The sequence below is a fragment of the Nicotiana tabacum genome, chromosome 12 (genome assembly GCF_000715075.1).
Source record: "Nicotiana tabacum cultivar K326 chromosome 12, ASM71507v2, whole genome shotgun sequence".
Taxonomy (NCBI): domain Eukaryota; kingdom Viridiplantae; phylum Streptophyta; class Magnoliopsida; order Solanales; family Solanaceae; genus Nicotiana; species Nicotiana tabacum.
The window spans coordinates 117,827,645-117,899,733 of record NC_134091.1 but is presented as its reverse complement, the minus strand read 5'-3'; the positions used below and the strand labels follow the sequence as shown (position 1 = coordinate 117,899,733).

The window sequence follows — 72,089 nt, the reverse complement described above, 5'->3', positions numbered from 1 at the left end:
TGATCGTTGACGATATATTTGATACAATATAGTGCACAATATTGTAAAAGATTGTGAGGATCGAACTTGTAGTCCAAACACCTGAGGATGTCATGCCATTTAAATGCAAGTCATAACCTATATGACTCATTTGATTAAGTATATATGAAGATCCCTGAAGGATTTAAAATGCATGAAGCATATAGTTCAAAGTATCATGAAATGTACTCAATCAGATTACAAAGATCTTTATACGGTTTGGATAAGAGTGGGTTGCTCTTGTCACGACCCGAAATTCCCACCTTCGGGACCGTGATAGCTCCTAACAATTCACTTGCTAGGCAAGCCAACGTTAGAATAATATTAGCCATTTTTAAATAATTTTAAATTTATTAATAACAAAGGAACAAATGGGAAAATAAAGTGTGAAATAAAGTGAATAATCCATAATAATAGCGATGTCTAAATACCATCCCAGAACTGGAGTCACAAGTGCACGAGCTTCTAAAATAATACAAACAAGGGTCTAAATAAAATAAAGTTGTCTGAAAGAAAGCACACAGCTAAAATAAAGTAGAAGGGGCCTTCAGAACTGCGAACGCCATGCAGTTGTACCTCAAGTCTCATGCGAATATCTTAATCCGAGCAAATCTACTATACGCCGTTGGGACCAACTCCGGTATCTGCACAAGAAGTGCATAGTGTAGTATGAGTACAATCGACCCCATGTACCCAGTAAGTGCCGAGCCTAACCTCGATAAAGTAGTGACGAGGCTAAGGCATGTCACTTACATTAACCTGTACGCAATCCTGAGGCCCTCGGGAACTCGACCAAGTATTCCAACAAGTCCCATAACATAATACAGACTTACTCGGGGTCTCAAATCACGTCAAATAACGTCAAAATTACAATTCACTCCTTGATTCGGACTTATGAGTTTCAAACTTTTCACATTACTAAACCAGTGCCGAAACGTATTAAATGAATCCAGAATGATTTCAAATTTGGTGCACAAGTCATAAATGACATAACGGAACTATTCCAACTCTCGAAATCTCAACTCGAGTCTGATATCGATAAAGTCAAATTCACGATCAAACTTTGGAAATCTTTAGCCTGTAGTATGAGAACAACAGACCCCATGTACCTAGTAAGTGCCGAGCCTAACCTCGACGAAGTAGTGACGAGGCTAAGGCATGTCACTTACATTAACCTGTACGCAATAATAATAATTATAACATGAAATATTCCGATAAATATCACATCAAATAAGAAATTATTACACAACAAGAAAAATAATTATAATTTATTTGGAAAATAAGTAATGACAAGTAACAATTAACTATGAAAATCAGGGAGAAAATAGGCAATTTAATATTTTATGTACTAAATATCAAGTAGCAATTAAGACACATAATTCAAATAAACATGTAGCAATTATAGCATGGATTCAAGACATAATATGCAACAAGGAATATGAGAGAAATAATTAATATAATAATTATTTCATAATTTAAAATAATTTATGATTTTTAAATAATTATGCAAACAATTAATTTGACAGTGTATAGACACTCGTCACCTAGCCTATACGTCGCTCACATGAATTTCACATAACAATTAATTCAAGGGTTCTATTTCCTCAAGTCAAGGTTAACCACAACACTTACACCGTTTCGCAACCAATTTCAAGATTTCATCAACCTTTGCCTCGCGAATTCGTGTCTGAAAGATTCAACTCTAGTCACAAACAATTGAATATACTCAACACGAATCGTAGGAATTAATTCCATATGAATTTACTAATTTTCTAGATTAAAATCCCAAATTCATTTTAAAAATCGATAGTAGGACCCACGTCTCGAATCCCAAAAACTCACAAAATCCGAACACCCGTTCCAATACGAGTCCAACCATATAAAAATTATCAAATTCCGACATCAGATTGACCTTCAAATCTTCATTTTACATTTTTGGAAGATTTTATAAAAATCAGATTTTTCTTCCATAAATTCATGAATTCATGATGTAAAACGAGTATGAAATCATGAAATATAATCAATATAGGATAAGTAACACTTACCCCAATGCTTTTCCGTAAAAATCACTCAAACATCGCCTAAATCCGAGACTCAAAACTCAAAATGAGTAAAAATAGCAAAAAACTCCCCGTTTTATGGGATTTTTATGTTTGTGGCGCCACAGGTGGCGTAAGGCGCTGCCTGTGGCACGTTTCCAGTACCTCCAGTAGTCCCAGCACCGGGGATAGCGCCCCACGCTACACTGGACGCTGACGACGACGAGAAATATTTTCCGACACGGAAATGAGCATAACTCTCTCATACGATGTCCGAATTCGACGATTCTTTTTGCTATGGCTCCGAAATTTCAATACAGATCTAATGATTCAATCAAAACTGAATTTGGAGCTCATTTACTTAATATAATATCACTTATTCTTGAAGAAACGACGTCGAAACATTCTAGAATATCCAAATTAAACTCCGTTAACTATCCGAAATCCACCCGAAGCCTTCGGGAACTCGACCAAGTATTCCAACAAGTACCATAACATAATATAGACTTACTCGGTATCTGCATAAGAAGTGAAAAGTGTAGTATGAGTACAACCGACCCCATGTACCCAGTAAGTGCCGAGCCTAACCTCGACGAAGTAGTGACGAGGCTAAGGCATGTCACTTACATTAACTTGTACGCAATAATAATAATTATAACATGAATAGAAGTAATACTATTAAATCATATCAATAATTGAAGTCAATTCAACAATCATAATCTCTCAATTAATCCCCGTTGCAGCGTGCAACCCGCTCCAACAATATAAACTTAACATAAATTTCGTTGCGGCGTGCAACCCGATCCAACAATTTAATCTTTCAATTAAATTTCGTTGCGGTGTGCAACCCGCTCAAACAATATAAACTTTCAATAAATCCGTTACGGCGTGCAACCCGCTCCAACAATATAAACTTTCAATAAATCCGTTGCGGCGTGCAACCCGCTCCAACAATATAAATTTAAAATAAATCTGTTGCGGCGTGCATCCGGCTCCAAAAATATAATTTAAAAATTCTTAAATGTAAATTAAATATTCCAATAAATATCACATCAAATAAGAAATTATTATACAACAAGAAATACAATGACTATAATTTATTTGGGAAATAAGCAATGACAAGTAACAATTAATTATGGAAATCAAAGAGAAAATAGGTAATTTAATATTTTCTGTACTAAATAGCAAGTAGCAATTAAGACACATAATTCAAATAAACATGTAGCAATTATAGCATGGATTCAAGACATAATATGCGACAAGGAATATGAGAGAAATAATTAATATAATAATTAATTCATGATTTAAAATAATTTATGATTTTCAAATAATTATGCAAACAATTAATTTGACAACGTATAGACACTCGTCACCTCACCTATACGTCGCTCACATGAATTTCACATAACAATTAATTCAAGGGTTCTATTTCCTCAAGTCAAGGTTAATCACGACACTTACAATGTTTCGCAACCAATTTCAAGATTCTAAACAACCTTCGCCTCGCGAATTCATGTCTGAAAGCTTCAAATCTAGTCACAAATAATTCAATATATTCAACACAAATCGTAGGAATTAATTTCATATAAATTTACTAATTTTCTTGATTAAAATCCAAAATTCATTTAAAAAATCGATAGTAGGACCCCACATCTCGAATCCCAAAAACAACTCACAAAATCCGAACACCCGTTCCGATACGAGTTCAACCATATAAAAATTATCAAATTCCGACATCGAATTAACCTTCAAATCTTCATTTTATATTTTTGAAAGATTTTATAAAAATCAGATTTTTCTTCCATAAATTCATGATGTAGAACGAGTATGAAATCATGAAATATAATCAATATAGGATAAGGAACACTTACCCCAATGTTTTTCCGTGAAAATCATCCAAACATCGCCTAAATGCGAGACTCAAAACTCAAAAATGAGTAAAAATGGCAAAACTCCCCGTTTTATGGGATTTTTATGTTTGTGGCACCACAGGTGGCGTAGGGCACTGCCTGTGGCACGTTTCCAGTACCTCCAGCAGTCCCAGCGCCAGGGATAGCGCACCACGCTACCCTGGATGCTGACGACGACGAGAAATATTTCTTGACACGGAAATGAGCATAACTCGCTAATACGATGTCCGAATTCGAGGATTCTTTTTGCTATGGCTCCGAAATTTCAATACAGATCTAAAGCTTCAATCAAAACTGAATTTGGAGCTCATTTACGTAATATAATACCACTTATTCTTGAAGAAACGACGTTGAAACATTCTAGAATATCCAAATTAAACTCTGTTAACTATCCGAAATCCACCCGAGGCCCTCGGAAACTCGACCAAGTATTCCAACAAGTCCCATAACATAATACAGACTTACTCGGTATCTGTTTAAGAAGTGAAAAGTATAGTATGAGTACAACCGACCCCATGTACCCAGTAAGTGCCGAGCCTAACCTCGACGAAGTAGTGACGAGGCTAAGGCATGTCACTTACATTAACATGTACGCAATAATAATAATTATAACATGAATAGAAGTAAGACTGTTAAATTATATCAATAATTGAAGTCAATTCAACAGTCATAATCCCTCAATTAATTCCCGTTGCAGCGTGCAACCCGCTCCAACAATATAAACTTAACATAAATTTCGTTGCGGCGTGCAACCCGATCCAACAATGTAATCTTTCAATTAAAATCCGATGCGGCGTGCAACCCTCTCCAACAATATAAACTTTCAATAAATCCGTTGCGGCGTGCAACCCGCTCCAACAATATAAACTTTCAATAAATCCGTTGCGCCGTGCAACCCGCTCTAACAATATAAATTTAAAATAAATCTGTTGTGGCGAACAACCGACTCCAAAAATATAATTTAAAAATTTTTAAATGTAAATTAAATATTCCGATAAATATCACATCAAATAAGAAATTATTATACAACAAGAAATACAATGATTATAATTTATTTAGGAAATAAGTAATGACAAGTAATAATTAATTATGGAAATAAGGGAGAAAATAGGCAATTTAATATTTTCTGTACTAAATATCAAGTAGCAATTAAGACACATAATTCAAATAAACATGTAGCAATTGTAGCATGGATTCAAGACATAATATGCGACAAGGAATATGAGAGAAATAATTAATATAATAATTAATTCATGATTTAAAATAATTTATAATTTTTAAATAATTATGCAAACAATTAATTTGACAACGTATAGACACTCGTCACCTCGCCTATACGTCGCTCACATGAATTTCACATAACAATTAATTTAAGGGTTCTATTTCCTCAAGTTAAGATTAATCACGGCACTTTCACCGTTTCGCAACCAATTTCAAGATTCCAAACAACTTTTGTCTCGCGAATTCGTGTCTGAAAGCTTCAAATCTAGTCACAAATAATTCAATATACTCAACACGAATCGTAGGAATTAATTCCATATGAATTTACTAATTTTCTTGATTAAAATCCAAAATTCATTTAAAATATCGATAGTATGACCCCACATCTCGAATCCCAAAAAACTCACAAAATCCGAACACCCGTTCCGATACGGGTTCAACCATATAAAAATTATCAAATTCCGACATCGGATTGACCTTCAAATCTTCATTTTACATTTTTGGAAGATTTTATAAAAATCAGATTTTTCTTCCATAAATTCATGATGTAGAACGAGTATGAAATCATGAAATATAATCAATATAGGATAAGGAACACTTACCCCAATATTTTTCCGTGAAAATCATCCAAACATCGCCTAAATCCGAGACTCAAAACTCAAAAATGAGTAAAAATGGCAAAACTCCCCGTTTTATGGGATTTTTATGTTTGTGGCACCACAGGTGGCGTAGGGCGCTGCCTGTGGCACGTTTCCAGTACCTCTAGCAGTCCGAGCACCAGGGATAGCGCCCCACGCTACCCTGGACGCTGACGACGACGAGAAATATTTCTCGGCATGGAAATGAGCATAACTCTCTCATACGATGTCCGAATTCGAGGATTCTTTTTGCTATGGCTCCGAAATTTCAATACAGATCTAATGCTTCAATCAAAACTGAATTTGGAGCTCATTTACTTAATGTAATACCACTTATTCTTTAAGAAACGACGTCAAAACATTCTAGAATATCCAAATTAAACTCCGTTAACTATCCGAAATCCACACGAGGCTCTCGGGAACTCGACCAAATATTTCAACAAGTCCCATAACATAATACAGACTTACTCGGTATCTGCATAAGAAGTGAAAAGTGTAGTATGAGTACAACCGACCTCATGTACCCAGTAAGTACCGAGCCTAACCTCGACGAAGTAGTGACGAGGCTAAGGCATGTCACTTACATTAACCTGTACGCAATAATAATAATTATAACATGAATAAAAGTAAGACTGTTAAATTATATCAATAATTGAAGTCAATTCAACAGTCATAAGCCCTCAATTAATTCCCGTTGCAGCGTACAACCCACTCCAACAATATAAACTTAACATAAATTTCGTTGCGGCATACAACCCGATCCAACAATGTAATCTTTCAATTAAATTCCGCTGCGGCGTGCAACCCGCTCCAACAATATAAACTTTCAATAAATCCGTTGCGGCGTGCAACCCGCTCCAACAATATAAACTTTCAATAAATCCGTTGCGGCGTGCAACCCGCTCCAACAATATAAATTTAAAATAAATCTATTGCGGCATGCAACCGGCTCCAAAAATATAATTTAAAAATTCTTAAATGTAAATTAAATATTCCGATAAATATCACATCAAATAAGAAATTATTATACAACAAGAAATACAATGATTATAATTTATTTGGGAAATAAGTAATGACAAGTAACAATTAATTATGAAAATCAGGGAGAAAATAGGCAATTTAATATTTTCTGTACTAAATATCAAGTAGCAATTAAGACACATAATTCAAATAAACATGTAGCAATTATAGCATGGATTCAAGACATAATATGCGACAAGGAATATGAGAGAAATAATTAATATAATAATTAATTCAATGTTTAAAATAATTTATGATTTTCAAATAATTATGCAAACAATTAATTTGACAATGTATAGACACTCGTCACCTCGCCTATACGTCGCTCACATGAATTTCACATAACAATTAATTCAAGGGTTCTATTTCCTCAAGTCAAGGTTAATCACGACACTTACAATGTTTCGCAACCAATTTCAAGATTCTAAACAACCTTTGCCTCGCGAATTCGTGTCTGAAAGCTTCAAATCTAGTTACAAATAATTCAATATATTCAACACGAATCGTAGGAATTAATTTCATATAAATTTACTATTTTTCTTGATTAAATCCCAAATTCATTTTAAAAATCGATAGTAGGACCCCACGTCTCGAATCCCAAAAAAACTCACAAAATCCGAACACCCGTTCCGATATGAGTCCAACCATACAAAAATTATCAAATTCCGACATCGGATTGACCTTCAAATCTTCATTTTACATTTTTGGAAGATTTTATAAAAATCAGATTTTTCTTCCATAAATTCATGATGTAAAACGAGTATGAAATCATGAAATATAATCAATATAGGATAAGGAACACTTACCCGAATATTTTTCCGTGAAAATCACCCAAACATCGCCTAAATTCGAGATTCAAAACACAAAAATGAGTAAAAATGGCAAAACTCCCTGTTTTATGGGATTTTTATATTTGTGGCACCACAGGTGGCGTAGGGCGCTGCCTGTGGCACGTTTCCAGTACCTCTAGCAGTTCGAGCGCTAGGGATAGCGCCCCACGCTACCCTAGACGCTCACGACGATGGAAAATATATTCCGACACAGAAATGGGCATAACTCTCTCATACGATGTCTGAATTCACCAATTCTCTATTGCTATGGCTCCGAAATTTCAATATGAATCTAATGTTTTAATCAAAACTGATTTTGGAGTTCATTTACTTAATATAATACCACTTATTCTTGAAGAAACGACGTCGAAACATTCTAGAATATCCAAATTAAACTCCGTTAACTATCCGAAATCCACCCGAGGCCCTCGGGAACTCGACCAAGTATTCCAACAAGTCCCATAACATAATACAGACTTACTCGGTATCTGCATAAGAAGTGAAAAGTGTAGTATGAGTACAACCGACCCCATGTACCCAGTAAGTGCCGAGCCTAACCTCGACGAAGTAGTGACGAGGCTAAGGCATGTTACTTACATTAACCTGTACGCAATAATAATAATTATAACATGAATAGAAGTAAGACTGTTAAATCATATCAATAATAGAAGTCAATTCAACAGTCATAATCCCTCAATTAATTCTTGTTGCAGCGTGTAACCCGCTCCAACAATATAAACTTAACATAAATTTCGTTGTGGTGTGCAACCCGATCCAACAATGTAATCTTTCAATTAAATTCCGTTGCGGCGTGCAACCCGCTCCAACAATATAAACTTTCAATAAATCCGTTGCGGCGTGCAACCCGCTCCAACAATATAAATTTAAAATAAATCTGTTGCGGCGTGCAACCGGCTCCAAAAATATAATTTAAAAATTCTTAAATGTAAATTAAATATTCCGATAAATATCACATCAAATAAGAAATTATTATACAACAAGAAATACAATGATTATAATTTATTTGGGAAATAAGTAATGACAAGTAACAATTAATTATGAAAATCAGGGAGAAAATAGGCAATTTAATATTTTCTGTACTAAATATCAAGTAGCAATTAAGACACATAATTCAAATAAACATGTAGCAATTATAGCATGGATTCAAGACATAATATGCGACAAGGAATATGAGAGAAATAATTAATATAATAACTAATTCATGATTTAAAATAATTTATGATTTTTCAAATAATTATGCAAATAATTAATTTGACAACGTATAGAGACTCGTCACCTCGCCTATACGTCGCTCACATGAATTTCACATAACAATTAATTCAAGGGTTCTATTTCCTCAAGTCAAGGTTAACCACGACACTTACACCGTTGCGCAACCAATTTCAAGATTCCAATCAACCTTTGACTCACGAATTCGTGTCTAGAAGCTTCAAATCTAGTCACAAATAATTCAATATACTCAACACGAATCGTAGGAATTAATTCCATATGAATTTACTAATTTTCTGGATTAAAATTCAAAATTCATTTTAAAAATCGATAGTGGAACCCACGTCTCGAATCCCAAAAAAACTCACAAAATCCTAACAGCCGTTCCGATACGAGTTCAACCATACAAAAATTATCAAATTCCGACATCGGATTGACCTTCAAATCTTCATTTTACATTTTTGGAAGATTTTATAAAAATCAGATTTTTCTTCCATAAATTCATGATGTAAAACGAGTATGAAATTATGAAATATAATCAATATAGGATAAGGAATACTTACCCCAATACTTTCCCGTGAAAATCACCCAAACATCGCCTAAATCCGAGACTCAAAACTCCAAAATGAGTAAAAATGGCAAAATTCCCTGTTTTATGGGATTTTTATGTCTGTGGCGCCACATGTGGCGTAGGGCGCTGCCTGCGGCATGTTTCCAGTACCTCCAGTAGTCCCAGCACCAGGGATAGCGCCCCACGCTACCCTGGACGCTGACGACGACGAGAAATATTTCCCGCCACGAAAATGAGCATAACTCTCTCATATGATGTCCGAATTCGACGATTCTTTTTGCTATAGCTCCGAAATTTCAATACAGATCTAATGTTTCAATCAAAACTGAATTTGGAGCTCATTTACTTAATATAATACCACTTATTCTTGAAGAAACAATGTCAAAATATTCTAGAACATCCAAATTAAACTCTGTTAATTATCCGAAATCCACCCGAGGCCCTCGACCAAGTATTCCAACAAGTCCCATAACATAATACAGATTTACTCGGTGTCTCAAATCATGTCAAATAATGTCAAAATTACAATTCACTCCTCGATTCGGACTTATGAGTTTCAAACTTTTGCATTACTAAACATGTGCCGAAACGTATTAAATGAATCCGGAATGATTTCAAATTTGGCGCACAAGTCATAAATGACATAACAGAGCTATTCTAACTCTCGGAATCTCAACCTAAGTCTGATACCGATAAAGTCAAATTCACGGTCAAACTTTAGAAATCTTTAGCCTTTAGATTTCTAGTTTCCGTTAAATGGCAATAATTCGAGGTAGGGACCTTCGAATTCGATTCCGGGCATACCCCCAAGTCCCGAATCACGATACGGACCTACCAGAACTGTCAAAATACTGATCCAGATCCGTTTGCTCAAAACATTGACCGAAATCAACTCAAATGAGTTTTGAAGCTCCATTTCACATTTTAATCAATTTTTCACCTAAAAACTTTCCGAAAAAATTTATGGACTGCGCCCGCAGGTCGAGGAATGATAAATAGTTCTTTTCGAGGTCTTAGGACATATAAATGAATGTTTAAATTAAATATGACATTTTGGGTCATCACATTCTCCACCTCTAAAACAAATATTCGTCCTCGAACGGAATTAGAAAAGTAACTGAGCTGGTGAAAAGATGTGGATATTTACTCCGCATGTCCGAATCAGACTCCCAGGTAGCCGTCTCAATCGGCTGAACTCTCCATTGCACCCAAACTTAAGGATAACTCTTAGATCTCAATTGTCGGACCTGCCGGGCTAGAATAGCCACCGGCTCCTCTTCATAAGTCAAATCTTTGTCCAATTGGACTGAGCTTAAATCTAACACATGGGATGGATCACCATGATATTTTTGGAGCATAGACATATGGAACACCGGATGAACTACTGATAAACTAGGTGGTAGTGCAAGCCTCTAGGCTACTTCACCCACCCTTTCAAGAATTTCAAAGGGTCCGATATACCTAGGGCTCAACTTGCCCTTCTTTCTGAATCTCATTACACCTTTCATAGGTGAAACCCGAAGCAATACTCTTTCTCCTGCCATGAATGCAACGTCATGAACTTTATGATCATCATAACTCTTTTGCCTAGACTGAGCTGTGTGAAGTCGATCTTGAATAACCTTGACCTTATCCAAGGCATCCTGTACCAAATCAGTACCCAACAATCGAGCCTCTCCCGGTTCAAACCAGCCAACTGGCGAACGACACCGTCTCCCATATAATGCTTCATATGGAGCTATCTGAATGCTCGACTGATCGCTATTATTATAGGCAAACTCCGCAAGTGGCAAGAACTGATCCCAAGAACCTCCAAAGTCTATAACACAAGCGCGAAGCATATCTTCCAATATTTGAATAATGTGCTCTAACTGTCCGTCTGTCTGTGGATGAAATGTTGTACTTAACTCAACTCGCGTGCCTAACTCACGTTGTACAACCCTCCAGAAGTGCGAGGTGAATAACATACCTCGATATGAAATAATAGACACTGGTACACCGTGAAGGCGGACAATCTCGCGGATGTAAATCTCCGCTAACCGCTCTGAAGAATAGGTAACTGCTACTGGAATAAAATGTGCTGACTTGATCAACCTATCCACAATGACCCATATTGCGTCAAACTTTCTCTAAGTTCATGGGAGTCCAACAACAAAATCCATAGTGATACGCTCCCACTTCCACTCGGGAATTTCTAACTTCTGAAGCAAACCACTAGGTCTATGATGCTCGTACTTGACTTGCTGATAATTTAGACACCAAGCTACAAATACAACTATATCCTTCTTCATTCTCCTCCACCAATAATGTTGCCGCAAATCTTGATATATTTTGGCGGCACTCGGATGAATAGAATACCGGGAACTGTGGGCCTCTTCAAGAATTAATTCACGAAGCCTATCCACATTAGGAACACATATACGACCATGCATCCGTAAAACTCCATCATCTCCCACAACAACCTGCTTGGCACCACTGTGCCGCACCGTGTCCTTAAGGACAAGCAAATGAGGATCATCATATTATCGCTCTCTGATACGTTCATACAAGGAAGACCGAGCGACTATGCAAGCTAAAATTCGAATGGACTCTCAAACATCTAACCTCATGAACTGATTAGCCAAATTTTGTACATCTGCAGCTATTGGCCTTTCACCAACAGGAATATACGCAAGGCTGCCCATACTCACAACCTTTCTACTCAAAGCATCGACCACCACATTGGCCTTTCCGCGGTGATACAAAATGGTGATATCATAGTCCTTCAACAGTCCAACCATCTTCTCTGCCTGAAATTGAGATCTTTTTGTTTGAACAGATACTGTAGACTACGATGATCAGTAAATACCTCACACGAGATACCGTAAAGGTAATGCCTCCAAATCTTTAGCGTATAAACAATGACTACCAATTCTAAGTCATGAACAAGGTAATTCTTCTCGTGAACTTTCAATTGTCGTGACACATATGCAATCACCCTTCCATCCTGCATCCATACTACACCAAGCCTAACTCGAGATACACCATAATACACCGTATAAGATCCTGAACCTGTGGGTAATACCAACACTAGCGCCGTAGTCAAAGCAGTTTTGAGCTTCTGAAAGCTCAACTCATACTCGTCTGACCATATGAATGGGGCACCGTTTTGGGTCAGTTTGGTCAGTAGGGATGCTATGGATGAAAACCCCTCCACAAACTGGCGATAATAACCTGCTAACCCCAGGAAACTCCGGATCTCTAAAGCTCAAGTAGATCTGGGCCAATTCTGAACTGCCTCAATCTTCTTAGGATCCACTTTTATGCCTTCAGCTGATACTACATGCCCCAAAAAGGCAACTAAGTTTAACTAAAACTCGAATTTTGAAAATTTGGCATATAATTGATTGTTCTTCAAAGTCTGAAGCACAATCCGAAGATGTTGCTCATGCTCCTCCCGACTGTTGGAGTAAATCAAGGTGTCATCAATGAATACAACCACAAATAAATCCAGATAGAGATTGAGCACCCGATTCATCAAATCCATAAATGTTGTTGGGGCGTTGGTAAGCCCGAATTACATCACTAAGAATTCATAATGCCAATACCGGGTCCAAAAAGTTGTCTTAGGGATATCAAATGCCCTAATCTTTAACTGATGATAGCCAGACCTCAAGTCAATCTTCGAAAACATCTTGGCACCCTGAAGTTGATCAAATAGATCATCGATTCTTGGCAAAGGATATTTGTTCTTGATAGTGACCTTGTTCAACTGCCGATAATTTATACAAATCTGCATAGAGCCGTCTTTCTTCTTTACAAATAATACCGGTACACTCCAGGGTGAGACACTGAGTCTAATAAATCCCTGATCAAGCAAGTCTTGCAACTGCTCTTTCAATTCTTTCAACTCTGGCGGGGCCATACGGTATGGTGGAATAAAAATGGGCTGAGTGCCCGGAGCCAAATCAATACAGAAGTCAATATCTCTGTCGGGTGGCATCCCCGGCCAAATCTGCAGGAAATACTTCTAGAAATTCACGAACAATTGGGACTGAATCCACAGAAGGAACATCCGCACTGGGATCGCGAATATAAGCCAAATAGGCTACACCCCTTCTCGACCATACTACGAGCCTTCATATAGGAAATAACCCTACTGGTAGAATGGCCAAAAATCCATTTCCACTCTAATTAAGGCAACCCTAGCATGGCTAAGATCACCATTTTGGCATGATAATCCAATATAGCATGATAAGGTGACAGCCAATCCATACCCAAGATGACATCAAAATCTACCATATCAAGAAATAGAATATCTATGCTAGTATCAAGACTCCCGATAGTAACCACACATGAACGATAAACATGATTTACGATAATAGAATATCCCACCGGTGTGGACACACACAGAAGCACTCAGAGAATCACGAGGCACAACCAAATATGAAGCAAAGTAGGATGACACATAGGAATAAGTAGATCCTGGATTAAATAAAACTTAAGCATCTCTATGGCAAATTAGAACAATACCTGTGATCACGGCATCTGATGACTCGGCCTTAGGCCTAGCTGGAAAAGCATAAAATCAGGGCTGGGCCCCACCACTCTGAATTACATCTCCGGGACGACCTCTAACTGGCTGGCCTCCAACTCTAACGGTCTGACGTCCACCTCTAGCTACATGACCCTTGCCATAAGTATCCATGCCTCCAGATGAGGCGCCTCTGAAATTATTGGAATGACGGGGCCTCTTATCTGACACTGGCCCTCTCTCCTGAGCACGAACTAACTCGATCCGCCTATCAATATTCACAACCGTGTAGAAGGAAATATCACTCCCTCTCTCCTTGGCCATCTGAAACCTGATAGTATAAGTGAGTCCATCAATGAATCTCCTCACTCTCTCCCTTTCAGTAGGAAGCAAGATGATGGCATGACGTGCTAAGTCCACAAATCGAGTCTCATGTTGGGTGACGGTCATGCTACCTTGTTGAAAGCGCTCAAATACCCTGTGGTACTCCTCTAAGAGTAATAGGAACAAACTTCTCCATAAATAGCTGTGAGAACTCCTCCCGGGTAAGTGTAGGCGAACCGGCTGGTCTAGTAAATACATAATCTCTCCAGCACCTCTTGGCGGAGCCAGTCATCTGAAACACAGCAAAATTGACCACGTTCCTTTCAACTATTCCCATGTTCTGCAGCACCTCATGGCAGTGGTCAAGATAATCAAGTGGGTCATCAAAAGGTGCACCACTGAAGTGAACTGGAAAGAGCTTAGTAAACTTGTCTAATCTCAATAAAGCCTCAGAAGACATGGCAGGGCTATCACCGGCATGTGCCACAATATTCGGCTAAACTACCCCAACTGGCGGGGCTGCTGGAGCCCGATACTGGGGAGCTATCTGCTCCGGAGTGGGAGTAGTTGGAGTTTGTGCTCCTCCCCCAGCCTATGAGATGGCTGGTGCCACTGGAAATGTACCATTATGGGTCACACCCTCCATTAGGCTCACCAGGCAGACTAGAGCGTCCTGAAGTACTGGAGTAGCTATGAATCCTTCCGGAACCTGAACTTGTCCAACAGGTACCGTCTGAGCTGGAACCTCTGCTTTTAAATCCACATGAGGTTCTACAACAAGTGTTGCCGCTCGAGCTCTAGATTGAGTCCTACCTCTACCTCTAACTTAGCCTCTGGCGCGACCTCGGCCTCAGCCTTTGCCCATAGTCGCAGCTATCACTAGGGGCTTCGGCTCCTGTCCGGGTGTAGACGCAGTGCGTGCTCTCACCGTTTGCGAGAGAACAAGAATAAAAGAGTTTAATCATCAATGATAGAATAAAATCGCACGATAGAGAAGAAATAAGTGATATTGTTCCTAAACTTCATAGCCTCTCGAAGATAAGTACAGACGTCTCCGTACCGATCCTTCAGACTCTACTAAGCTTGCTCGTGACTCGTGAGACCTATGTAACCTAGTGTTCTGGTACCAACTTATCACGACCCAAAATTCCCACCTTCGGGACCGTGATGGTGCCTAACATTTCACTTGCTAGGCAAGCCAACATTAGAATAATATTAGCCATTTTAAAATAATTTTAAATTAATTAATAACAAAGGAACAAATGCGGAAACAAAGTCTGAAATAAAGTAAATAATTCATAATAATAGCGATGTCTAAATACCATCACAGAACTGGAGTCACAAGTGCACGAGCTTCTAGAATAATACAAACAAGGGTCTGAATAAAATAAAGTCGTCTGAAAGAAAGCACACAACTAAAATAAAGTAGAAGGGACTTCAGAACTGCGAACGCCATGCAGTTATACCTCAAGTCTCCTGCGAATAGATTAATACGAGCAAATCTACTATACGCCGCTGGGACCAACTCCGGTATCTGCATAAGAAGTGCAAAATATAGTATGAGTACAATTGACCCCATGTACCCAGTAAGTGCCGAGCCTAACCTCGACGAAGTAGTGACGAGGCTAAGGCATGTCACTTACATTAACCTGTACGCAATAATAATAATTATAACATGAATAAAAGTAAGACTGTTAAATTATATCAATAATTGAAGTCAATTCAACAGTCATAAGCCCTCAATTAATTCCCGTTGCAGCGTACAACCCACTCCAACAATATAAACTTAACATAAATTTCGTTGCGGCATGCAACCCGATCCAACAATGTAATCTTTCAATTAAATTCCGCTGCGGCGTGCAACCCGCTCCAACAATATAAACTTTCAATAAATCCGTTGCGGCGTGCAACCCGCTCCAACAATATAAACTTTCAATAAATCCGTTGCGGCGTGCAACCCGCTCCAACAATATAAATTTAAAATAAATCTGTTGCGGCGTGCAACCGGCTCCAAAAATATAATTTAAAAATTCTTAAATGTAAATTAAATATTCCGATAAATATCATATCAAATAAGAAATTATTATACAACAAGAAATACAATGATTATAATTTATTTTGGAAATAAGTAATGACAAGTAACAATTAATTATGGAAATCAAGGAGAAAATAGGCAGTTTAATATTTTCTGTACTAAATATCAAGTAGCAATTAAGACACATAATTCAAATAAACATGTAGCAATTATAGGATGGATTCAAGACATAATATGCGACAAGGAATATGAGAGAAATAATTAATAAAATAATTAATTCATGATTTAAAATAATTTACGATTTTCAAATAATTATGCAAACAATTAATTTGACAACATATAGACACTCGTCACCTCGCCTATACGTCGCTCACATGAATTTCACATAACAATTAATTCAAGGGTTCTATTTCCTCAAGTCAAGGTTAACCACGACACTTACCTCTTTCGCAACCAATTTCAAGATTCCAATCAACCTTTGCCTCGCGAATTCGTGTATGAAAGTTTTAAATCTAGTCACAAATAATTCAATATACTCAACACGAATCGTAGGATTAATTCCAGAAAAACTCACAAAATTCGAACCCCCGTTCCGATACGAGTTCAACCATACAAAAATTATCGAATTCCGACATCGGATTGACCTTCAAATCTTCATTTTATATTTTTGAAAGATTTTATAAACATCTGATTTTTCTTCCATAAATTCACGGATTCATGATGTAAATGAGTATGAAATTATAAAATATAATCAATATAGGATAAGGAACACTTACCCCAATGTTTTCCTGTGAAAATCACCCAAAAATCGCCTAAATCTGAGACTCAAAACTCAAAAATGAGTAAAAATGGCAAAACTCCCCGTTTTATGGGATTTTTATGTCCGTGGCGCCACAGGTGGCGTGGGGCGCTGCCTGTGGCGCCGTTTCCAGTACCTCTAGCAGTCCGAGCGCTAGGGATAGCGCCACACGCTACCCTGGACGCTCACGACGATGGAAAATATATTCTGACACGGAAATGGGCATAACTCTCTCATACGATGTCTGAATTCACCAATTCTTTTTTGCTATGGCTCCGAAATTTCAATATGAATCTAATGCTTCAATCAAAACTGAATTTGTAGCTCATTTGCTTAATATTATACCACTTATTCTTGAATAAACGACGTTGAAACATTCTAGAATATCCAAATTAAACTCCGTTAACCATCCGATATCCACTGCGGCCCTCGAGACCTCGACCAAGTATTCCGATAAGTCCGGTAACATAATATAAACTTACTCGAGGTCTCAAATCACGTCAAATAATGTCAAAATTACAATTCACTCCTCGATTCGGACTTATGAGTTTCAAACTTTTCACATTACTAAACCAGTGCCGAAACGTATTAAATGAATCCATAATGATTTCAAATTTGGCACACAAGTCATAAATGACATAACGGAGCTATTTCAACTCTCGGAATCTCAACTCGAGTCTGATATCGTTAAAGTTAAATTCACGATCAAACTTTGAAAATCTTTAGCCTTTAGATTTCTAATTTCCGTTAATTGGCGATAATTCGAGGTTGGGGCCTCCGAATTCGATTTCCGGCATACGTCCAAGTCTCAAATCACGATACGGACCTACCGGAACTGTCAAATACTGATCCGGGTCCATTTGCTCAAAACGTTGACCGAAGTCAATTCAAATGAGTTTTGAAGCTCCATTTTCACATTTTAATCAATTTTTCACATAAAAACTTTTCGAAAAAATTTACGGACTGCGTCCGCAAGTTGGGGAATGATAAATAGTGCTTTTTGAGATCTTAGGACACAGAAATGAATGTTTAAATTAAAGATGACATTTTGGATTATCACAGCTCTAGTGGTGAGCACCCTCCACTTCCAACCAAGAGGTTGTGAGTTCGAGTCACCCCAAGAGCAAGGTAGGGAGTTCTTGGAGGGAGGGAGCCGAGGGTCTATCGGAAACAACCTCTCTATCCCAGGGTAGAAGTAAGGTCTGTGTATACACTACCCTCCCCAAAACTCACTAGTAAAATTATATTGGGTTGTTGTTGTTGTTTATACGGTTTAAATCAATATGGGCGCATGTGATATAATCGTCTCAGTGCATATTTGCTGAAAGAAGGTTACATAAATGTTGTTATTTATCCATGTATTTTTATAAAGAAAATGACATCAGAATTTGTTATACTTGTTGTTTATGTTGATGACATAAATCTTGTTGGAACTCCAGAATTTGTTAAGAAAGAATTTGAGATGAAAGATCTTGAAAAAATAAATTTTTGTCTTTGTCCGCAAATTGAATATTTAGCAAACGAGATCTTTATCCATCAATCTGCCTATATAGAAAGGGTCTTTAAATGTTTTTACATAGACAAAGCGCACCCATTACGTACACCAATGTGTGTTTGATCACTTGAAGTGAATAAGGATCCGTTCTGGCCTTCGGAAGAGGATGATGAACTCCTTGGTCCTGAAATACTCAATCTCAGTGCAATTGGTGCACTTATGTATCTTGCTAATGCTAACAAAGGTGGTGCATATCGTATTGATTATGCAGATGCATGTTATTTATCCGATCCCTATAAAGCCCGCTTTAAAATTAGGTATGTATTTACATGTGGAGGTAATGTCATATCATGACGCTTCACAAAGCAATCTATTGCTACTACTTCTTCAAATCATGCTGAGATAATAGCTATTCATGAAGCAAGCGGGGAATGCGTATGGTTGAGATTAGTGATTCATTTTATTCGAGAAAAATATGGGTTGGAATGTGATAAAAAACCCATAATATTATAAGAAGACAATGTTGCATGCATAACCCAATTAAAGGGAGGATTCATAAAAGGAGATAGAACGAAACACATTTTACCAAAATTATTCTTCACACATGATCTCGTGAAGAATGGTAATATCATTGTGCAGCAAATCCGTTCAAGTGACAATCCAGCAGATTTATTCATTAAATATTTACCAACTTCAACTTTTGAGAAGATAATATACAAGATTGGAATGCGGAGACTCGATATTTGAAATAAAGTTTTCATTAAGGGGAGTAAAATACGCGATGTACTCTTTTTCCCTTACTAAGGTTTTTCCATAGGGTTTTCTTTGTAAAGTTTTTAATGATGCAGCTAGCAACGCGTATTACTAAATATGCGTACTCTTTTTCCTTCACTAGAATTTTTTCCCACAGGGTTTTTCTTATTAAGGTTTTAATGAGGCACATTATCTTTTAGTTAACATCCAAGGGGGAGTATTATAAATATATTATATTATGGATATTCATTTAGTACTCCGTTGTAAATAAGCTTCCTGAAGAAGCTTATCCATATGGGACTCCGCCGTAAATATATTTATCTATTTAATACTCTATTGGAAATAAGCTTCCTGGAGAAACTTATCCTTTCGGTACTCCGTTATGGATAAATATTACTCCGGTAGAAGATTATCTATATTTGGTACAATGATCTTATCCTTTCGGTACTCCGTTATGGATAAATATTACCCCGATAGAAAATTATCAATATCTGGTACAATAGCAGCTTACACATCAACTTGCAGTAATACCTTACATGCAGCTTACACAACAACTTGTAGTAGCAGCTTGCACTAGCAGCTTACACAACAATTTTCCTTCTTCTATAATAGTAGAGATTTCAGTTAATTATGTAAATGAGTTTGAAATTGAATAATATATCAATCTATCTACTTGTCTTTGATTTATTTACTTTATCTTTATTTGACCTTCCAATTATCATATGTTTCGAACAATTGTCAGAGTAAAAATACTCCAATAATTGAGGAAATTATGTGATTATACATGAAATTAACTCCAATTTGTTTTTCTAAGGCACTCTTTGCTTTAATAAAAGATTTCTTGAAACACTTATTAGGTATTGTGTAAGTTTTTTGGGTTGTTTAGGTCGTTAAATAAAGAAGTTCTCGAAATGAATTACTCCATTTTTTAACAAAATTACTGCAATTAGACGTCAGTCCGAATTTTTCGAAATAAAAAAAAGAAGATAATTCGAATTAACGAGCCTTCAGGGTTTCCTGTCCTCTACTCTTTTCATCGGTTAACCGCCGTAGCAACCGCCGTCACCGTCGAGCCTTTTGGTGGTGCAACACTTTAACAGGTAATTTATCTCTGTCTGTGCCGTTTTCGCCGCCACTAGACTTTTTACTTATATTAAGGAGATTTAAGAGTTTATATATAATCAAAGGAATTCGTTTTTACTCTATTTGCACAGTATAATTTTACAACAAAGGAGATTTTAATTGAAATCTTGCCTCTACTTAGCTCCACCACTGCTGGTGGCTACAGATGAAAGGGAATGGAACGGATAAATGAGTACAGGGAATTTATGCTTCCAATTCCAACTAGAATTTAGGTGTAGTAGATTGATCTATTGAATAATTAGTCTTAACCAGATGACCACAGGTACCAATTGTGATATGGCTGTTAAAACTATCAGCAAAACATCATCATTTGTGTTGTACATGGCTGGACTAAGATGAGATAAAGCAGTTAGAGTAGCTTGTTATTCTGTCTTTCTATCGCTATTGCTCTCTTTAATCACACAGAAAGTTGTTTTGGAAATTGGCAGGAATGGGAGCTGAGGATAATACACTGGAGCAGACTCATTCTGAAACGACGGCTGAAACGACTGAAGCCTTGCTTGAGGTACCTCAAGTTAGCTTCTATGTTTGTTTTATGTTAACCATGATGTAGCCGTAATCTTGGTTTACAAATTGAGTGAACAATAGCGTAATGAACTCTGGTGGTTATAGAAGTCTGCCTAAGTCCGAACTTCTAAGAATTCTAAATCAATCTGCACTCAAGTGGTGCAAGATTTTTTGCTTGATTTAATGCCCTTGATCTCTCTATCGCTTGTTCTCCATTAACAGGCTGCGAGATATGATGATTTGGATGATGTCACGAGCTTAGCATCTTCTGGTGTTTCTCTTGATTCAAAGGATTCAGAGGGCCGAACAGGTTATAGTTTTGTACCCTATTTAAGAATAGCATTTCCCATTCTCCCAAATGCTTTATTTGATTATTCGATGGTTATCCGAGTTGAGATTACCTCTATTACTGGAGCCAAGACACAAGAAGTTTTGTTTCCGGTGAGGTAATGTTTATATGAGCAAAAGGTATAATTTGTTCCTTACATTTGGTGCATACTATAACAACAACAACAACCCATTAAAATCACACAAGTGGGATCTTGAGAGGGTAGAGTGTACGCAGACCTTACCCTTACCCCGGAGGAGTAGATAAGTTGTTTTTGGAAGACCCTCGACTCAAAAGGACGAAAAGAGACGATAGATCCATACCAGCAACAACAACCAGAGTGATAATATCAACATTGCAAGAGACAAAAATAGATGGAAAGACAACAACAATAACCAGTAATAATGACACAGTACTAAGAAAAACGGAAAAATAGTGTGAACACAACATAAACCACTAGCAATCCAAGACAAAACACCATCAGACTAGCCCCATCCCCAGTTTAAAGTAGAAAAACGCTCGATTACCCCCTAACCTTCAACCCTAATGCTCGACTTCCATACCTTCCTACATTTGGTGCTTGGACATAGAAAATCAAGGTCTAGTTTTTATCATGGTATCATAGTCAGGCTCATTCAGATTCTTGGTTTATTTGATGTCGGACCCCTATCATATTGTCCATGCACTAGATGTCCACTTTTGTTTTTTTAAAAGACCAAAGACAAGATTCTAATACCCCTAATAATCAATAGCACCATGTTATCACAACCAAAATAAAACTAGAATGCAATTTTTGTCCTATGATTACTTAACGGAAAAGGTTAAATAAGGTAGAAAATTGCAAAATCACTGACATTATCAAAATAACACTTTACTCAAATTCTATCATCAAGATTGAAAGTGCCTATGGTCCTTGCACGGCTACATTTAATAATTCAGCCTGTTGAAATTAGTAGATGAGGAGCCCACCTGCATATTTAGTGAGAAAAACAAGCTGAACGGACTTATTTTCAAGACATGCTTGATATTGTTAGTTCGCATTGTTGTAGGCTTCAGTGTTCTAATTGACAAGATTGCCTAGCCCTTCGACGACTTGTTAAGAGTGCTATGTGATGGTAGGCTAATGGCTCCATTTACCCCGTGCGGATTGGCCTTATTAGAGTAGGAGATACTTCAAAATGATTAACTGATTTCGACTCTTTTCGACCTTCCTCAAAGAAACTACCAACAATGACTTGGACTGGTGATGCAACATCACATTGTTGGTAGTTTCATTGCAGAAGGTCGAAAATAGTCGAAATCAGCTAATCATTTTGAAGGTTTTCTGCTATAGTAAAGGTTAATCCATGTGGTCACATGACACTCTTGACGAGTCGTCTGGAGCCCCGATAGTCTCGTTAATTAGAGCATTGGAGCCTGCAACAATGGTAACCCACAAGGCATTTCAAGCATGTCTTTAAAATGATTACATTTTGCTTGTTTTTCTCATTAAATGCGAAGGCAAACTCTTCATCTACTAATTTCGAAGGGCTGAATTATTTAATATAGAACATTGGCACTTTCTATCCGAATGATAAAATTTGTTAGAAGTGTCATTTTGATAATGTTAGTATTTCTGCATTTTTTATGTCCTTGTTTAACCTTTTCTTTTAGGTAATTGTAGGACAGAATGTGGCTTTCTAGTTTTGTTTTTACTGTGGTAACGTGGTGCGCGGAAAACATAACATGGGGGCCAACATCAAGTAAATCAAGAATTCGGATGGGTCTGACTCTAATACCGTGATAAGAATTAGGCCTATCTCAACCTCAAAAGTTAGCTCATGAGGTGAGGATTGCCTAAGACGATATAAGGAGATGTGGACAAACTCAATATTTCCTTGCTCGCTCAGGATTAGACATTTGGTGTGTGAGCAACATCACAATGGGGCCTAACATCGGGAAACTAAGAATTGGGATGAACTTAGCTCTGATACCACGTTAAAGTGTGTGACCGTCTTATCTAAATGTTTAAACTGTCAGAGAAAACACACTTTTTTTTTTCAACAAATGCATTACTTGGCCTGCCCTATCTACTTTTTCCTATATGGGATGACAGCTTTCAGAAAAAAAGATATTGGCATGGCTCTCGTATATTATGCTTAGTGTTGAGCACTTTCATTTTCCTTCTCTGCAACAAGTTATATTGGTTTCTTGTGATTTAGAGCCATCTCATATAAGCTAAAACATTCCTTTTATCTTATATAAGCTAAGGCATTCCTTTTAACTTATACACTGAATTACCAACTTTACTGCTTCTTGCTAATTAGATCTCCGTCCTATTAGTATCAGAGATGGTCGTTATAGTTGGAAGTGTTGTTAATGCAGTTTTTTAATCAGTCATATATTCTAATTTGTAGCTAATGGGAAACTGGTTTTATTGTCAGGTCATCTACAAAGCAAAAAAATTGAACATGACAAAAATTCTTAGGAAAAAATTCATTTTTACTTAAAAAAATTGATAAATTACCAGTCAACCATTTATCATACTCTAATTGTGATTGTTTGGTCATACATGTGAAGAATCTTCTTAAAACATATATTTGGATGTAGCAAAAACTTTCGTGTTCCTTTTGGGTTTCTTTTTTATATTGGTAAAAACTATGGAGAAACCATGAAGTTAATTTAACTCTCAGAACATATCCGTAATTAACCCTTTATTATTTTGTCCTTAATACAAGTGTCCTAACTCGAAGCATATTTTAAACTTATTTCTAAGTCAAATATTTAGGATAATGATGTCATATACTCTCTTTGTAATGTGGTTATAAAAAACTTATCACTAAGGGAAAATGAGAAGTTTAAAGTTAAATTATTTCTAAATTAGAAAGTTGTCATTCTTTGTGGAATAGACTCAAAAGCAAATGCTGGAGTACTTAAATACCATGAATAGAAAATGTGAATTTCAGAAACCTAAATGAACATTAGCTTCCAACAATTTCACAAACTTATGGATACCTTTCCATTCTGATGTTTCCGTTTCTCAAAGTTATGAACTTCCCCATAAAGATAGCATGTTTTCCTAGGATATAAATGTAATATTGGATGCAATCAAAGTACAATGATAGTCACAACGGTTCAACAACTGGAATTCCATGTTGCAAGATCAAATTTTCTTGATCGTTGTAAGCCAAAAGACCAATAACCAAGTGGTTTAACTTCTAACCAAGTTTAAGCCCCTAACTTCTTAGATTTTGAATTTTGAGTTCTCACCCTTTTGAGTAGCTATTACTTTCATATCCTAAATCTGATACGGACTCGCCAATTATTATAAATTGGCATAACATTATATTGTTGTACAAGCCGTCTAATTCAGTAGAAGATGAGTTCCAAACAAAGAAATTTAATTTGGTTGATATAAGAAACGAACCTTGGGCCTACTTCAAGTTAAAAGCTAGCTCATGAGGTGAGAATTGCCTAAAATCATATAAGGACACAAAGTTCACATTCCCACAATCATGTCGGATAACTTAAAATCGCCCCCTCCCCTGCACGTCCAGGCCTTCAACTGGAGCGTGGACGACATAATATATGGGTCCAACATCGGGTAAATCAAGAATTGGGATGGGTCTTATGTCATGATAAGAAATCAACATGGGCATAATTCAATCCCTAAAAGCTAGCTCATAAGGTGAGGATTGCCCAAGATCATAAAAGGAGACCAAGTACATAAAACCGATTGGGACCACCTAACAGTTGACTTAATTTTTTAAAACAATAGTGGTGTTCGGGCCAGCTTGTGCATAACTCGGCTACTACTCTACCGGGTACCTACTACCTCTCACCAGCAAAGTACATGGTAACTCTACCCCTCAAGGTTTAGGCCGTTGAAAGAAAGCACTAGGAGTTTTTTGTTGTCTTTGTTGTGATTTGAAAACCTAACTATCCTTAGTTCTCACCCACTCATTGATCGCTAGGCTACACCTTGTGTTCCGGTTGAGTTGAATATCTACCATTCCTAATGTCCTAAATCTTGAACTACATATTCTGCCAGAACTAATTGGTTAGTAATATGAATAATTTTAATGTCGTCGAGTACCCATACCTGAAGTCCTAAGGTTTGAATTACATATTTTTCCGGAACTAGTAGATTTCTTATATGACTTGCTGAACTAACTACTTGCTTTGGCTATTTAATTATTGCAGCACTTCATATGGCTTCGGCAAATGGGCATTCCGGCATTGTAGAATATCTTATTCGTAATGGAGCGGTGAGTGGACCGGGCCACTTATTTGCATTATTACATTACATAGCTGAATATGTCTACTAGTTACATTCTTCTTGATCTGATTTAGTTGTATCTCTCTTTAATGAATAATCGTTGTTCTCCCTATATAGGAACTGCATTCATTGACAAAATTGTGATGTCACTTGACTGCATTTCTCATTGGGCATGATTTAGTTTTTTAAAATTTGAGCCAGACATTGGGGAGTATTCTGAGTATCAAAATAGTCTCTTTGGAGCGGAGCTTCAACTTCTCTTATCCTTTGATATGTTCCGATACAGTTGAGTGATGAAACATGATTAATCTAATTCTTGGTAGCAGGATGTCAATGCTTCCAATGTGGAGAAAAATACACCTCTTCATTGGGCTTGCCTAAACGGACATATTGAGGTAAATTTTTCATTACTCTTGGGTTATAAGTCTCTAGCATCCCTTAATTTCTATGATGTCTTGTTAGGTAGTGAAGAGCTTAATCCTTGCTGGAGCAAGTGTCTCAGCCTTAAATAGGTGATGTATTTCTAACTTAAAGGGCTAATAGATTTTCAGATCAAGTAAGCTTTTGCTGCTTTTGCCTGTGATTTCCTTTCTTCGCTGAGTTCACTGTGCTGTCTTTTTAGCCATGAGAGGACTCCTATCGACGAGGCAGTTAGCAGGGGTAAAACGAACATCATCGATGTGATCAACGAGGCAGTAGCCCAACTTGAACTCACTGGCACAACGGTATCATAAGAAGTCAGAATTATTTGATGTCATCTTGTACATTTTTCATGTGAGAGCTTGCGAGTATGCAAACTTCTTGGTGGTGGTTACTGTGTTCAATGTTTTCTAATAACTTAAAATAACCTTCCTACAAGTATTATGTAAGGTTTGGACTTCAAATGTTCTCCCATGTCATATTTGGTGACAAGTTGGCAATGTCAAATGATGCATACTCTAATAGTGTAGGATCAACAGCTTTATCAATTTATCAAGTTATTTCTGCAAAGCTAGCTTTTCCTTAATCAGTTTGGCAGTTGAGGTGAATCCTTGACAACTATCATTGGATTGTGAGCTATAGCATAAATTGTTCCTAATTCATGTCTCAGTTAGTAATTTAAACTTCTGTTTGGTTCATTGAGAATGGTCATCTTCTCAAACATTGGAAACCAACAATATGCAGGTTTCTTTAACTGGACAAATTTGAGCAATGATTTGATGAACGATAAAAAGACTATGGGAGAAGATGATAAACATATATCGATTATGGTAGTGGCAGTATGGCTTACAGCTATTTAAGGACACTCATTGAAAATTTAAACCTCCTTCAAAGGTGGATCCAAAATTTAAACTGAAGGGGATGAGTTTGTTTGGTCCTCGCTGCACGAATTCATTGCATATTTGCAATTATGGGTTCAAAATTTCATATTTATTGAGATTATGATGTTTTCTCACATATATTTATGCTCCAGGTAAAAAACGCGGTCGACCTCCTTAGTGAATGACCATGCTAAAATACCCTCAAGATTTTGCAATTTGCATTCACTTATTTGGTCATCTATGTTTCATTTGGACAACTTGTTGAATTCTAATTTATCTGGAAGTAACAGTTTAAGCTTTCATTAATCTGGTGTTGTGGTTTGTATGTAGATAACAAGTCACCACTCACAACACTGGTAATTTCAGAGGGATTGCAGAGTTCACTGCATGAATTCAGTGCAAAATATAATTGTTTTAGGCATTGGAGTAAAAGAATTAACAAAAACGAATGATAGACGAAGAATAATCTTTTGACTTTCTTTTCTAGTTTCTCTGTCGTCAAAAAAAAAAAACCCTGATCAGTTAGCTCATCTTTGAAATAGAACCAAAATGACCTGTAAATAATGTAATGTTTGTTTTATCGAAATAGAAATGACTTATCAACAAACCTTTTTGGTAGCAAAAAGCAGCAGGAAATGGAATATCATCAGTAAAGAAATTTCAACAAGTATATGGATGCAAGATTTGCAGTATTTTTGTTTCATAGATACTTGTGGCTCAACTACAAGAATAGCTTTACATAACAGGAAAATACATGAAGAGTACTATAAATCGCGAAATCCCCCCCCCCCCCCACCCCAAATCCCCCCCACCCCACCCCACATCTATACATGGTTGTTGGTGACAATGGTATATAGTTTCCAAAGGTTGATGAGATAGTAATTTTTTTTGCATTCTTTAGAATGCATCAAACTATGAGTATAAGTCATAATTCAACAAGTAATTCTACAGTTTTAAGGAGTGACTCAATGCTTTAAAATGGGCAAATCTGTGTTAGTTCTTGCATCAACACAATGTAATTTTTCCATTGTCAAATCACTTTATATGATACACCATACAGTTGGTATCTACAAAGGGAAAACAACTCATGTTGCACCAAAACTTTCTTGCATCCATTTTGCTTGAATTTGCAGCCCTGCATCCCTCAGAGAATTCAAAGCTGACCTATGAAGTCTCCCATCTAACTTTGTGCCTTCTCTCTTCATATTTTGCAAAAGACCAATCAACTCATCAACTCTATTCATTTTAGAGAAAACACCAACCATAATCCCAGCCATTGCCCTATCAATTCTTCCGCCGTTTAGTGTAAATTCTTGGTAATATGTTAAGCACTTGTCAAATTCCCTTGCTCTGCTATAAGCAGTTATAATGCTTGTGTAACTTACCCTATCCGGAAAAATCTTCCTTCTCTTCATCTCCTTCCATATTTTTTCCACTTGCCTTAAGTTTAGAACTTTTCCATGAATGTCTAAAAGTGCATTGTATACCCACACATTTGGTTGACATCCTCTTTCTTTCATTTTTGCAACAAGTTTCATTGCATCTTTAGGCCTTTCTGTTTTTCCATACATTGCAATCATGCTAGAATAAGCCACTACACATTTATCAAACCCCTTTTGCTCCATCTCAGAAAATACCATTTCTGCATTAGAATACAATCCAAGCCTACAATATAAGTTCAATACTGAAGCATATGTTACTTGACCTGGTTCACAGCCTTGTGAACAAAGATCTTCATACACTTTAACTGCAGATCTAAGACCTCTTTTTCTTGAGAAGCCATTCACAATTGCACAAAATATGCAATCAGAGACTCGGATTTTTACCCGAGCCATTACTGCAACAACATCAAGAGCCTTTTCCATCAACCCCTCTTCAATATACATCAATACTAGTTTGAAGAACAAAGCTGGATCCCTCAGCATTCTCTTGCCTTCAGCTTCTTCTAAAATTTCCTCAGCCATTTTCACTTCACGAATGCTCGCGAATCCACAGATAAGTATGGAATAAAATGAATGATCCTCTTGAATTCCCTTCTTGTTCATGTCTCTAAAGTACTCCAAAGCCTCAAAAGCGCGCCCCGATTTCCCTAATGACTCACACAGATTCTTGTAAATTTGAGCATCATAAGGTGTGGACACTATTTTCCTGCTCTCAAATTCTTGAAAAAATGCCACAACTTTGTCACAATGCCCCATTTTTAAATGTGCTTCCATTATACTACAATAACAGCCAGGGTCTAATACAAGTCCAGCAGATCTCATTCTTTCATACAAAACAACACTGCTGCTATACATATGCAACTTATTGTAACCTTTCATAGCAGAATCAAAGGCCAAAACAGAAAGTTCTTGATCAGAAATTATAAACACTTCAAGCAAATTATTTACAATCTTGAATTTTCTTGCTTTTATGCAGCTAGTAATAAATTTACAGCATGTTGAACTATCAGGCAATATTTGAGAACTTCTCAAATCTTCACACAATGAAATAATTGAACCCCATTTGTTTGAATACACCAAATACCTGATAAGAAGCTTTAGTGTTGATTTTTCAGGTCTAAAATCTGTATTTTCCTTGGCTTTCTCATAGTAATCATATCCAATTCCTTGAGTTTGAGGATCTTTAAGTAAACTGCATATTAGACCATTCAAATCCTTGGAATCAGTCAAACAAGTAGAAGTAGTAGGAGTAGTAGTATAATCTTGAAGTTCTAAGTCCAATTCTATTATTTTGGAATTTTTTGAGGGTGTTTTTTGGCTTTTTTCTTCTAAGACAGGAGATGAACAGCTAGAGGATTTAGCAACCAGAGTTCTTGAATTAAAGTAAATATTTGAGAGGAAAGGTAGAGTTTTACAAGAATAGCATATTTTTGGTTTCAAGATTCTGTTTTTACAGTTAATGCAAGGTGGAAATGACCAATCTGAAGATTTGGCAATAGCCATTGAAGAAGAATTGGACTGAAAAAAGAGTAATGAGTTTTTGTATGTAATGAGATCTTTGTATTTGCATTATCTACGTAGGTAGGAAATTGTAAAAACATTATCAGTTCCAGATTCTGCCATGCATGTGGCTTGTATTGACCACTTGTTGTTTGACACGTGTGTGGTTATGGACTTTAGACTTATCACCGTAGATTTCAGCCACATAATTTTTGTCTATGCAAAATGAATATCAAACTGCAAATATTGTTGAATTTAGCCAGGTCAACGGCATGTACACAGTAAATTTACGTTAGATTAAGTGGGGTTTGTACATAAGTTATTTAAAATTTTGAAAAAAAAGTGAAAAAGAATTTTAAGTGAAAATGGTATTTGAAAATTAGAGTTGTGTTTGGACATGAATGCAATTTGGAGCTGTTTTTGAATTTTTGTGAGTGATTTGATGTAAAAATTTTGAAAGACAACTTTTTGGAGTTTTTTCAATTTCCGAAAAATTCAGAAATTCAACTTCAAGTGAATTTTAAAATTTTCATGGACAAACACTGATTCCGAAAATAGTGATTTTTTCCCCAAAAAAAAGTAAAAAAATTCTTATGGACAAATGGGTCCTTAAAGTTATTTAATCTTAATAATTAAAATAAAAATAAAAATAAAAATCATTTAACTATAATTAAGTGATAGATATGATAAATACTTGTTTTATATTCATTTGGTTGATGTGAATATTGAATGCAAGTAAGTTTTAACTAGGTAGACTACCTTAGTTACACTTGAAGGAGCATATGAGAGTAAGTTTCATGGTCTTTATCCAATAAATATAAGAAATATTTATGTAAAATTCCAAAATTAGTTCAGCCAACAACTTGACTAGCCAATGTAGCATATGTTCATTTTAGGAATTGGATAAACGCCAATTTATGATAAAACATTTTTTTATGATAAATATCGTACAAATGAACGGAATATTGTATTCCACAATGAGATCAAAATGTAAAACTTATGTTTTGAAGTGCAATTTAAATAATATAATCATATATATAGTCTGTTGTTCATCATATGCATGGCGATTTTATGTGGTAAAGAAAACCTTTAATTTGTTGGAGGACTAAAAATTAATTGTAACTTAGAATTTGATAAAAAAAATTGAGAACTAGTAAAGAATATTAGATGCATTCCTATCATCCTGTGTCACTAAACAAAACAAATAATAACATTTCACACTAACTAAAAAAACTTGAAAAAGGTTGTTGCAACTTTATTAAGTTGACAATAAAAGGAGATAATATTTTTTTTTATTAATTAGGAATAATTTTAAGATACCTTCCTTCATATATACTCCCTCCGTTTCAATTTATGTGAACCCATTTGACTGTACATAGAGTTTAAGAAAAGAGAGAAGATTTTTGAACTTGTGGTGTAAAATGAGTCACATATATTTTGTGTGGCTATAAATCATTGTATAAAGGTAAATTGTTTCCAAATAAGGAAATAGGTCATTCTTTTTGGCACGGACTAAAAAGAAAATAGGTTCACATAAATTGAAACGGAGGGAGTATTAGGTTTTACGGTATTAACAACCCATATAATAATATTATGTTTGCCTCCTTATTTCAATTTTTGTGTAATACAAACTAATTATATCTCGAGCAATTTGCACTTCCTGATCAGGGACGGCTCAACCAAATTAGTGGCCTAAAGCAAAACTTATTAAGAGGCCTTTAATTTGTTTTTGGAAAAACAAAATCACATATATACTTTTCTTTAATGTATTTTTTCTAGTTTTTTAAGATGCAAAGTTGTTAATAAGTTTTTATAATCTATTCTATTTATATTTCTTTTTCAATTGACAACTTATCTGATTCATCTTTAAGACCCCGTTTAAATAGCTCTTTTTTTAAGATTATATTGAGGTTCAGTTCTTGATCTCCTCTCTTTTTTCGTGTGTTTTAGATAATCCGATTTATATTTTTATTTACATATTTCAATTCTAATATTCAATGAAAATCAATATACGTCTATAAATAAAATTTACAATGGTAAAATTTAATTATAAGATAATAAAAAGTTAGAATAATATAACCTGATTCGAGATTTCCTTGAAATGAATGTGTTTAACCCAAAAATAGATTTCTCGGTCAAAGTATTTACTTTACTTTTCCAATAATTTGAAAGAATAAATCAAGTAATGGAAATAATTGACAAAGAAAATATGAAATGAACTGATAATCACTCCCAAAATTACAGCTCAAAATTTTGAGAGTAAAGTAAAGAATAACCGTATAAATTTCAATAATTGATTCTTGCCATTACAAATGAGATTTCAGTCCTTATATATGAGCATACAATTATAACGACTCTCTTGCTTAATTCGGGCTCACTAATGGTATTAATTGCCATGATTGCTCATTACCATGTACAACCATAACGGAAACATTTATGATTAAAGATTCCTTGTAACTGTACCGATTTCCCTTCCTTATAATTTATAACAAGTTCGTATGTAACCCCTTCTTCACAACCTTTATTCATTTCGTTTATGTTTCTCCTTTTAAAGCTGCCAGGTCTAGTTTTTTCCTCAACCTCATGGCTGTTTCTCTCGTGCCTTTTCCGCACTCTTTAACTCATTTAATTAAGAACGCCACTTGTCATCACGTCGATGTTTCACGTACCATGCCATGTCATCTTGAAGAAAAGTAAAAATGTATTGATATTAAAATTAATGGCTAAATGGTTCTCTTTCGTTCTTTTAACAAAAACAAAAATCTTATATTGTACCTTTTTACTATACAATATTCAATGGTATTTTGTTAAGAAAGAAATAAAAACTACACTATTAATAAAAAATGGGGCCCGGGGCCTAAAGGGGGCCTAAATCCTTTGTTTTAGAGGCTTGCCGGCCATGTTCCTGATATTACTCTCTTGTGATTAATTAAAGGGAAAAGGCTCAAAAATGCCCTCGTATTCTTTGAAATAGCTTAACTGTACCCTCCGTTTAAAAATGAGGTCATGTATAACCGTGTCGTTAAACAAGTGATTCACTGGCACCCTTTTCTATTAACGGCTCCGTTTTGGTCTATTTTTTTCTCAAAAAATCTACAGCACGACACTAAACCACACTCCTTAATTTTTTTTTACTTGCCCCCTCACTTATTTTACCCACCTTCCTCAACACTTTCACCACAAAAATTATCATTCATTAGTCTCTCATCTTTGTCGGAGCAGAGTTACTTTATCTTGATAATAAATGAGACCTAAATATTTGCAAATGAAATTGCACGTAATATAATTCAACTGGGCATAATTGACGTAAGGCGGAGAAGGGTGGCCGCTAGCGGTGTTGGATTTAGCTTCTAGAATCAAAGCGTACTATCACACCATTCCTCGTCATGTCGAAGACTTCCGCTGCGTTTAATGCAAAATTGAGAACAACGTAATCACTATCTGCATGTCGATCAGATTATTTTTTTATTGGGTTAAATTTTATAATATGTATACTACTTTTTTACTTTCTAGATTCTTAGAGTGGTGAAAGGCAAGGAGTAACGAAATAGGTAATGACAATGACCCATCTCGTGTGGAAGGGGTGGGGAAGGTACGTGGGGGCAGGTAAAAAAAATTAAGGAGGGTGGTTTAGGAGGACACGTGTCGTGCTGCAGATTTTTCGAGAAAAAAATAGGCCAAAAACGGAGCCGTTAGTAAAAGGGTGTCAGTGGGCCACTTGTTTAACGGCAAGGTTATACATGACCTCATTTTCAAACGGAGGGTACATGTAAGCCATTTAGAAGCTTACGAGGGCAATTTTGAGCCTTTTCCCTTAATTAAATTCACCGAATAACTTTTTTAAGAACAACTTCATGCTCATCTTTAATCTATGTCCATCACTGCAAAGGGAAGCCACGTGTATAACTCTAGCTTCTAAAAGTTAATGAGAGTTTTGTGCTCATTTGGTAAGTTTGCAAAAACTACTTATTTTAAAAAATACTTTTGTTGAAAAATATTTTTTTTAAAAGTATTTTTTGATAATTTTTTGAGAAGTGCTTTTTGTAATATTTAATAAGCAAATTATATTTGGTCAATCTTTTCACAAAGTACTTTTGAGTGTCAAATTACTAAAAAGAACAAAGAGAAAAATAAATTTAAATATTTATTATACAAAATTAAGTATTTTTATCTTAATTTAATTAAATTATAAAACATAAAAAAATATATTTTCCAGATTTAATCAATATAACATATAGATATATAACAACAACAACCCAATCAGTTCTCACAAGTGGGGTATAGAGAGGGTAGTGTGTGCGCAGACCTTCCCCCTACCCTAGAGGGCAGAGAGGCATAAATTCTTGACTAAAGACAAGATGAAAAGAATTAGTAGCAATAAGCGGTAACAACAACGAGATATCAAAAAAAATTAAAACTAAAACGAAAGAATACAATCAAACAGTAAATAATACCATAAATCTATGAATAAAGAGATATCATGCTAACACTATTGCTACCGATCTGAGAAACAGAACAGACACGCGCAACTGCCTACTAACCGTCCACCTTAATTCTTGATCTTCACATTCCCCTATCAAGGGTCATGTTCTGTGTAAGCTTCAGTTATGCCATGTCCTACCTAATCACCTCTCCTCAATACTTATTTGGCATGCCCCTACCCCTCATTAAGCCCACCATGGTCAACCTCTCACACTTCCTAACTGGGGCATCTGTGTTTCTCCTCTTCACATACTCAAATCATCTCAGTCTCACCTCCTACATCTTATCCTCTACGGGGGCCACTTTCACCTTTTCCTGAATAACTTCATTCATAATCTTATCTCATCTGGTGTACCCGCACATCCATCTCAACATTTTCATTTCAGCTACTTTCATCTTCTGAACATGAGAATTCTTGACTGGCCAACACTCCGCCTCATACAATAATGTTGGTCTAACCACCAATACGATGTGTGACGTCCTCATCAATCTCCTCATTTCCCTGTATTATAAACCCAAAGTACTTGAAACTATCTCTCTTGGGGATGATCTGAGCTTCAGCCTCACATCCATGTCTGTTACCTGGGTTACGTCGCTGAACTTAAACTCCAAGTATTCTGTCTTGGTCCTGCTCAACCTGAAACCTTTAGATTCAAGGGTCTGATGCCAAATCTCCAGCCTCTTATTAACACCATCTTACGTCTCGTCAATTAGAATTATGTTGTCAGCAAAACACATACATGATACATCCCCTTGAATGTGATGCGCCAGTGCGTCCATCACCAAGAAAAACAAAAATGGACTAGGGGATAATCCCTGGTGCAACCTCATCACAACCGGGAATCGTTCTGAGTCTCTTCCCACAGTCCTAACCCGGGTCATAGCTCTATCATACATGTCCCTAATCACCCTAATGTATGCTTCAGGTACACCTTTAGCCTCCAAATATTTCCGTATAACTTCTCTCGGGATTTTTGTTGTATGCTTTTTTCTAGGTCAATGAACACCATATTTAGGTCTTTCTTCATACTCATATACCGCTCCACTAATCTCCTTACTAGGTGAATGGCTTATGTAGTCGAACGGTCCGGTATAAAACCGAATTGGTTCTTGAAAATAGACACACGCCTCGTCACCCTTGCAATAATATTAGTAAGGAAATATGTTATTACAAGTTACATATATAAAAAGCACTATCTACTCTTGAGAAAATAACAAACTAAGCAGTATTGCATTCTGTTAACTAAAATATATGCATGCACGTCAAAAAAATATATAGATAAAACTACAAACTGATGATCATATAATATTGGCATACAACAAAAGAAAAAAATCATACCTTGTGAAGAAAAAGCTTAATTCTGATCACTAGCCCTGTTATTTCAAAGAGCGATGAAACAAAGAAAAAAAAAAGAAATGGCAAAAGATTAAAGAATTAATTTATTTATAGTAGAGAGATTATTCCAAACAGTAATACGAAAAAGAGAATAAAAATACTATAAAAATAAAAAGGGGAAAAATCGACAGTATAAAGAAAAAAGATAAAGAAAAAGTTATACTAATGAAGGATAATTTAAAAAATATAAATTTATGATAAAAATATTTATGCCTTGAAAAAAAATTAATTTTCTGCTTCTTTCGAAGAAGTTAGAATTTGTAACTTCTTTCTAAAAGTTAAAAAATTATTTCTGATGAAAATTGCTTTTCTGTCTTGGTCAAACATCTTTAATTTTCAAATAAATATTTTTGTTGACAAAAAAAATATATTTTTGACCTCCAAAAAACTTGGCCGAACATGTTCTTAATATACATGCTTTATATTCAATACATTATTTCTGTATTACAAATCTTGCACAATTTATTTTTAAACCAAACGATTTCGAAGACTTTTGAAACTCATAATTTTTAAACGTTCAATAATATTTATGTTCTATAAAAACTTTTTCTTAAAGTGCTTAATAACTTAAAAAAATTTCAAATTTAGAACTTTTAATTCTTTTTGGGGGTTAAATTATATCACCATTAGTGTATAGAATTTTGTACAAATAAAAAACTATAAGTAAGCCTCTTTAAAATATAAAATTAACTAGCTTGAAAATAAGATTAGTTATGTGTTACGGGTCAGATAATTCACATTTTATATGCACGTGCAGCGTACCTATTAGTGGGTCCCGCTATGATCCTACTCAACTACCCGTGATACACAATGTACATTGACTGACCTACCGGCTTTGGTTCGGATACTGATAAGGAAACATCGGGAATTAGGTTCGGAAATTGCTTCGCAGAATCTCAGGCTCGGCTTTCTGTTAAGGTTGTATAGTCGTTAATCAAAATCCCTGCTTCAAATTCCACAGCTTACTCCGCCGTCGGCCTCACCTAAAGGGCCGACGCCGGCCACTTGCTCAGTCTATCACTCACCGTTTAGTTTAAATATATGTGTATATTTTGAACAATTTTAACTTTATATGTAGAGTTTGAGCAGAAGGCGGTATTGTGCTTAATTTGGAGGCACTTTAGTTGCTGTAGACTGTAGACTGGTGAGTTGATAGGGAAAATGGGAGCTAGGGTTCCGGTACAGCACTACGATATGAGGTCGGCGGCTGATTCGTACATTGAAACCTCATTGCATGATCTCAATGCGGAGGGTATTAGTGGCGGAGGCGGTGCTGGTGGTGATGATGTTGATCGTGGAGGCGGTGATGTAACCGAGGATAGCATGGACAATGGCGAAGACTCCACAGCTGTTGTGAGTGTGCCTTTTGAGTTTCAGTTTTCAGTTTTAACTTTTAAGTAATTTATCATGTGTTGTTGTTTCAGTTTCTTGTAAAAATGCAAGTTTGAAATACTTCTGTATAACTATAATGTTGGGTTTGCAATTATCCTGCACCCAAGGCCTAGGGTGTGACCTAGTAGTTAATAAAGTGGGAGGAGAATCATGACGTCTTAGGTTCAAATCCATGTTGAGGGAAAACAATCAAATTCTGTATAAGCCTTAGTGGGCAGAGTAACCCGGTTTGTAAAAAATGTCCGGTTTGCAATTATCCTATTTGGTGAGGCTGATGATATCTAGTTACCCCTATCATACCTTTATAATTTATTAATTTGACAAGACAACAACTATGCTTCGACCGTAAGCTAGTTAGGGTAAGTTGTATGAATCTTCGCTATCCACGTCTCTATTATAACTGTTTTCTTCCAATATCCAAGAATTTAGATTCTCTAACACTGGAAGTTCTCTCTACTAGCATACAAATCTGTAATAAGATTAAACGCTTCCTAGCGAAGATTAGACCTAAAGTAAGCATGGCCTACATGGTTAAGCGTTAATCTGAGATTCTAAGCTAATTGGTATCACCTATATGGATCTTTTTCTTCCACTGCGGCTCTATTTCCATTTAGGTCTGCATGGAGTCCTAGATAGTTTAGGTCTTTCGAGATAACTTTCTTCTATGTGATTGTTTTTTTGACATTTGCATTCTTTTTAATTGTGCCAAATTAGTGGAATTCGCCTTGTTTTTTTGACATTTGCATTCTTTTTAATTGTGCCAAATTAGCCGGAGTAAGCAAGCTTCTCTACTAGTTAGGCTAAACATTGTTTTTTTTATGGAAATAACTGACCTTTTCACTTCGGAAGCCTATACCAATGCCTAGGGGCCCAAGTGTACATATTCTCATATTATTCATGAACTCTAATGGCACTATACTTTTTCAGGAGTGTCTCCATGAATCCTTCAGAAACTCATTACCACTTCACGGTATAGTGGTGGAGGAAGATCGCACTAGCATTGAGAATAGTGGATCTTCAGGGGGTTCCTACAATATTGTTACTATTGATGGTAATTGGGGATTTTATGTTATAGTTGATCGCTAAATGGATGAATGAAACTAGATGACCGTTAGTTTTAGATTTGCTAATGCCAGTTTTCATGGACCAGATATTTCACCAATTGAAACAGCAAGGACAAGATTTTTAGACATTATCGTAGATCATTTCATAAGACCGCGTGTAGTTGAAGTTGTCGATTCAGAGGCTGACTTTGCAGCTCAATCTTCACAAGATAAAATGAGCAAGAGGAAGTCTAGAGAAATCTGTTATGAAGGTGATGCTGCATGTGTTTTGCCCTTGATGTATGTGGCTAACATGTACGAGACATTGGTTAATGAAGTGAATGTAAGGCTCTCTTCTTTAAATGGCATGCGTGAAAAGACCATCGGTGTGGCCCTTGAAGCAGCTGGTGGTTTATACAGAAAGCTTGCTAAAAAATTTCCTAGAAAAGGTATGACATCCAAGGTTCCAAAATTTCGTGGAGACACTTAAAGTTTTGGTCTTTGCCTTTTCCCATCACATGACATTTGTCCTCCCATTTGAGCCATTTTGCTGTGATATATCTGATTTCTCATTGGAATTGCAGAAGGCTAATTTTACTGTTGTGCGTGTCAGCTTCAAATTTTAAGCTAGTCTGCGCTTCCATTGTTGCTTTTCTACATGTTGCTTCCCCATCATCTATGTGAGCATATGAGAGGAAATAGCGGGCAAAAGATGAATAGGAAGAAATGAATCAGAAAACAGATTCTTTTTTTATGTAGAAACATGAAGATGTGAGGAATCTTGGATCACTAGAAGCATCTAGTTTAGAACTTCAACTTCTAGTTTTTTCATTATTCATTGTGTTCCTGTTCTTTTGCTGGTTACATATATCATTATTTCCGGAGAAATATGAGATAATGAAAATGTTGTTTCCTGATAAAGATTGAACTGCAAAAGATACTGATTCCTGTTATCGTCATTTCATTTTCTTACTTTGCTGTTATTAACATATAGGACCTTGTGTATTTAAAAGACGGGAGCTGGCTACATCTTTTGAAACAAGGGCAAGGTTTCCTGAATTAGTGATACAGGAGGAGAAGCGTGTTCGTTTTGTTGTGGTTAATGGTTTAGCCATTGTGGAGAAACCAACAAGTTTACATATTGATGATGCAGAATGGTATGTCAAACTCTCCATCTTAAATGTGGATGTTGCATTAATCTTGATTAATCTGTTATTGTTACCTAGAATTGCGGTCTTCTATTATTAGCTCTTTTGGCATGAGATAATAGATCCATCTTGCTATACGTATGTCTGTGTCCTCTTCTCTTTATCTTGGCAGTAGTGCCATCTGTTCTAGACAATGTACATTCCACAGTGACTTATATTTTCTGGGTTAGTAAATATGCTCTGTGCCAAATCCAAGTGAAAGAAATTTGTCATATAATTTTCTAGAGAAGATTTCTGGGTGTACCAGATGATATGAAGATTCTGTTCTGGAAGGTAGCAGAATAAATACTGCTTGTGCAAAGTTAATTTTGACTAACTCAGACGACGATCTCATTCTTTGGTGCAATTTGCTCTAGATTGGCATATTAAAGTCCAATATCTGAAATTTCTTCAAATGCTGAGAATTATGCAGATCTAGAAGTTCAATCTGTACAATTTTCTTTTGAGCTTCTGCAATTATGAAACTTCACTATAGGACTATGGTTGAATGTAATTGTCGTGCAAAGATATATTTGACGAAATTTCCCTTGATTAGTCAAAAAGTGTTGGTTTGGTAGGCCTATAACACCTTGATCCAGTTTAGATCGCACATGAAATCTAATGTTCTGGAGGTATCATTCTAACTCGTTCCCCATTGTCCTTGTGGTGCGTCCTATTTCTCCTCGTCTATAGAATTCTTTATTCCACCATGAATAGATAGTGCCTTGATATTTTCTTTCTTCATTTTCTAACTATAATATTTTTGCTCCTTTTAGACATTGTCAATTTTTAAAGGGTTAAGGTATTTTATTGATTGTAGCACCAAGTGCTGCTCTTACGACAGGATTATCCTATTATAATTTGTTTGAAATGAATATCCTTTTATAATTTTAACACGGTACAATATAAGATTGTTAAATATTTGATCTTTTCTTGCTTGTATGGTTTGACGTTCTGTCTTGTTTCTTCAGTTAAGACATTCACAGGACAGTAAAAGCATGCACTATTTGGCACTTTATCTTTATTTCCTTCAAAGGTCCAATTAGCTTTAAGTAGCTTTTCCACATCTGATGTTTGTTTCAAATCTGGCAGTTTGTTTCAAATATAGCTAACTGCAATTGACTTTGTTACTGTTCTCTTACTGCAATGATTATGTAAGTGGACCTTGATGACAATACGGGAATAAGATAGAAAATCTAGAAGTTAATCATTTTTATGTACTTTTTTGTCAGTTAAGGACATCTTGTCCTACTACAGTGTATTTTTCATTTTCTTCAAGTGAATCATTGTTTCTCGTAAAACGAAGTATGATGGTGTAAATCAATGTTTTAATTCATAAAATATCAGCATTTCAAATTGACCCATGTTCCTATTTGTTTAGGTTCAAAAGAATGACAGGCCGAAATGAAGTTGCAATATCCCCTCGAGACTATAAATTCTATGCTCCAAGACACAAGTATAGACGTGCGTCAAACCCAATTTCCAACATCACTGGTTTGTCAGTAAGTTTTGATGATCCTGGTAGTCATCATACATATCCCTTTTCCTATTATTGCTGTTCCGAAAATTGATAGAAAGTTTTTCTGCTCATGTATATCAGGCATTCACCAGCACAGACAATGATTCTTCATTATCTGCCGGTCAAAGCTACCGCTCTGTTAGTGAAGTAAGCTTTTTATCTTATCCACTGTGTTAATTGATTTGAACGTTGTTCGTCTGGTAACTAGAACACGTGTAACACATCTATGCTATATATCGGAGAATAGTTAAGAAGAAACAGATTTCTTCTCTAGCTGCATGCAGGATGCTTGTAATTTGAACTCTCATTTAATAGGAGTACCTGTTACTGGAGTGCCAACGTTAACAATTAAGTACACATTTAAAACTCCTTCTGTTAGGTGTATTACTGCTTTTTGGTTCTCAGTTCTGCTGACCTCTTTTAGCACTGTGCTGGTTTTGATTGAACCGCACCTTTTAGCTTCGTGTTATGCTATTAGAACTTGTATGTCTCTGTTTATATGCTTATCGGCATGTACATTTCTATTTCTTACCATTAACAGAATGGCCCCTCTTCTATTAACTAGAGCTTCAAGATGGAGAAAATGATAACACGTGTTTTACTTTAATGTGCCCTTGTGTCATGGTTGAATGAATTAAAGAGCAGCCAGAAGCACACCCAAGACATATATGGAATTGCTTTGATGCATCAGTTTCTCTGAACAGAATAGCTCATAAGAATATCTAACTAAATCTCCAACTCCAAAACTGATTGGATGAGTTGATTCATGAATTGCCAAAAGTATTAATGGAATGCACAGACACAATCAATGCTTCTTAGATGGCTTTCAAATTTCTGGTTGCTGTTTTTCCGCAGGGTCCTCTTTGCTATCTCAGATGTTTTAGTTTCCTTCAAATTTCATTTTAATTCTTATCTTCTTTGAATTTTTGGTTAAGTTTTAAGCTTTATTTATGTTTTTTTTTTAATTTCAGGGTTACCTGTACAACGCCAAAAATCCTTTAAGAAGCTATAATTACTCTCACATCATTATTAATTAGCACAAAGAGCCACTTTTTGTTCTTCTTTGCTTCCTTTGTGCTCTAAATCTCCAGCAAACTGCTGATTAAATAAATGTATAAGTTGTCAGGGAACTTAGTACCGTTCGTCTCCTAAATAGCTTTATATCCTTCTACTAAAAACTGCACGGAATCAGCATTAGCAGTTCCTGAGCTGAAACTTTGTCATCACAGACCTAACAGGTTGAAGAATTACCATGCTTGTCCTGCTAGGTCCAAATGGACTAGACTCAATGGTGAAGCCAATTTTTGTTGGTAACTGATTTTTTAGAGAGACCACAAGTTCTGCTCCAGTGGAGAAATAGGCAGCAAACTTTGCTCATTGGGATTCATTTTGCAATAGTTATGAGTTACTTGATAGGACCTAAACAGATATCAGTGCCTACTATACTGTGCTTTTGTTGCCATGTGTTGCCCAATGCTGCATTTCTTCGGTGCTTTAGTTTACCTTTAAAACAATGCAGATGTTTATATATTTATGTTTGTTGATTCTTACTTGTTTTGTTCAACTACTTTTCTGCCACAGGAGAGTCAGCAGACTACCCCAAAGCAGCATATGCAACCTCTGTCCCATCAGGCTCAATTTCATCCTCTTCAGCAGAGCCACCACCAGCACCACATCAACCAAAGTCAACATATAGCCCACTTCTCTCACAATCAACAATGTGGCCCTCAGTCACATTTGCCTGAAATTGCTCAGCCTCAGCAGTCGCCATCCATTTCTCCACACATGGCTTGTTTACAACAATTTGGCAATGTAGGAGGGCGTATGCATATAATGGTGAGAGATCTCTTTATGTTGATTTTCCAAGATTCAAGGTCAAAGCACCACTGGCGTCATATACTTTAGCTTCATGCCTACTTATAAAAAGAACATCAGCTTCATGCCTACTTATAAATATAAAAAACTTTAGCTTCATGCCTCGACTAATCATGCAAAGTATTGGTTGATCTGGTTTTGAAATCTTTATCTAATTGACTACACAAATACATTTTGTTGTTGGCTTGAGGAAAAGCACCATACATTCAATTTTTTCGGACTGTCACTGCGATTGCCGATTTGTTATCTCTAAAGATCTAATTTCTCATCAGGAGGAGAAGTGCCTTTTTCCAATCATTTATTTGCTCTATTCTTATATCTTTAATACCGACTTAATAACCTATTCAACCATATTGATAATGCAGCCTACAAGTCCTGCGAAGTTTTGCGATGAATGTGGTACTCCCTACTTGAGAGAGACCTCTAAGTTCTGCTCAGAATGTGGTACAAAGAGGTTAGGAATTTGATGTGAACTCATCAAGTCTCCTAATTTGAACTGTACATTACAATAACAACCACACCTTAGCCACAAACAAGTTGAGAACGGCTATACTAATTCTCACTGACCATACTAATTTGAATTGTACGTTAATTGTAAATATGTATACATTCCTGCACTATATTCGCTCTCTCGTTCTCTTTTCTTTTTTCTTTTTTTTTCGTCTTCAACCTTTTTGTTGGGTCTTTCATTTATTTATTTTATATTGACTTGGGTCTGTGAGGATGAAACACTTGAAAATTATTTTTAATGGGGGGGTAAAGTGTCGCCTTACAATGGGCAAGACAGCAAACTCGCTCTAATTATATTATAGAGATAGAGATTATAGAAATTATGGCATACAGTAGTTATACACACCATTTTGTTGACATCATAATCATCTTGCCAGTTAAACACTTTGGTGCAAAATCCTGTCTGATTATATAACTCAATAAATGTATTTAACATTTAAATAAAGTCTTTTAACTACAAGTACGGTTTGCTCAGTAGCTCAAAATAACTACGGAGTATTTCTGTAATTAAGCATGGGTAATGTAATTAAATCTACAATACTAATAATTTAACCAATGGAAGCTAATGAATGGTTGCAGAGTTTGAGTCAACAAGGAATCCTAAGATCGAGTGACAGGGGAACCAAGGATCAAATTCCATATAGGTTAGCTGAATTCTTTTATCCGACTAATAGCATGTTTGGCCAAGCTTCTAAAATCTGCTTATTTTGAGAAGTGCTTTTTAAAAAAGTACTTTTGGTGAAAATCGGTTTGTGTTTGGCTAATTAATTTAAAAAATAATTTTGAGCAGTAATTAGTGTTTGGCAAAGCTTTTGAAAACTACTTATAAGTATATTTTTTTCAAAAATGCTTTTCAGAAAAGTACTTTTGGAAAGAAGTTATATTTTTCTGTTTTTCAAAATCTGTTTCTGTTTCTCCTCAAAAGTACTTTTTTCTAGTCTAAAAGCTTGGCCAAACACCTCAATTTTTTGGCCAAAAAAGCACTTTTGGCAAAAAAAAAAAACTTCTGCCAAAAGTGGAGTGTTTCGATGGGATGGGAAGAATTAGTTTAGGTATACACAAACGAATATAGACACTAATGTTATAAAATAATAAGAAGAAAATATTGACTTCACCCTCCAAAATATTTTTAAATGAAGAATGAGAAAGAATAAATAGAACATGGAAAAAGTTAAACAATGAAATTAAACTGAATAAGCAGAAAAAGTTGAGCACATGAATGGACACAAAATTTTATGATTACAAACGTGACGTGTATGTAAGCTGTGTGGGCACTCTATTTATTTCTTCATTTAAACAAATATTCATGTCATATATGTAACATCTGATTGGTTAGAGAATTAAAATGCACATTGATGGATCTTTAATGTGGTATCTATTTTTGTTTCCGAAAATGGACAAATTGAGCAATATTAAACGACTCTTATTTCAAATTTCTAACCAATTGCGTAAATTAAGAAAGAAAAAAAAACAAAGTTGCATTATTAAACCCCTTTTTAGGCTCTAACTCACTTTTCCTTAGTTCAAATAAAAGGTATAGTGAGAGTAAGAAGAGACATAAGGTGAACTTTTTATTGAGAGACAATAAGAATAAAGAATAATATATGAGAATATTACAAGATTACGACCCTAAATTGAGAATGATGAAGAGGAAATTGGGAATATCAACTTCTATACTCATTTTGTGACAAAAATAGTGGCGCTACTATATTTGAGTAGTCAAATAAATTTTTTCCTTAATTTGTGATAAAAATAATGGTGCTACTATATTTGAGTAGTCAAATAATTTTTTCCTTAATTATGATTTTCCAAATACATTTTAAATATTTTAAAAGTGTAAAAGTATCATGATTCATATTTCATAATCCTTTGGGTAGAACAAATGTATTAATTATGTTTTCAAAAGAATACGGAATCAATGTCCGAATCTATTTTTAAAATTAATAACTTTGATCTTCGTACTTGAAAGAGGGTGATAGTAAATGGTCAAACAAATTTTTCGATGATAAACTTCCAAAGAAAGGTTAACCCAGATCGCCTAGAGTTGCATATGCAAAAGGAAGACAAGACCCTGGATTTTATAAAGATTAAACTTGAAATCAATCAGTAACATTATGTTTTTGGCCTAAAAAATGAATCTCTGAATTTTATAAAGATTAAACTTGAAACCGATCAGTAACATTATACTTTTTGGCCTAAAAAATGAATCTAAACTGACAAATTCGTGAAGTCTATTAGACATTTAGACCAAAGCAAATGTGCACGGACAACATAAAAAAAAATGTGCACGGACAACATACATGAAGTTTCCTAAGATAAATTTTTTAAGTCAAGAAAATGATTCAAGTTAACTCTTTACGGTTCGAATATATGAAAACGGCTATGCAAAAATCTCTAATGTGTAAAAATAAAAAAAATTGAAATATTTAAAATAAAATTCTATAACGGACGACAAAATTAATTAGCCTAATCTCTGACTAAATTAAACATATATGGACATATACATAAATCAAAGTTTTATGAATATCTAACTTTAAAAAAATAATTTAAATACTCGGTATATAATTTTTTTTATCAGTTCAAACTTTGATGGACAACGTTATAATATTTGTGCTGATGAAAAATAGGTGTTACTATGACACTAAGGTGATAACTTAGCCCGGACATCATAATTATAAAAAATAAAAAAATTAAACAAGCAAAAAAAGAAAAGGAAAAGAAATTGGAAACTCCCCAAGTTAAAAGCCTCTAGCCTCATCTCTCTCTCTCTCTCTCCTTATTTTCTCAACGGCTTCCTCCCCACCCCCACCCCACCCCCATCCCGACCCCACCTCCCATCCCTATTGGGTTGCAAAGCTGCTACACCTGAATCAATTATGGTTCAGATGTGCTCATAATTGTATGCATATACATACATAAATTACATATATACCTTTCTTAGGAAACCCTAGATCCATCCCCTAAAGCTTCTTGTAGGATCTCTTATTAGGGTTTTAGAAACATGGTGGGTCCTACACCGCCGCAGCAGCTACAAATTCAGACGCCTTCTACGGCCGCGGCGCCAGCCACATTATCAGCTGAAGATGAAGCTCTTAAACGAAACACTGATTGCGTCTACTTCCTCGCTTCTCCTCTTACATGCAAAAAGGTTCATCTCTTTTCCTTTTGTTTTAAATTTGATTAATATAGCTTACTTTAGGTCCGTGTTAGTCCGAGTCTTTTTAAAAAATAAAATAAAATAGATTTGTATGTTAGTGTAGGGATAAGTGTGAGATTTAGAGAATTTTTAGGCAGAGACGGAGTCCGGATTTGAAGTTTATGGGTTCTGATTTGTCGCATAACTCATAGCTTGTTTAGTTACTGAGCTTGCAGTAAAAATATTTATATATATATTTAATGGATTTCATAATACAAGATCTAAACAAAAGCTACTAAATTCGTCCGAACCCATACATAATATACTACCTCCGCCCCTGTTTGTAGGTTTCGGGATATGCAGTGGAATTTATATATAGGATTCATATGGCTGATTCGAATTAGTTTGGGATTGAGACCTAGTAGTTGTTGTTGATATGATTTGATTAGATCGTTCTATGGACCTGAACTAGTTGAAGATCTGCGTTGTGATGGACAAGACTTGTGTTTTTTGGTGTTTTTTATCCAAGGTGATTGCTTTATTTTTTTTTTTTTGAACTTGAGCTGCTTACTGTTTTTAGCAGAGGCGGATCTAGGATTTGAACTTTATGGGTTCTGGATTCTAAGACGATGACCATAACCGCTAGCATTATTGGGTTCTGAATTTAAGTTTTGTACATATTTTTAGTGGATTTCCTAGCATATATAGAGTGCCTACATCCGTCACTGGTATTTAGCTTTGGGTAAACCCTAGCATTCTAGAAGCTGTGATATTTTTGTTGGTAATTGGATATCAGCTGTCGTTTGAACTTGGGACTACCAATGCCTGATTTTGAATTTCATGTTCCTTTTTTGTTGCTTGTGCTATCAGATTAAAGAAATTATCTTTCTTTTGCCCGGAAATCTAAAGAAATTTAAATGAGTTGTGTCCTCGAGATTTTCCATAGTGAGAATCCATTGCTCTATGCAGAAGGTTTTAACATATATATCTAGAAGTCTTTAATTTAAAGCACTGTTGTCTTTTGGTGTCCTTGTGTATTTGGAACTATCTATTTTAGGGCAAGACTGATGCTCTTGGGAACGGTTAGGTTTTTGCTATTTGCCGTTTTGATACATATTCTCAAGCTACTTGTTGGTTTGTTTTCTTAATTAGAAGTGCGTATCAAAGATTTTGGTTTTCTTTTTAATCTATATGATGGTTTTGAAATACTGGGCTGAGAGTCAATCTCGGAGCAAGTTTAAAGTTAAGAGTCTTGGATGCCAAAAATAAGTAAACATGTCATTATTATCAATCACATTTGTCTTTATTATCTACAACAGAATGTTGGTTTAACATCTGAACTGTCATTTGATTTGGCCGGGTTGTCTAAAACAAAGTTAATCAATGCACACTTGCGGTAACTGAACTTTTTTCTCATTAAATCATCTTTTTATAACAAGTGGGTAAATGACAATTGTTGCACAAAAGCAGTTGGCATCGTACTTTTATGGTATCAATATTTTTGTGGGTGAGTGAATACAGACGTGATTGGCTTCTCCATGATTTAATAATGTTCTAGGTGATTCAATCTGCGTCTTTGTTATGTACGGATCTAGATCAACTTTTACTGACGCCTTAATTATTTTGTCAACAGGGAAGCGATTGTGAATACCGCCATAGTGACGTAGCTCGGCTTAATCCTCGAGATTGCTGGTACTGGTTGAATGGAAGCTGCTTAAACCCAAAGTGCGGTTTCCGGCACCCTGTGAGTCATTTCTTCTCTAACATACTCTGCAATCTCAACATCTATGTGCTATAGGTACCGTGATATAAAATTAGCAGTTTATACTTTTATTAGTGAACAAAGAGTGTTCCGTGTAAGCTAATTGTTGACATGAAAGTTAACAATCTTCTTCTTACAGCCGCTTGATGGATTTTTGGGAGCGCAAGTTCAAACTCCTACAGGATCTTCTGTACCTCCAGTGGCATCTGTTGCACCTACACCAAATTTTCTATATGGTTCTGGTAAGCAAGGTGTGCCCTGTATATTCTTCCAGCAAGGCTTCTGTTTAAAAGGTGATAGGTGTCCGTTCTTCCATGCACCGATCTCTGTACCTAACAAAGCCCCACCACATCCTGTATCTACTGCATCTACTGAGAAAAACCCTTTTAAGAAGGCATTTGGTAGGCTTGAAAAGTGTGTGCAAGGAAAGACATTTTCTCAAGCAAATACTTGGAAGTCTGGGGAATTGCCTGTACAAACACAACCAGTTGGGAAGCTGGGAACTCATTTGTCCAAGAATGATGCTGCCTTTAATGAGAATGTGCTGCCACCAAATTCTGTCATTGATGTTGTGCATCACAGGCACAAACCAAAAAGTGTGCCTCCTACGAATGGAAATCCTATTGGTAGGTCCAACAGAGTGCAGCAGTCTGTCAGGTTTGATGATCACAGCAGCATTCAGAACAAGGATGATGAGATTTCAAGGGAGCTTTCACCTGGTTTTGATGTTCTTGTGGATGATGAGCTAAGAGGTAATGCTTTCTATCAAGCTGAAGATCAGTATGGCAGAAATGAGGGGAGGAATGAATACGATATTGGCCACTCTGCCGATTACACTTCAGTAGCAGATATTGACCAAGATGCGTACCATGATGTGTATGGGCGTGACTCTCACGACAGGCTTCCGGGTCGCTCTGGTAGGGTGCAGCATAGAGCTTCTTCTGAGAGAATACAAGGGAAATCAGCTCATCTTGAAAGGAGACGCCATGGTAGAGCGTACAGCCCTGAAGAAGTTCGAGAGTCAGATTTGAGACATCGTTTATCAAAGCATAAGAGGGTTAATGGTTTGAGGTCGGTCATTAGTCATGATTATGCAAGTGAAAAGCATGCTGACGATCGAGGCTACCAGAGTTCCAGGAGGGATCGACACCATTTACCGTCACATGATAGTTCCGTTGCTAGTCGTCTTCGAGGAAGAATAAAGCTACCAAGTAGACCATCCTCTCCAACTAATGGGACGGGCATGCGGTTAGATAGGGATATGGATAGGGCTAGAGACCGTGGCAGGTTATCTTTAGAAAGGCCACAGCTTTTCTCTCAACAGGGAAGGCTTCGAGATAGAATAAAGGGAAGAGTGCAGGAGGATCTCAATAATGCTGGAAGAAATAACAGTGGTCCACGCCTAAGAAGAGATATAAGTGAGAATGATTCTGATTTTTCTGGTCCACGAAGTCTTGCAGAACTTAAAGGTCGTAAAACTGCTGAGACCAGTGAACAAAATGTCAACGAGCAACAGGCCCTAGGGAAGCGTAAGTTCCAAAAGCGTGATGGCTATCAGCAAACTGGAGGCGATCTATCATTTGAAGGACCAATGCCTCTTCAAGAGATCCTGAAGAGAAAAAGAAGTGAAACGGGCATGAAATCTGTTAAGAGTGAAGACTATCAACATGAAAGAAAAGCCCACTCATTGGTAACTTCCTCTATCTCCAGGAGCGGGTCTGACCTTGGGCAAAAGGAAGAATCTGATCCTGCATCAGGTGAGAAAAATGGGTTTCAAGAGACAATAGCAGCTGGTCATCAATCTCCTGTGCACCATGGTGCAAATGAATTTGAAGCTGAAGAAGGGATGCTTGTGGAAGAAGAAGATGATCAAGACCCCGAAGGTCATGATCAGATAGATTATGATTATGAGCAGGTTGATGGTGAAGACTACAATTTAGATGAAGGCGAGAATGCTGACGCTGGTGAGGAATACCTGAATGAAGATGACGATGATGGAGATGACTTTGCAAAGAAGATGGGCGTTGTTTTCTCGTAAACAATGGGATACGTCATTTGCTCTGAGCTGTTGCTATGGCTGTAAGCTTTTGTGTGCCATTTTAGGCTGGCTCGAAATGAGCAAATTCAACTACTCTACTGATTTTATTTTTAGAAGTAGAGTGCACTCTTTTTCTTGCCCTTTGCACTATCAGAAATTTTTCGTCTTTGTATTTATACTTGAGACTGGATGGAAAATTTTCCATCAGTTAGTGGCACTTGGCAGCTCTATAGTTTTGCCAAAAAGGGTGCTGACTGTAAGTCTGTAACATTAGAGGATTAATAAGAAAAATGTTTGCTATATCTTTTCTCCTGAAATTGGTGCAGCTGAGCTTAGTTGTAACTTTTTCTTTTTCCTATACATATTTGGTAGTGACATTGTTACTTGTGAAATAGAACATGGAATCCTACTATTTTAGGAACAAGTCCTTTTTTTTGTTATGAAATATAGTTCAAAGTAACAATATAGAACAAGGAAAAACAAGCTAAGCGATAGAAAGAGTAGAGATTCTTATTTTTTTCAATTGTGTGTTTCTTCCTATCTATTACAAGGTCTTTATATAAGCATGAAAAGTGAAGAAAAATATGTCATTGAATATGTTATTAAACATAGAAATATGTCATTAAGCATTTGAGAAGATTACGGAGGAAGAGTAGACATTCACCATAATTTGATTTTTCTTATAACTCCCCCTTGGATGTCCATAGATAATGTGCCTCGTTAAAACCTTATTAGAAAAAAACCCTATGAAAAAAAATCCTAGTGAAGGAAAAAGAGTATACATGTTTAGAAATACGCTTTTTGGTTGCCTCGTTAAAAACCTTGCAAGGAAAACCCAGTGGGACAAAACCTTATAAGGGAAAAAGAGTACAACACGATTTAACTCCCCCTGACGAGAGCATCAATTCACATCCTTAAGTCTTCGAATCCCAACCTTGTATACTAGTTTCTTGAAGGTTGACGTCGGTAGAGATTTGGTGAACAAATCAGCCATATTATCACTTGAACGGATCTGTTGCACATTGATATCACCATTCTTTTGAAGATCATGTGTGAAAAATAACTTTGGTGAAATGTGCTTTGCCTTATCCCCTTTTATGAATCCCCCCTTCAATTGGGCTATGCATGCTGCATTGTCTTCATACAAAATTATGGGTAGTTTGTCACACTTCAAACCATATTTGTCTCGAATAAGGTGTACTATAGACTTTAACCATATACATTCTCGACTTGCTTCATGAATAGCAATTATCTCAGCATGATTAGATGAAGTAGCCACGATTGATTGCTTAGTCGATTGCCAAGATATGACAGTGCCTCCATATGTAAACACATAGCATGTTTGAGATCGAGCCTTGTGTGGGACAAATAAATACCTAGCATCGGCATAACCAACAAGATCGGGACTGCAATCATTGCCATAAAATAATCCCATATCGGTAGTCCCTTTTAAATACCGCAATATGTGTTTGATTCCATTTCAATGTCTCCTTGTAGGAGTAGAGCTATATCTTGTTAAGACATTAACTGAAAAAGTTATGTTAGACCTTGTAATGTTAGAAAGATACATTAGTGCACAAATTGCACTAAGATATGGTATTTCGGGACCAAGAAACTCTTCATTATTTTCATGAGGTCGGAATGAATTTTTATTTATATCGAGTGATCTCACAACCATCGGGGTACTCACTGGATGTGCTTTATCCATATAGAATCGCTTTAAAATCTTTTTAGTGTATGCTGATTGATGGACAAAAATTACATCTTTCATTAAATAGTCTACTGCTTTAGGAAGCACCTTAGGAGTTCCAATGATATTTAAATCATCAACATACACGGCGATTATAACAAATTTAGATCCAGATCTTTTTATAAAGACACAAGGATAAATTGAATCATTTTTGTACCCTTCTTTCAACAGGTACTCACTCAGGCGATTATACCACATGCGCCCTGATTGTTTCAATCCGTATAAGGATTTTTGAAGCTTTATTTAATAAATTTCTTGGAAACCTTAATATGCTTCAGAACAATTTAAATCCTTCGATGATTTCCATTATATGCATCTCACTTTTTTTTTGTATTGCCAGATTAAAACCTGAAATGACTACATCCACCACAGGAGAACATGTCTCTATATAATCAATGCCAGAATATTTACAAATCTTCTTGTGATACAAGTCGTCTTTATGTCTATCGACTTGATCTTTTTTTCCGCACAAGAACACATTATACCTCCACTGGCTTTATATTTTCAGGTGTTGGGACTATTCGTCCAACTTTATATTTTTCAGGTGAAATCAATTTTCATTGAGTATTTTTTATTTGGCCAATAATTTATTTGTCCAAATATCATGATAGATTTGAGCTCAAGATCCTCGTCAATATTAATAATATTGAGCGCTACATTTATTAACAATATCGTCGACTATCATTTTATATCGGTTTTACTATTACCCAGTAAAGACATAACTTATTGAGATCTCTTTATCTTATTATTTTGAGGTACCTGAGCTTTTCTTATGAGGCCTTATAAAGTATTATGTCGTGGTGCTCTTCTAGAACACTTGCCTCCTTATTATGACCATCTTGAACATTTGCCCCTTTCCTTCTTCAAGGAGTTTTATCTTTGGAACCGATTAGTCTATTATGCTTCATGCATGCCATAGACTCTATTCATTATGAACTTTATTTTATTTGGAGCATTAGCAGCTGAATATGACATTTAGCTTTGGGTCAGCAAATACGCCTAGCAATATTTTGCAAATGAATTATCACTTGAACTTCAAGTTCACATTTTCTCGTACGAGTATCTAGATGTACTCATAATAATTCATTACATGCATTATTTTTTCAGCTGCCCATTTTCTCCCCTATTGTTGGGATCACCAACACATATCCCTAGCCTTGTTTGGGGATCCATCTTTGTGCATTGTGGTGGAACAATTAAATCATATAGCACATTCATATTTCTAGATGAAAATTATTTGGTTCCTGACCCTGAACCGATTGTGATAGGGAGAACTTATCATAACTTGGCTAGATGCGTACAAGTGCTGTTGTATATTAAATAATACATCACATACCAAATTTTATTTTGGCAGTTTTGTTTTTATAACCAATGGTTTAGATATAATTGGAGGCATACAATTTCTGCTAAATCAACTTGGATTTAAACCAGTATTATCAAGATAAATCATCATAATTTATATTCTGGAACCGTGCTCTAATAATTTGAGCAATCAATCTTACAAAAGCCAAACTGCAAGTTGATAACAAATGCACATGTGACCATAGAATAGATGTATCTATTAAAATCATATAATAGTAAACGGTCCACATGGCAGCTGACTGAGCCCATATATTTATCACCTTTTATTCGTTCCAGAAATCAAGGGATTCAATTCCAACCTTAACTGGTATATCATGAGAATAAGCAGCACAAGAGAATTCTTGAAGAATCTTATATTTCTTCAATATATGCCAATGTAATTCTCAATTAATTTTTTACATCATAATTAAACAGAGATGGTTAACCGGTCATGCCAACTAATATTTGTTTCAGTAAACCTCTAGTTTACTTATGACATGTGATTCCATCATCATGCTTATATTTGTGTAGTACAAATAGAAAAAAAATCGGGTAATCTTTCATATTTACCCGTTATGATTATAGAAATATGAAGATATTCAATATTCATTTCATTTATATTCTCAATATGCTAACCACTTTGACTTATACATTTGAAACTCAAAAAGTTTCTTTTGAGACTTTACAATATCAATGTCGTGAATAATTTTATTCATCCGGATAGTAACAAATTAATTTTTTCCAGAGCTCTTAATAACTTTTGTACTATAAGATCTTTTGTCACACCATTCATATGATAAATGTCTCCTTCACGAAAAAAATTATATCATAATAAATTGTCATGGTCAAAATCATCATAAGCAAAATCATTTCTTGCTTTAATTTTGCCTTTGATAAACTTTTATAAGGCACAACTCAATATTTTTTGGCGTATCACATGTACGCGACCAATGACATATTCATGTAACCACACAATAATATTTATTCTCTTTATTTCACTCAAACCTCCCTTAGAGATGAGTTGTGTGGTATTCATCTAATCATGCATTGCATGTCATTATTCATTACTTTTATCACATATTGCCACATTCACCTTTAGGAATGAGTCTGTATTCTCAATGCTTATCACAAGTTACATTCTCTTCAAGGAATGGATCATAATCAGTGGCGTGCTTTATTATTTTTCATACCAATTTGATGGTAAACATTGCCTTCACATTTTGAAGGACTATTTTGAGAATCCTTAATGTTCTCTTCATAGTGATGATTATTATTATTTTGATCTTTGGAATGCCCATGTTCATTTAGACTAATTATGCGCCGCTACCACATTCACTTCAAGAATGGAACTTGTCTTCATTTAGACTAATTATGCGTCGCTACCATATTCACTTCAAGAATGGAGCAAATCAAGTGGGACAATATTCATGCCTTTTCATGAAAAATATATTATTTTTCTTTTTCTTTAGTCATCATTATATCATCAATATGGTATAGTGAGACTCAAACCCAATATCTTACCAATATAAGGGCATGTTAGGCCAAAATGAATTGGGACTCAAACCCAACTCTTATCATCATGGAGCATCAGGATTTGATCCTGATGTCTTACCCTCATGGTACATTGTGACTTGAACTCATTGAAGTTGATATCATTAATAGCAAAGGACAAAAACAATTTCAAATCCGAAGGAAATGCTTACCTCTTGAGTTAAACTTTTCATAATGTCATTTGGATATAATTCTCATCAATAGATTTTCGTTTCCTCAAATCAGCTAAGTAATTAGTGTCAAACAGATATATGAAAATACAAAATAATATTGAAAATTCACATGTGATCTTTACTGCAATAAGCTTACTTCAAGATGAAAGTGATATGACTAGAACATTAAAGAAAAATGATGTATCAAATAGAATAATATAGTACTACCAGTTATCATGCACTTTTGTGAAAATTAAGTATTATGCTCTCTAGAAAAATAAAGAGATATAGCAGAACCATATTGTCAAATCTGTGTCAAATCTGTGTCTACTATCTACTACTATATGTTTTCCATATTGTCACGACAACTAGAAAATTTAACACTGCATCTGCTTCTGAGGCTAACACATCGCGATGATAATCAAGCATCCATAGCCCGTCGTGATCTATCTGCAGCATCATCGATCGTTGGCGCATAGCGAATACTGAGTGCACAACATCACATATGAGCGATTGGGAAGATTCAAAGTCGTCGATTTCAAGCTGAAACAAGGCCGCATGATAAGGAAAGAAGAAAGGAAAATTTTCCTAAATGCCTTGTAGCCTCCCGAAGATAGGTATGGACGTCATCATACCGATCCACAAGACTCTACTAAACACTTGCTCATGACTCGTAGAACCTACGAACCTAGTGCTCTGATACCACCTGTCATGACCCGGAATTCACTGGTCGTGATGGCACCTAACCCATCCCGCTAGGTAAGCCAATTAACGATTTTTCATTTTCAATTAATTTAATAACACAATTTAATAAAGGAGTTATCTAAGTCTTATACATCCCCAAGGACTGGTAGTACAAACCATGAGCTTCTAAGAATAGAATTTACAAGCTGATATGAAGTAAATACATCTTCTGTTTGAAAAATACATAAATAGAGTTTTTATAAATCTAGGGCTACCATGAACAAGGGGCAGCTACAACAAGAACGCAGGTACATCTTTAATACATGAAACTATAGAACACAGCAACAACAACAACCGATATCTGCACGCAATGTGAAGAAGCGTAGTATTAGCACAACTGACCCCATGTACTGAGTAAGTATCTTATCTAACCTCGTCGAAGTAGTGACAAGGCTTTGGTTAAAAGATGCTCATTGTTAAAACATGTAATGTAACTAACAATAAAACTATACTACAACACAACAGAGTAGAGCACACGAAACGATTATACAAAGCAATAACGGAGTACTAAGGGAAAATACAATTCAACAGGTATCAAAATCTCATCCAATCCTTTCCTAAGAGCGAAAGCCAATAAATCATAACAATCACTTCAAAACTTTCATAATGTGAAAAATATACCCAAGACATCAAATTCAACGGCACAGCAACACCCTTCGTACATTTATCTCATCCTCACCAATAATGAGTAAAGCAGTACCATCCAAATGACAGAAATGGCGATAACAGAAATGACAGAGTGGGAAATATGCAAATAACTATGGGGGACGAGAGTGTACATGAGAACATCAGTATCAGACTGAATAGAAAGCATATAAGTAATGACAATGATTAGGAAAAAAGAACGTAATTTCGACTAACTAGCAAGATGAAGGCATGAAGACAAATATAACAAATAAGGAAGAGGACACATGATCTTTATAAGTTAGCAAGTAGGGACATGAACGACTAGTATGGAAGAAGACCTACACTTAAGTGCAACAAAACAGATGGCATGGATGAAATCCTAGCAGTAGGAAATAGGCATGATATTGGCAAGTTTAAGCAAATAGAAGGCATGATAGCATGACAACAAGGTGATAGAGGGTAAAGACAGAACAATAACGACATATCACATATGAACCATGAACACGACAATAACAACTCCAGGTAAAGACATGAAGGTATCTGCAAGAAAGAAATATCACAACATAATGTATGTCTCTCGTCCTCACTTGCACGGAAACACCCTTTGTGCCATGAACTCACCATAACATGAAAGCGTAATAATATAAATACAATGGCACGGCATCACCCTTCGTGTTTTTACTCACATAACATGGCACGACATCACCCTTCGTGCTTTTACTCATAATGATATGGCACGACATCACCCTTCGTGCTTTTACTCTCAATAATATGGTACGACATCACCCTTCGTGCTTTACACTCTCCCTCACATGATAATGCATAAATAAAGGCACGACATCACCCTTCGTGCTTTACACTCTTCCTTACCAAGCATATGTATATCAATGACAAACAAGGCAGGAAGCATAAATAACGTCAAGGGGAGTGTTTAAACGAATATTTCAAATGAATCCCAATCACAACTTTTCAAGCCAACAATAGTTCAATAAACCCACAAGAACCTTTTTATTCAAGTATTCCAATAAATTTCACAAATGATCTACAACACAAGTATAAAATCTCGTATCTCAAGAATATCAGTCGTAGCAATGTATTAATGATTATGCATATTGATGACCGAATTAAACACACCAATGTATTCTCAGAATTTCCATCAAATTTGATCAAGTTATAATAAGTTAAGTCTTAGTTTCTAACATTTAATACTATGTTCTTAGTATCTAGGAGCCAAGTAAGGCATGAGACAAGAAGATCACGTAATTCTAAAAGACACAGTTTAACATATTTTTTTTACCCCCGAGCATGGTTACCCTGGCATATGCATATATGCTCGTCACCTCATATATGTATCACCCCCGCATGTAGCAAATAATGTCAAATAGTAGGAAAAATTCCCTCAATAAAGTTAGGCAAAACACTTACCTCAAAGAAGGCAAACCGATACTCAAAATGAACTCCATGGGTGATATGATCTCCGGGAGGCTCAAATCTAATCAAAATAACTTCAAAGCACAAATAAAACTCGTAAGAGACTATTCCGGATCATAAAGTCTCAATCTTTAACAAAGGCTAAAAAATCAACCCAAAGGTCAACCCCCGGGCCCGCACCTCGGAACCCGACAAATTTCACAAAATACGGCCACCCATTCAAGTACGAGTCCAACCATACTAGTTTCAATCAAATCCGACTCCAATTCGATGTTCAAAACTCAAAAATTCATATTATTAACTTTAGGCCAAAACCTCCAATTTCCTCTATAAAATTCATAATCCAATTACCAAAAACTAGGGTAGATTCGTGATATAATATCAAAAATGAGTAGAGAACACTTACCCTAGTCCACAAGATGAAAATTGCTCCAAGAATCGCCTCAATCCGGGCTTGAAAATGTTAAAATGAAGTCAAAATCGTGATTTTTAAAAGACACACTGCCCAGGTCTTTTATGCATCGCGAACGCGGAAGAACTATCGCGTTCGCGAAGAAGAAAACAAAGGCTGCCCAGATTACCCTTCGCGAACAGGAGAAACAGGACGCGAACGCGATGAACAAGGGACAAGACTTACGCGAACGCGTAAGAGACATGCGAACGCGAAGAGGAAAATGATCACCAGTGCCCGGGGCCTGGGTTGCACTACGCGAACGCGACATATGGAATGCGAAAGCGTAGAAGGAGGTGGCAGAACTTCGCGAATGCGATAGATTAGCTGCGAACGTGAAGAGGAAATATTCCACCCTCCAAAATAACACTACGCGAACGTGAGTGCAAGGACGCGAACGCGATGAAGGAAAACCAGATGACAGATTCAACAATTCAAAATAGGAGGAAAATGTCCCGTAGCCCACCCAGAACACACCCGAGGCCCCCAGGACCCCGTCCATACATACCAACAAGTCTCATAACATAACACGGACCTACTCGAGGCCTCAAAAATCATAAAACAACATCAGAATGACAAATCACACCTCAATTCGAATTCAATGAGCTTGAAACTTCAAACTTCCACAACCGATTCCGAAACCTATCAAATCACATCCGATTGACCTTAAATTTTGCACACAAGTCACATTTGACATTACGGACATGATCCAACTTCCAAAATCAGATTCCGACCCCGATATAAAAAAATTACGAAAATCTAATGTACAAAAGTACCGGATGTAACAGAAATAAGGCCTTAACTTTCGAGCGGTGACTACGAGGGCTAAGGCCAATTTTTCCAAATGTGAGTAGCGAGTTTCTTCTATCATCAAAATTTAACTTACATAATACATATGATATTGCATTCCTTTATTGTCACGGACTAAAATAACACTTACCGCTACCTCCGAGACTGCTAAGTAGATAAGTAGTTGTTCGCCTTCCTCCCGTTTTGACAATAATGGAGGACTTGACAAAAACCTTTTCAAATCCTTCAAAGCCTACTGATATTCCGTGGTCCATTTAAAGTTATTCTTCTATTTGAGAAGTGCAAAGAAATGATGGCATTTTTTCGAAGACCGGAAAATGAATCTGCTCAAAGCGGTCAATCTCCTTGTCAGCCTTTGAACCTCTTTTACGCTTGATAGCTGGTCCGCGATGTATTCGATGGAGTTAATTTTGTCGGGGTTAACCTCGATCCCCCTTTTCCACACAAGGAATCCCTGGAACTTACAGGAGCTGACCCCGAATGCACATTTTTTGGGATTAAGCTTTATGTTGTGCTTTCTAAAGATGTCAAAGGTCTCTTGCAGGTGTTTAAGATGATCACCTACATTCAAAGACTTAACCAACATATCATCTATGTAAACTTCCATAGTTTTCCCTATTTTCTTCTCAAACATTTCATTTACGAGCCGCTAGTAAGTGGCTCCGGCGTTTTTAGCCCAAAAGGCATCACATTGTAACAATATGTGTCGATTTTTGTTATGAACAAAGTTTTTTTCCTGATCCTCCGAGTTCATATTAATTTGGTGATACTCGGAATAAGCATCAAGGAAACCCATTAACTCATGCTCCGCCGTCGCATCAATGATTTGATCAATGTTTGGTAATGGGAACGAGTCTTTTGGGCATGCCTTATTCAAATCCTATAGTCTACGCACATGCGAAATTTATTATTCTACTTTGGAACTACTACTATGTTATCTAGCCAATAAGGATACTTTACCTCTCGGATTGAACCGATATGGCAATAAAAGAGGCGACAACTTCAATTAAGGCACATAAGAGTTTAATCGGTAATAAGGGTAAAACATGAAGAGATTAATTCCAGATAAGAACAGGTAATGGTAAATTTAGTAAATGGGGAATTTAACATGACAAAACAACTTCATATTTAATGGACATAAGAACCTAAGATCCCTAAACGGTTAAATTTTCACAAATAAGCTCGAGTACGTACTCGTCACCTCGCGTACACAGCCTTCACATGTCACATTTAGCACAAATGACTTAAATCCTAAGGGGTAGTTTCCCCACATAAAGTTAGGCAAGATACTTACCTCAAAGAAGCTAGACCGATACTCTAAAATAACCTTCTCGAGTGAAACAATCTCCGGACAACTCAAATCTAGCCAAAATAACTTCAAATCATAAATAAAACTCATAGGAAACAATTCCGGATAATAAAACTTTGATCTTTAATTAAAACTAAAATTTCAACTCCCGGGCCCGCACCTCGGAACCCGGCAAAATTCACAAAACCCGAACACCCATTCCGATACTAGTCCAACCATACAAGAATTACCAAATTCCGATATCAATTCGTCCTTCAAATCATCATTTTATATTTTTGAAAACTTTTTACAAAATTTCACATTTTCTTCTTTTCAAATCACTGATTTAATGATATAAATTAGTATGAAATCATGAAATGTAATCATTTTTGGATAGAGAACACTTACTAAAATCAAACTCGTGAAGAATCCTTCCAAAATCGCTCAAAATCGAGGCTTCAAACTCAAAAAAGGACAAAATTGCCAAACCTTTGAAAATATGTGATTCTACTGACGTGTTTTTCGCATTTGCGAACAGAAACGCCACATTTGCAGCCTCGCATTTGCGAAAAAAGCTTCGCATCTGTGAACCCAACTAGCTAGCCCAGTGGCCGCACATTTGCAAGAATGAGTCGCATATGCGACTCCGCGGAAGCGCACAAACAACTGCAGAAGCTATCTGAAAACAAACACACAACTAAAGTAAAGTAGACGGGAACTTCAGAACTGCGAACACCGTGTAGTTATACCTCAAGTCTCCTCTGAGTAGCTGAAATCCAAGCAAGTCTATGGTACACCGCCGGGACCAACTCTAAAATCTGCACAAGAAGTGCAGAGTGTAGTATTAGTACAACTGACCCCATGTACTGGTAAGTGCTGAGCCTAACCTCGACGAAGTAGTGACGAGGCTAAGGCGGTTCACTTACATTAACCTGTACGCAATATTAATAACATCAACAAATAATAAAAATAAATCAGATAACTCATTTATAATAATTGAAGTCAATTTAGCAGTCATAACCAATTATCATTTCTATCAATTCCGTTGCAGCGTGCAACCCGCTCTCACAATATATTCACATTCAATTATATTGCAGTGTGCAACCCGCTCTCCCAATATATTCCTTTTAATCAAGTCTGTCATATATTTATTTCGATCCTCCAATATGGACTTTTTAATAAGTCTATTGGGGCGTGCAACCCGATCCTCCAATATGGACTTTTTAATAAGTTTGTTGCGGCGTGCAACCCGTTCCTCCAATATGGACTTTTTAATAAGTCTGTTGCGACGTGCAACCCGATCCTCCAATATATATATATATATATATATATATATATATCAACTTTTAAATAAGTCCGTTGCAGCGTGCAACCCGATCCTCCAATATATTCATTTCAATTAATTCTGTTGCGGCGTGCAACCCGCTCCTCCAATATATTCATTTACCAATTCTTATAGAAGAAATTTTCCCAATAAATGCAACAATTAATATAAAATTATAAGACAACAAGCATACAATAATTATGATTTAATTATGAAACAAACAATGAAAAATAGCAAGTTATTATGGAATTCAGAGAGAAAATAGGCAGTTTAATATTTAATAAGCTAAATGTCAAATAACAATTAAGACACATAATTCAAATAGCATGTAACAATTAATGCAAGAATTCAAGGATTAATATTTGATAAAGAATAAGAGAGAAACAATTATTATAACAATTAATTCATGATTTAAAACAATTTATGATTTTTCAAGTAAGTAGGCAAACAATTAATTTGACGACGTATAGACACTCGTCACCTCACATATACGCCATTCACATGCATTTCACATAACAAATAATTTAAATGTTCTATTCCCTCAAGTCAAGGCTAACCACGACACTTACCTCACGTCGAAATCAAATTTCAAGTTTCCAATATACCCCTGCCTCGCGAATTAGTGTCCGAAATCCTCAAATCTAGTCATAAACAATTCAATATATTCAATACAAATTATAAGAATTAATTCCATATGAATTTACTAATTTCCGGATTAAAATTCGGAATTCATTTTAAAAATCGACAGTGGGGCCCATGTCGCAAATCTCGGAAAAACTTACGAAATCCGAATACCCATTCCGAGACGAGTCCAACCATACAAAAATTATCCAATTCCGATGTCAAATGGACTTTCAAATCTAATATTTTCGTTTTTGGAAGATTTTATAAAAATTTCAATTTCTTCCATCTAAATCCGAAATAAATAATGAATATAGACATGGATTTATGAAATATAATCACTTTTGGTTATAGAACACTTACCCAATTCAAAGTTGTGAAATATCGCTTTGGAATCGCCAAAATCCGAGACTCAAAACTCAAAAATGAGTAAAAATGGCTAAAACCCGATTTTATGTGTTCTGTCTAGCATTTTCGCTTCTGCGGAAATTTGACCGCACGTGCGGTTCCACTTCTGCGGAAATTTGACCGCATTTGCGGTTCCGCTTCTGCGGAAAATTGAGCGCACGTGCGATTACACCAGAAGGCCAAAATTTTAGATTTTTCCTTAAGTCCAAATTTCGATCCGTTAACCATCCGGAATCTACTCGAGCCTCCCGAGACCTCAACCAATTATACCAACAAGTCCCGTAACATAATAGGGACTTACTCGGAGTCTAATATCACGTCAAACAATGCTGAAATTACAATTCACACCCCGATTTGAATTTTGAGTTTTTAAACTTTTCAATATGCAAATCTCGTGCCAAAACATATTAAATGAATCCGGAATGACTTCAAATTTGGCACGCAAGTCATAAATGTCATAACAGAGCTATTCAAATTTCCAGAATCGGATTCCGGCTCCGATATCAAAAATTCAACCCCGTGGTCAAACTTAAAAATCTTTAGCCTTTAATTTACTAGTTTCCGTTAAATAGTCATAACTTGAGTTAGGGACCTCCAAAATAAATTCCGGGCATATGCCCAAGTCCCGAATCACGATACGGAGCTACCGGAATAGTCAAAATACTGATCCAATTCCGTTTACTCAAAATGTTGAACAAAGTCAACTCGGTTGAGTTTTAAAGCTCTATTTCGAGGTCTTAGAACACAAAATTAATTATTAAATTTATAGATGACATTTTGGGTCATCACATGTCCGCGTAGGCTACCCCCCCCCCCCCCCCCGGCCTTCGCATTCGCGAGACATTGCTCGCGTTCGCGATGAAGGAAAGGTCGACTCCCCCCCAGTGCCTAACACCACGCGTTCGCGATGGGCTTGTCGCATTCGCGAAGAAGAAATTCCGGCCTCATCAGTTTACTCTTCGCGTTCTCAAGAGGACCTTCGCGAACACGAAGAAGGATATGCCAGACACTAGAATCTGCATAAAACCAGATTTTCCAACATCCAAAACATCCCGTGGCCTATCCGAAACTCACCCGAGCCCTCGGGGCTCCAAACCAAACATGCACGCAAGTCTAAAAATATCATACGAACTTGCTCGCGTGATCAAATCGCCAAAATAACACCTAGAACTACGAATTTAGCACCAAATCAAATGAAATTCTCAAGAACACTTTAAAATTCCTATCTTCTCAAGTGGACGTCCGAATCACGTCAAATCAACTCCGTTTCTCACCAAATTTCACAGACAAGTCTTACATATCATAATGAACTTGTACCGGGCCCCGGAACCAAAATACAGACTCGTTACTCACAACGCCAAACATCAATCAATTCTTAGAAATAATTAATTTTCAGACTTTTAATTTTCATCAAAAATTCATAACTTGAGCTAGGGACCTCCGAATTAGATTCGGGACATATGCCCAAGTCCCATAATTCGATACGGACCCGCTGGTACCGTCAAAATACGGATCTGGGCCCGTTTAACAAAAATATTGACTGAAGTCAACTAAAATTAACTTATAAGGCAAAAATTCTTTTTTTCATTAGTTTTTAACATAAAAGCTTTCCGGAAACGTGCCCGGACTGCGCACGCAAATTGAGGAGGGTAGAAATGAGATTTTTAAGGCTTAAGAGCGCGGATTTGAGTTCCAAAACATAAGCTGACCTTTTGGGTCATCACAGTACGTAGCCCCCATAATTAGCAACAATTATTTATTTAAATCACCTATGGGGTAAATTTCCTCTTACAAGGTTAGACAAGAGACTTACCTTGTCTCAAAGCCCACTTCCGATCACGATGTTGAGTAAAAATCCCAATTCGGTGCCGAAAAATCCGAAACTATCCAAATATTATATAAAATAATTAATACATGTTCAAAATTTTGAAATTAGACTATTAAATTTACTATCCAGCCCAAAATGGTAAATTTCTAAAATTCACCCCAGGCCCACGTGCCCGGATTCTGAAACCTTTTGGAAGAAATCGTTATCCATAATCTCAAGAACTCAAATATAAAATTTTCATCCAGCTCCATAACTATTTTCGTGGTTAAAATCTCATTTTTATACAAATCTAGTTTTTTTCTCTAACCTTTGATTTTTACAAATTTACAGGTTATAATCTACCCATAATCTATGTATTTAACTCAAAGTGTGAAGAATTAACTTACCTTCAAGTTGCTAGTTGAAATCCCCTCTCATAAAAGCTCCAAAATTGCCCAAGAATGGAGAGAAGTGGGAAAAAATGGATGTTCCTCTCGTCCTTTAAGCGTTCTGCCAAACAAACCTTCCGCATATGCAGCTCGCAAGCCGCTTCTGCGGCTCCGCATCTGCGTAAAATGCATCGCAGATACGGCTTCCCCCTAAGCTGGCCCCGTCCGTTTCTGTGGCTTGTACATCGCATCTGCGATGCGCTTTTGCGGTTGTACATGCGCATCTGCACCCAGTCCACTTTTGCGGTGCCTTTCACGCACCTGCGGGCTTGCATCTGCGGTTGGCCAAGCGCAGGTGTGATTCTGACAGCATCTAGGAGCTTCATCTTCGGCTCCTAATTTCTAACTTGGTCCGAGCCTCGTCCGATTGACACTCGGGGCCCCCGGGCCCCGCCCGAACATATCAACAAGTTTGAGATCATAAAATGGACTCGCCGAACCCTCGGAACGTGTAAAATAACATCAAAACTAAGAATCACACCCAAACCAAATTGATTCAACCTAAAAATTTCAAATTCTTCAAATGTACTCCGAACGCGCCGAAATATACTTTTACTACTCGGAATGACACCAAATTTTTGCGTGCAAGTCTTAAATCACCTTATGGAGCTATTCTCAGGCTCAGAATTCCAAACAGACTTCAATTACTCCAAAAGCTACTCCAAACCAAATTTAAAGAACATTAAACTTTCAAATAGTTAAATTTTACTATTAAGCGTCGAAATGCTCCCGGGTTATCCAAAACCCGATTTGAACATATGCCCAAGTCCAAAATCACCATACGAATATATTGGAACCGTCAAATCCCGATTCCGAGGTCGTTTTCTCAAAATATTGACCGAAGTCAAACTTGGGCTTTTTAAGCCAAATTAAAGGACTAAGTGTTCCGATTTCAACCCGAACACTTCCAAATCCCGAACCAACTATCCCCGCAAGTCATAAATTAGTAAAAGCACATACAGGGCATTTTATTTTAGAGGAACAGGGTTTTGAAAGTCAAAATGACCAGTTGGGTCATTACATTCTCCACCTCTTAAACAAATGTTCGTCCTCGAACAGGTTTAGAATTATACCTAGAGTGATGAATAAGTGTGGATATCTGCTCCGCATGTCCTCCTCGGCCTCCCAAGTCGCTTCCTTAACTAGTTGGCCCCTCCACTGGACTTTTACTGCAGTAATATTCTTGGACCTCAACTGGCGAACATGTTTATCAACAATGGCAACTGGCTCCTCTTCATAACCCAAACTCTTATCTAGCTAAACCGTGCTGAAGTCTAGCACATGTGATAGGTCGGCATGATACTTCCGGAGCATAGATACATGGATAACCGGATGAACCCCTGATAGACTGGGAGGAAAATCAAGCTCGTAAGCAACCTCCCCAACTCGTCTCAATATCTCAAATGGACCTATAAACCTTGGGCTCAACTTGATCTTCTTCCCAAATCTCATGATTCCCTTCATCGGCGAAACCTTCAAAAGAACTTTTTCACCTACCATAAATGACAAATCACACGCTCTCTGATCCACGTAATTCTTCTGTTTGGACTATGCTGTATGAAGTCACTCCTGAATTAACTTTACCTTTTCCAAGGCATCCTTCACCAAATCAGTACCATATAACTTAGGCTTACCGGGCTCAAACCACCCGATGGGCGAAAGACATCGCCGACCATATAAAGCCTCAAATGGAGCCACCTCGATGCTGGATTGGTAATTGTTGTTATAAGAAAATTCAGCCAAAGGCAAGAAATGATCCCGCTGACCTCCAAAGTCAATCACACATGCCCCGAGCATATCCTCCAAAATTTGAACTGTTCGCTCTGACTACCCATCGGTCTGTGGATGAAAGGATGTGATGAGCTCTACACGGGTCCCCAATTCACTTTGTACTGCTCTCCAGAAATATGAAGTAAACTGAAGGCCTCTATATGATATGATGGAAATTGGCACACCGTTCAGCCGAACTATCTCTTGAATATAAATATGGGCCAACCTCTCCGAGGTATACGTAGTCACAATCGGAATAAAGTGTGCCGACTTGGTCAACCTGTCGACAATGACCCAAATTGCATCAAATTTCCTCAAGGTCCGCGGCAACCCAACTACAAAATCCATTGTAATGCGCTCCCATTTCCACTCTGGTATAGTCATCTGCTGAAGTAGGCCACCTGGCCTCTGGTGCTTGTATTTAACTTGCTAGCAATTTAGACACCTAGCTACATATTCGACTATGTCCTTTTTCATTATCTGCCACCAATAATGCTACCTCAAGTCACGATACATCTTCATAACACCTAGAAGAATAGAATAGTGAGAACTGTGTGCCTCCTCTAGAATCGTTTTCCTCAGTCCATCCACATTAGGAACACATAGACGATCCTGGAGTCGCAGAACACCATCCGCGCCAATAGTAACTTCCTTGGCATCACCCTGTAGTACTGTTTCTTGAAGTACCATTAAGTGTGTATCATCATACTGGCAAGCCTTGATCTGCTCAAATAGTGATGACTGGGCCACGGCATATGCAAGAACTCGACTGGGCTCTGAAATATCTAGCCTCACAAGTCTGTTATCCAAGGATTGAATATCCAAATCTAATGCCCTCTCCTCTGCTGAAATGAAAGCCAAACTACCCATACTCTCCGCCTTTCTACTTAAGGCGTCGGTAACTATATTTGCCTTGCCCGGATGATACATGATAGTAATATCATAATCTTTTAGTAATACAAGCCATCTGCGCTGCCTCAAATTTAGGTCCTATTGCTTGAACAAATGTTGCAAACTGCGATGATCAATGTAAACTTCACAAGACACCCCATAAAGATAATGCCTCCAAATCTTAAGAGTGTGAACAATTGCAGCTAACTCCAAATCATGTACCGGGTAATTCTTCTCGTGGGGTTTCAGCTGACATGAGGCATATGCAATAACTCGCCCCTCCTGTATAAATACACAACCCAAACCAACGCGTGAAGTGTCACAATACACTGTATACATCCCCGAACCGGAAGGCAGCACTAACACTGGTGTTGTAGTCAATGCTTTCTTGAGCTTCTGAAAGATCACCTCACAATCATCGAACCATCGGATGGAACACCCTTCTAGGTTAATTTGGTCAAAGGTGCTATAATAGATGAAAAGCCCTCCACGAACTGACGATAATAACCTGCTAATCCTAGGAAACTCCTGATCTAAGTAGTCGAAGTGGGACGATGCTAATTCTGATACAATATGCCCTAAGAATGCTACAGAATTTAGCAAAAACTCACATTTGGAGAACTTAGCATATAGCTTTTTTTCCCGCAAGGTCTGTAGCACCACTCTCATATGCTGCTCATGCTCTTCCTTACTATGCGAGTAAATCAAAATATCATCAATGAAAATAATGACAAACAAATCAAAATATGGCCAGAATACCCTGTTCATCAAATCCATATATGTCGTCGGGTCGTTAGTCAAACCAAAAGACATCAACAAAAAATCAGAATGACCGTATCTAGTCTAAAAAGCAGTCTTCGGAACATCCAAATCCCAAATCTTCAACTGATGTTACCCCAACCTCAAGTCGATCTAAGAGAACACCCTAGCACCCTGCAACTGGTCAAATAGATCATCAATACACGACAACGGGTACTTGTTCTTAATAGTAACTTTGTTTAATTGTCGATAATCAATACACATTCGCATAGTTCCATCCTTCTTCTTCACGAATAATATCGGTGCACCCCAAGGCGATACACTCGGTCTGACAAACCTTTTGGCTAGTAACTCCTCAAGCTATTCTTTCAATTTCTTCAATTCTTTCGGAGCCATGCGATACAGTGGGATAGATATAGGTTAGGTATCTGGAGCCAAGTCAATACAAAAATCAATATCATGATCTGGTAGCATACCTGGGAGATCTGAAGGAAATACATCGGAGAACTTCCGAACTACAGGCACTGAATCAATAGTCGGAGTCTCTATAATTGTATCCCAAACATAGGCTAGATAAGCCAAACAACCCTTCTCGGCCATATGTCGAGCTTTTAGAAAGGAAATAACCTGATTAGATGTGCTGAAAGACGAACCATTCCACTCCAACCTAGGTAATTCCGGCATTGCCAAAGTAACGGTCTTAGCATGGCAATTTAGGACGACATGATATGGGGATAGCCAGTCCATGCCCAGGATAATCTCGAAGTAAGTCATATCAAGCAACAGAAGATCTACTCTAGTCTCATAGCTACAGAATGTAACAATACAGGACCGATAAATCTGATCCACAACAACAGAATTACCCACATGAATGGACACATAAACAGGAGTACTCAAAGACTCACGAGAAATACCCAGGAAATGAGCAAATAGAGATGACACATATGAATACGTAGATCTTGGATCAAATAATACTGAGGAATCTTTGCCGCAAACAGAAATAATACCTGTAATCGTAGCATCTAAGGCTTCTACATCTGGTCTGGACGGAAAAGCATAAAACCGAGTTGGAGAGCCAACTGGCTGGCCTCCACCTCTAGAATGGCCCCTACCCACCTGCCTTCCACCTCTGGGTGGTAGGACGGCTAGTGGAGCAACTGGTGCGGCAATCATAGGCTGATGACCCTGCTGTACTGGTCTACCCGAATCATAGGGCAGAATCTCCGTATGTGACTGAAATCCCCGCACTCGTAGCAACTTTTCGGTGCGATAGTCTGCTGACTAGAAGTCTGGCCCTGGTGACCTGAATACCCACTGGAAGAACCCTAAATAGCTGGTGGGCGATAAGAACTCTCTGGCATAGCACTGAAATAAGGTCGCACTGGGCACCCCGGGGAGACGGTGGTGCTGGATATGGGGGCCTGCTTGATTGCCCTCTCACGAACTGACCTCTACCTCCAGACGGAGCACCTCTGAACTCTCAAAAATATCTAAATCGCTTATCCCTCATAACCTGCTCTTGGCTACACTGACGCACACCCTCAATACTTCGGGCTATTTCCACAACCAACTCATAAGAAGTCCCCATCTCAACCTATCGGGCCATAGTGGCCTGAATTCCAGTATGTAAACCTACAACAAACCTCCATACTCTCTCCACCTCAGTAGGGAGTATCATAAGTGCATGGCGAGATAACTCCAAGAACCTTGCCTCATAATCGGTCACTGACATCTGACCCTACTGGAGCTGCTCAAACTGGAACCGCAACTCTTCACTTTGGGAAGGTGGAATGTACCTGTCCAGGAAAATATAGGTGAACCTGTCCCAAGTCATGGGAGGAGAATCTGCTGGTCTGCCAAGAAGATAAGAGTTCCACCATCTACGAGCTTTGCCCTCCAACTGAAAAGTAGAAGAATTTACCCCATGAGACTCCAATATCCTCATGTTATGCAGTCTGTCCCTGCACCGGTCAATAAAATCCTGGGGATCCTCATGTCGCTCTCCCCCAAAGACAGGAGGATGTAGTCTAGTCCATCTGTACAATAGCTTTTGCGGCTCGACGGTCGTAACCGTTCTGGTCTCAGGTGTAGCTGTTGCCACTGGCTAGACTCCACCCATGGGTAGTGCACCCTAGGTCTGATATACAACAGCTGCCTGCCCATGAGCTTGTGCGGTAGGGTCTGTGTTCCCCCGCCCGCCTGAGATATGGCTGGGTCTACCGAAAATAAATTGGCCTGAGTCATATTGTCCATGAATCGCAGCATACGGCCCATGACCTCCTGGAATCCCGGTGCAGAAGTGAAGTCCATCAGAGCCGGCTCTGCTACGAGCACCTCGCCTTGTTCCTTAATAGTAGGATCCTCTGCTAGTCCCATTGGTGGCACAACTGGAACAATTCTGGGACGTCCTCGTCCCCTACCACGGACTGGAGTCCTCCCTCGGCCTTGGGCTCTAACAATAGGAGAAGTAGCTCTTCCCTGGTCCGGAACCTCATTAGAGCGAGTTCTCACCATCTGTTAGAGAATAAGAGAAAGATATTTAGTACTACATTATTTGCACGATGGAAGATGAAGAAAAGTAGTTTTTCTAACACCATATAGCCTCTCGAAGATAAATACAGACGTCTCCGTACCGATCCTCAAGACTCTTTTAGGCCTGCTCATAACTTATGAGACCTACGTGAACCTAGTGCTCTGATACTATGTTGTCACAATCCAAATTCACCTGTAGGTCATGATGACACCCAACATCCCAACTAGGCAAGCCAACTAATGATTTAAACATATATTCATTTCTTTAAAAATTATCCGAGTAATCAAGCTTTTCTAAATTTCAACAATTAAGAAAAATATGAGAAAATAAGACAAATTAAAACCCAAGTAAAATAATTAAAACCAAAAGTTCTACTAGTGTGTGCCAAGACCTGATGTCACAAGTATATGAGCATCTAGTAGATTATACAAAATTCTATATACTGTCTGAAATAAAATAGACAGAATACAAATATAAGAAGAGGCATTAGTTGCTGCAGAACGGCTCAGAAAGGTAGCTCACCACTAAGCCTCTAGATAACGTGGGTGCGCGCCGATAAGTCCTCCGATAGTACCTGTCTCAGGTCCTGCACAAAATAATGTGCAGCAAGCATAGCATGAGTACGTAAATAACGTGTACCCAGTAAGTATCAAGCCTAATCTCGAAGAAGTAGTGACGAGAGGTCGACTTTGATACTCACTATGGGTCAATAATATTACAATAGAAATATTTAATTAAACATGATTTTTAGGTGAACAACAATAATTTTCTAAACAAGCAGAAATAATTAATTCCTTACATTCCAATAATTTCCAATTTATCAATTAACTTCACAAGCAATAATTAAAATATCAAGGTATCGTGTAATTATTATTATTATGCACGATTTCTGCCGAGGCTGTACGGTCCGATCCAGAGTATCGTGTACACTGCCGAGGGACGTGCAACGCAATCCATAGATGCATCTATACTGCCGAGGCGTTCGGCCCGTTCCACAAGAAAAGAGGACAGTTTCTTATGAACCTCCGGAATGAGAAGTTATTAATATTTACATAAATGATGTTCAATTTACAATATAATTCCAGTAATTTAATTAGATAAAGGAGCAATTATCATAAGTAATTCATTATTCAAGTCCTAAAACTACCTGGACTTTAGCAATATTAG

At 36.8% G+C, this 72,089-nt stretch overlaps 3 protein-coding genes across 4 annotated transcripts; all 3 read left to right on the top strand.

Annotated features, from left to right (window-relative positions):
• The first annotated feature begins 20,351 nt into the window (after positions 1-20,351).
• Positions 20,352-26,622, top strand: LOC107821291 (uncharacterized). Its single transcript, XM_016647727.2, has 7 exons — positions 20,352-20,496; positions 20,968-21,044; positions 21,269-21,356; positions 25,557-25,621; positions 25,959-26,027; positions 26,095-26,144; positions 26,255-26,622. The coding sequence occupies exons 2-7, from the start codon at positions 20,970-20,972 to the stop codon at positions 26,364-26,366; spliced, it is 459 nt and encodes a 152-aa protein (XP_016503213.1). The 5' UTR covers positions 20,352-20,496; positions 20,968-20,969; the 3' UTR covers positions 26,367-26,622.
• A 9,914-nt stretch (positions 26,623-36,536) lies between these two features.
• Positions 36,537-43,387, top strand: LOC107821290 (uncharacterized protein At2g02148). 2 transcript variants are annotated; one of them, XM_016647726.2, is made up of 9 exons: positions 36,537-36,671; positions 36,832-37,106; positions 38,073-38,196; positions 38,296-38,637; positions 39,183-39,345; positions 40,757-40,877; positions 40,976-41,041; positions 42,476-42,730; positions 43,135-43,387. In XM_016647726.2, exons 2-9 carry the CDS (start codon positions 36,915-36,917, stop codon positions 43,234-43,236), a joined length of 1,365 nt encoding a protein of 454 aa, XP_016503212.2. In that variant the 5' UTR covers positions 36,537-36,671; positions 36,832-36,914; the 3' UTR covers positions 43,237-43,387. The 2 variants fall into 2 exon arrangements, with proteins under 2 accessions (XP_016503212.2, XP_075082993.1); XM_075226892.1 differs by lacking the exon at positions 36,537-36,671 and having other exon boundaries at positions 36,778-37,106.
• A 2,628-nt stretch (positions 43,388-46,015) lies between these two features.
• Positions 46,016-50,513, top strand: LOC107821289 (zinc finger CCCH domain-containing protein 17). Its single transcript, XM_016647725.2, has 3 exons — positions 46,016-46,427; positions 48,049-48,159; positions 48,317-50,513. Exons 1-3 carry the CDS (start codon positions 46,281-46,283, stop codon positions 50,213-50,215), a joined length of 2,157 nt encoding a protein of 718 aa, XP_016503211.2. The 5' UTR covers positions 46,016-46,280; the 3' UTR covers positions 50,216-50,513.
• Positions 50,514-72,089: the final 21,576 nt, after the last annotated feature.

Bases quoted from the DNA above. Each gene is read 5' to 3' on its own strand.
- LOC107821290 (XM_016647726.2), top strand. From the start codon at position 36,915: ATGGGAGCTAGGGTTCCGGTACAGCACTACGATATGAGGTCGGCGGCT. The intron at 38,197-38,295 runs GTAATTGGGGAT...TTCATGGACCAG, and splicing joins CAATATTGTTACTATTGATG to ATATTTCACCAATTGAAACA. The intron at 42,731-43,134 runs GTGAGAGATCTC...TTGATAATGCAG, and splicing joins GAGGGCGTATGCATATAATG to CCTACAAGTCCTGCGAAGTT.
- LOC107821289 (XM_016647725.2), top strand. From the start codon at position 46,281: ATGGTGGGTCCTACACCGCCGCAGCAGCTACAAATTCAGACGCCTTCT. The intron at 46,428-48,048 runs GTTCATCTCTTT...TTTTGTCAACAG, and splicing joins CTCCTCTTACATGCAAAAAG to GGAAGCGATTGTGAATACCG. The intron at 48,160-48,316 runs GTGAGTCATTTC...TTCTTCTTACAG, and splicing joins AGTGCGGTTTCCGGCACCCT to CCGCTTGATGGATTTTTGGG.
- LOC107821291 (XM_016647727.2), top strand. From the start codon at position 20,970: ATGGGAGCTGAGGATAATACACTGGAGCAGACTCATTCTGAAACGACG. The intron at 26,028-26,094 runs GTAAATTTTTCA...ATGTCTTGTTAG, and splicing joins GCCTAAACGGACATATTGAG to GTAGTGAAGAGCTTAATCCT. The intron at 26,145-26,254 runs GTGATGTATTTC...CTGTCTTTTTAG, and splicing joins AGTGTCTCAGCCTTAAATAG to CCATGAGAGGACTCCTATCG.